The following is a 72089-nucleotide window of genomic DNA, read 5'->3' on the forward strand; positions in this document are numbered from 1 at the left end:
ATCTTGGGCTTTTTAGAATGCTTTTTAGCCGTAAATAAAGTCACCGGAAACAGACGTAGGCCTATAAGTGACATTTCGAGCAATACACACCACAAACCCACTGAACAGATTACCCAAGATCCTCAGCTTGAAGCTCGTTGATTGGATGTTTTAGCCGCAATGCATGTTGGGATATGATATTAATGCGATATGATATCCGAAAACATTTTAAAAAATAATACTTTATTCCGAGTGTTCTTGCTTTTCTCTTTGGAAGTCATGACATAACGACATTGTAATACACGGTTCGGTTGCATTAAATATTACACATCTGCCATAGTTCTTTATTTATAGAGCCCTGATGAGAAGACTTCTGGACAAACTTGAAGAACTGCCGCCAAAACTGAATATGTGACGTGGATCATTAATATATCAAGAATTAAACAACATCTTGCATTTCTTTTCACAAAATGAGTCTCTTTGCAGTATACATAGTAATTCGGCTGACTTTTATATTTGATTCAATTGGTAGATAGGTTATATTTACACCATAACGGTGCACAGCTGATATAAAAGGACTTGTAGTTTTTAAATATATTACTGATTTTCTTTGAATATAAGAATGTAAATATTGAGTTGAGAGAATAGTCAGGGGATTTGGGTGATGGGAGACACATCTATGGAATCACAATTTCAATAGCTTACCATTAAATGATGGATATGCCTTTCTGTCTGTGATGTTTTACAAATCAGATATTAATGTGTAGAAGTAAAACATGAGAAATAGTATAGCAATATCCTGTACAATTATGTAAAAACATGAATAAAACTACACATCTTCAGATGTTATACATACATAGAGTACATAAGTGTCCTACACTAATAATACAAAGTTATTATTAGTATGCTGTGTGAACCTTGTGTGCACCGCCTAGTTTAAAGCATGTTATTGAATTATTTTTATTGAATAATGTTATTTTTGTTGAATAATGTTATTTGATGAAAAAAATATTAAGAGTACATACTTTCATAGGGGGAAAGTAGAAGGTCAATGATAGAAATATAGAAAAAAAAAATCAAGAAGATACTGTAAGTGATCTCTAAAATAAAACAGTTTAGTGCTGGATGTACAAAGATATTTAATAAGAGGATGTGCAAAACAGACAAACTAATTAACCTTTATTAACACATTAAAGAACACTTTAGGTTAAGGTCTTCTTTCAAATAAGAAAAAAGCTTTGGGGGTATCTATCTACAGATAAATATTAAGCCTGACAAAGTACTTAACGTCTAATATATTGCTTTCCTGCAATGTTAACTATGTTGAAGCACTTATTTTAACTGATATTATACACATTAATTATACTCTTCTGTATGCAGATAGTATAAGAAATGTGCAGAATTTGACAGTTTAATGGTGGAGGTATACACACATATTGATAGATGTCTGTTGAGGAACCTGACTGTGACCCAAGTTTTTCATTCATTGCATAACTACACTGTAGTTGTGTATATGATATGTCAATAAACCTTAGAAAATCTTGAAATCTTGAAAGGGATGTGCAAAATAGCAATTATATACATTTTTTAATAAACTATTAGTAGAGAATAAAGAGTAATGAATATACTTTATAGAGATCTGCAGATAAATGTTTAGTCTTCTCAAGCACCAACAATCAAATATCTCTCCTGATTGTTGGCACTTGACAATCACCTTTCCCTGAATTTTACTCAGGTGTAACTGAATTCTGCTTTAAGGGTTGTTTATATTTCACATCATTAATCAGAATCTACAAAGTAACTAAAATAAATGTAGTGGAGTAAAAATACCAGGTTAACCTCTGAATTATAGTGGAGTAGAATTACAAAATAACAATGAGCTGTCATGTGGGTATATATTAATGCTGCCCATTATGGATACAAGCGATTTTCACCCATTTAGTAATTACATGTTTTAAATTTGTACACACCAATGTGTTTCCTATCGCCTAAACCTCCAGGGCTGTACACAGTTTAATACTGTCAACTTCTAATTTTGGGGAAAACAAAAACGTCTTTTAAAACTACAATTCCCAATAGAGACGTGCCATAGAAAACATGTTGCGAAACACAATAGCCAGCATCAGCACCATATAGATTCTCTCTATATGGCGCTGGCCAGCATGTTTAATTCTGGGGGGTGTTCGAGTCCAGTTTTGAATAGTCTGCCGTGGTTTCGTTCCATTTCAAAGAGCTTGACGCTCGACGTAACCTTGGTGCACTGCCACTCCAACATCCAATCCCAGAGCTTGAAGATTAATCACGTGGTTTGTCAACGGGACTGTAGTCCCAAACGATAGCTGGGGATTATGGGTAGTGTAGTGTCTTCGGCCCTCCTTAACTGAATTTTTTTTTCTGATATCATATCACATTAACAACACCACATCTGGCGTCACAGAGATCTTCTGTTACTGTCCTTTCTTATTAGAGGAAGTACAGAAGCACGTAACTCTGGATTTGTTTTAATGTTTGAGGTGCAATAAACGACACAGCAGCTTTTTGGCATGTTAAAACTATTATTTTATGCCTCGCTCATGAGAGGAACAGCTGGCGAAATTACAGCCTTGCCTACTGATTTCAAATGGGTGCTCTAAAATGATATTTATAAATTACTATTATCATTATTATAAGCAAGACAATAAATGGCAAAGATATGTAGAAAATAAATGTATTTAAGATACGTTCATAAGAAACGTAACGTGGGAGAAAATGCGTTTCTAGCCAAACGTAATTGAGAATGCAGTTTAGTTCTGTGGGAACGTAATTTTTAGGAGACAGGGTTGGTATACATCAAGACACAGTATATACAAATGTTTTCAATGATTGTCATGTTTATCCATGAAAATGCAATTGCCTTATAAAGTTTGATCATTCTCTGAATAGGCCAATTTATTCCGATCAAAGTATCATTAGAAACAGGGTCCACCTCAGCTAATGCTTACCTTATTTTGGGCTGCAGCAGTTTTGATCCAAAGGGAAACCAAACAGTAATGATTCACAACTGCAAACAACCCCCTTCCTCCTCTATCTCTGTTTTCATTAACTCCTCACACATGGCTTTTCTTCTCCTTGTTCCTCCCTCACTTTGTTTATGTTATCTTAGCCTTCTTTCCTCTCCTTCTTGCCCCATTTTTTTTTTACATCAAATTCTAGATTTGTTTTTGTCTGTCTTCCCAGTCAAAAGATTTACGTGGCGGTTATGAAGTGATGTTAAAAATATTGCTTACTTAGGAATAAAGTATGAAATGTAACATCCCCACACAGACATTTCAAATGTGCCCATTGACCCAAAGGCCTGTTAATATGAATCAGATAATTTTACTACTTTGCAAAAGTGAGTGACAACTATATTTCCAATACTTTACTATTTTAAGGTTACGTTTCTACACTTTGCCAATTGTGGCCTCTTTATTCCTAAAAGGTTTCTGCTGTACTATAAAGGATTTTCTTTTTTCGATGAAGAAGAAGAAAGAATGTGTTGTCTTTAAGCATGGTTTGATTTGATACATGTGAAGTGTGCCTTTATATAGAGCTTTTGTGTTCATCAAATCAAACTTGGTATGCAAAGTAAAATCCTGAGTTAAAGTCAGTAATTACATCAAAACAAAAATAAACAATATGTTGCAGCGTCTGTCTGAATTTGAATATCCTTTAACACCCATATGTAGTTATAGTTTTGCAGCAATGCTATTGTGATGTTGCCACTGTAATGCTTATTAGTTGTGAGTAAAAGTCGTTATTGTCTACTGACATGACATAAAGTAAAACCCATTTAATTTTCCTTGGACCTATAGAGAGTACTGGGAGTCATAATTGTATCCATGGACTCTAATTTGCGCTTTCAAACCTGTACATTTTAGAACCAATGAATTGGCAAATTGGATAAGAAACACAGCATCCATTTCTAATATCTTAAAGGTTTGTGCCGCAAAATCCATCGAGAGCCTATTCATCATGTCAGCTCAAACAAATGAGTCTGAACCTCTCTTAGGAGTTAGCAACAGGCAGCCTCATTTCTTGGCTAGGTGGACAATGAAGCTATAATGGTTATTAACATATATAAACTCTAAACCTTCTGTAACAAGGTTTTTTTATAGGTTATTGAGTGAAAGGAAGGTTGGGAGTGAGGCAGCTAATGAGAATTTAGCTGCAAACAGATACCTGAACAGAACTAAAAGTGCATCATCTGATAGCTGTTGGAAAACAATTATCTTTTTGATTTGGTTAGGTGTTTGTTTGTCTCTTTGTCAGCAGGTTTGCAGAAAAAAACGATTGTATTATGGGCCAAGGAAGAACCCATTATAGATTGGAGAGGACCCGAATGACAGGTTGGATATATATATATTAATTTTCCCTCATGGAAACAGCCTTGTTCGGATGTCTGTGATCTCCGAGTGCTCTTAATGACAAACTGTAAAAACATACATCACCCGAGAAAAGAACTAAAACAAATTAATGGTAATATAGAACTTGTTAAATAACGATAAATTAATGTTTATCAAGGCCATGAAATACTATCCATCAAAATGACCAGTATATTTATGGGTTATTCATATTTTATTTTTAATATGGTACATATTTTTTCTTTTTTTTAAGAAAATGAAACAGCATAGCAATGTGATGAAATATTTTGTGACGCTAATCTCTTCACTCTACATACACATAAATAGTGGAGCAGCCAGAATAATCTTCATACATTGTCAGTGGATATAATCAATGTGAGAAAAGGCTCTGTGTGAACAGACCCTTCCAGCAAATAACACAAGAGGTTAAAACAACGAGTTCCATTGAAGAGAAGGGCGTGTCAGAAGGAAGTCCCACAGCCAACAGGATTAAGAGCCAGGGGACAGGGGGCTTGTATATTACAATTACCGCAGTTCATATTGTACATTTTAAATTGTTAGTTCTGTTTTATTGATACATATATATACTGAAGTTGAAATAAAATTTGCCTTATTGTTCTTACTTGCAGTATAGGCGTGGTTGCCTCGTTGGGTTACAGTGTCAAATGGCAGCATTCACATGAGCTGCCCTCACAAACCTTTCCTTATCTATGATGCCACTACACACCAAACACACAAACACATACAAGATCAGAGGCCCCATTGTCAGTGGATGATAAAAGTGTGTATTTGTAGGACAAGCGCTGTCAAGCCTGCAGAGGATGGAGATTATATTCTCTCATTTCCTCCTTGCTTGTTGAGACACATTACCGAGGAGAGCAGAATGGTTTGGTTAATCACTACGTATATGAGAGAATCAAGCAGACAGCAGGTGCAAATGGAAATAAAATAAATGATGCTGCAGGGGTGATAAGACATTTCCATGAATGGCCAACACATTTTGGTCATTCGTAAAGAGAGGCACATGTGGGAGGACTGAATTACCAGGAAGCGTTGTGAGTGCTGGCATCAGTTTTTAAATGTGTGCTTGTACAATTTCACAAACGAACCACTAAGGCCTGGTAATGTTACTCTATGCAGCCTGTCCTCCTACAAAAAACGACCAAATAGGTTGATTGTTCAGCAGCTCATTACGACCCATAGTCACGTTTTAAAATGTAGCACCTCTAGTGGCCGTGTCAGAAACAACATGCTCCCGTTGATTACAAACGCTCCGGAGGGTCGTTTATTCACAAATAACCCTCTCTGGAAAATCCTAAATTGTAGGATAGTTTGGCCATCAAAATGCTTTTTGATTAGATTTATATACATATTGTACTTTTAGAATCTACTTCAGTGGATGTGTAAGATCTATAGTTTGATAGATATTATGAAGATGATTTGAGGTCTCGCCAGGAGAACGTGTATTCTACGTTTTTCCGCAGCGTCCATGTAAAGTTGGCGTCAACCTTCATGGGGTAAAAACAGTATTTTCGGTCTCGAAGTTTTCATAATAAAACCGGAAGTATTCCCCTCACTGTCAAATGATTACACAGTGATATCTGCATTACTTATTCACTAAAAAACGTCAGTTTATCCTTGTTAATTACACAGCATTGATTGGTTTAAATTATGTACAATCCTTTTGTGTTTTTAACCTTCGATCCGGATAAACAAATAGTTTTTTGGGAGTTTAGACACTACAGAGTTTCCGAAGACACTACACTACCCAGAATCCTCAGCTATCGTTTGGGACTACAACATCCGCTTTCCTTTACAAACCCCGTGATTAGTCCTCAAGCTCTGTGATTGGATGTTTGAGTGGCAGTGCGACAAGGTTACGCCGAGCTTCAAACAGCTCTTTGAAATGGAACGTAACCACGGCAGACTATCCAAAAGTGGACTCGAACGGGTTCAGAGGCAAATTTAGCAAATATGCAGTAGCCATCGATCATCTTAAGATGAGATAAGATATCATGTATTGATCCCAAGTTGGGAAATGTACTACTTTGTTCTACTCCAGCACAATTCAGAGGTTAACCTGGTATTTTTACTCCACTACATTTATTTTAGTTACTTTGCAGATTCTGATTAATGATATGAAATATAAACAACCATTAAAGGTGGGGTAGGTAAGTTTGAGAAACCGGCTCGAGATACACTTTTTGTTATAGTCCATGGAATGCTCTTAAGAAGTGCTTTGAAAAATCCATTAAAAGATGTCATCTGTGAAAGCCGTGGTGCTGTAAAAAGTACGACCAATCATTTTAGCCAGCCCGGCTAAAGTAACTGGATGTCCTACCTGCCTGTCAGCCTTCCATCTGTGCACAAACTTATCTTGTGCCCTCATTGGTCATGTGCGCATTCGTGTGTGTTGGAGGAGGGGCTCTGTAACGGCTCCTATACACGGCGTGCGTTGTCGCCAGGTTGTCGCTTGCCGGCGGGGGGGGCTGAAACTCGATCAACAACCAATCACATGAATCTCCCGCCCCAGACACACAAGCATGCGGTTTGATTGGCTAGAGCTTGTACTGGCATATGATTCGATTTGGCTGACGCATCCGTCGAGGCAGCAAGAATAGAACATTGCTCTACTTTTGCAGCGAACACCGCGAGAGCAACACACTCTAGCTGTGTCCCAATTCAGCGGCCGCATCCTCCTGAGGACCCAGCCTTTGAATTCCGCGGAGGACCCAACCGATGTGGGTCCTCCGCGGAATGCAAAATGAGACGGTCTATGGTGCATTTCCTGGTACGTCACCGGCAGTTATCCCTACCTTTTGCCGTCCCCGTCGCCTAGCAACCAGCTGCAGTCCCAAGTGCCGGTAATAATTTCTGACATTAGGCAAAATATTTTCAAACTGTTCAATATGGAGTCAGAGATAGTGATCGTGCTTCTTTTGGTGATGTTCAATATGTTGAAATCAATTTCCCAAGGTTACAACAGGCGCACTATCTATTTCAGATTAATGGAAGACCTACTTACTGTATATCTATTATCATATGATAATAGATATTATATAAAATATATACTGTATTTTTAGCTAACAGTAATGTTAATATTAGCCTATAATACATGTTTAAAATGTTATTTCTCAGGTTGAGTATAGCTTGTGTATGTATATATATATATATATATATATATATATATATATATATATATATATATATATATATATATATATAATATATCTCTATAGACATGTTTATATATATAAACATGTCTATAGAGATATATTTATACACAAACACAGAATATATGTATGTCCTGTATTTTTAGCTAACAGTAATGTTATTAGCATATAATCTTTCATTTGATTTCAGGTTGAGTATAGCTTGAGTATATATATATATATATATATATATATATATATATATATATATATATATATATATATATATATATATATATATATACATAAACATGTCAATAGATATATGTATACACATAAACATAGAAAAAAAATGCTCTTCACTTATTTAACCCTTTTTCTCAACCTTTCCCTCTACCAGCCAAGGCCCCTGTATTGCAGGGTCAACCTAAGCGTCCCTGTCCTGGACAGGTTTTTTAATGACCAGGACACACGCCTTGATTTCAGGCTGAGCAGGGAGTCCCTGAAGTTGCTGTTGGAACTCCTGGGTCAGGACAGGAGACATGGATGGGGGGCCACAATTGAGACCCTGGTGTTCCTGTTCTGGCTGGCAAGTGGGGCATCATGCAGGGTAGTCTCCAGAGTTTTTGGGATGCCTTTGATCCACGGTACATCGGATTGTCCACAGATTTACTGAGGAGGTGGTGGCCATTCGCCACCAGGTCATCCACCTCCCCAGGACAGCAGAAGACCTGGAGGCTGTGTCACGTGGGTTCGCAGGGCTGGCCAGACACAGAGCCTTCAGAAAAGCTGCTGGAGCAATCGACGGCTGCCATGTCCGCATCGTGCCACGAAGCGGCCCTGATGGTCACTGTTATAGAAACAGAAAACTGTTCAGCTCCATTTTGCTGCAGGCTGTTTGTGACCATCAGGGCCGCTTCATCGACACGTACGTGGGCTGGCCTGGGTCAGTCCATGACTCTAGAGTGCTCCGCCACAGCCCACTCTATCGGCGGGCACTCTACCCTCCTCCAGGGCACTATATCCTCGCAGACGGGGGGTACCCCTGCCTCCAACATCCACTCCCCCTCATCACTCCCTACAAACGGCCGCTGCAAGGTGTGGGACCCCAGCGATTCAACAGCCATCACTCCCGGGCACGCTCCATCATCGAGCGTGCCTTCGGGGTGATGAAGACACGATTCAGGAATATCTTCCTGCAAGCGCTGGAGGTGCACCACACCTTTGTTCCTCAAGTAAGTAATCACGAATTAGGACATTTTGATAATACTGAAGAGTAGATCTAACATGTGTTTTCAACAGTGTTTTTAACCCAAACCACCTACTGGTTAAAGCACGTTATTACACGTTTAGAGTAATGCAATGCAGGTAGATTGTGTTACTTTTTAATGACTGTTTAAAATGCCTTTTTCTTAATGTCTTTTATTATTATTAACTACTTGTTACTTGTTGCTAGAGACGCTGCTATCGATATTGTGTTTCGCAACATGTTCTCTATCTATGGCACGTCTCAATTGGGAGTTCTAGTTTTAAAAGACGTTTTCGTATTTCCCATAATAAGAAGTAGCCAGTATACTGTGTACTTCCCTGTAGGTTTAGGGCAGTGCTATTCAACTACACATTCAGTTGGGCCAGATTTTATAACTACAAAATTCAGCTGGGCCAGACATTCAGCGGCCTGTAAAAAGCGGGTAGTGACACATTTTAAACCAACACATATTACTGCGATGAAAAACATGCAATTTTTATTCATTGTTCATCTAACAAAGGTAGGTCAAAAAGTGCATAAAAACACAACTAATTAGCATTAATTTAACAGAATCTGAAAAAAAAGTGCACAGTTGTAGCATTACATTTGTTTGCTTTAGAAGTCAAATATTCAGGTTATTTTTTTGGAACCAGGCACATCACAAAGTGCATTTACTGAATACAATAATACCAGTCTTAATAAATGTGCTCACATACAAAAAAAACAGCTAAAGAGCTCCAATGCAACACAAAGAGGTAGTACTGTAGCAATATTTTTTCACTTTTCAAGTAATAACAAAAAGATCATACGTTTTGGTCACATTTGTCCCAGACACATTACAAAGTGCATTTAAATGAATACAGAAAGAACTGTCAAACACTTCAGTGCACAAACCCATAACAAGGGATACGGGTAACTATATGAATGAATACTACACTACACGTCTACTATAGTAAACTAGGTGCTTACTATCACCTCATTTGTGATTTGTCATCGCTGACTTTCTCAATGGGAGAAGGGACATTTTTAGTTTTGAACAAGAGCAGTGATTCTTGGCTCATAGGATTTCAATGCAATCCTAAGACATTGGTGAAGAGTGCTGTCAGCCAGGGAGCAGCGAGTGCTACTTTTGATTGAGTTCATGTGTGAAAAGCTTGATTCACATGTGTATGTTGATCCAAACATACTGAGCACACAAATCGCTACTTTCTGAACGTTAGGGAACTGCTGTTTTTTGACATCACTCCAAAACTTTGCTGGCCCGTTAGTGCGCTGTATGTCAATAAGTTCCAGTGTATATTTCCCCTTGTCGATGCAGGGGACCACTTCCTTTGCTCTGGTTGATACGTCCCCCTCTATTGCAACAGTGAAGGGGTCTCTGGCAAAGCCCATCATCACGTCTGTGGGCAGAGCAAGTCCATCCAATCGACCGGCAAAGTTCTCTTTCAACCTCGCAATGAAATCTGTCATCACATCCGTGATTTGTGACGGAGATGTGATGTGTTTGGGGAGCGTCGGGAAATGCAGCATCCGACCCGTGCTCAAGTCGGTAGCAAAAAGGTCCAGCTTGACTTGGATCTGCTCCACAAGATCAATTACCGTTTTGTCTCTGTTTACGCTTCAGAGTTTAGAGGGACATGTTTTAGAGTTGCTATCATAGGACCACCGTTACTAGCACCACTAGATGCACTTTCAAAAAACGTGCTGCGTTGTGGTTTGGTGGTTTCTATGCAACGCGGAGTGTTGCGTTCATGGTCTGTACTAGTGTAGGAATTTGGTTACGGGAGGCTGGGCCACTCGGGAGTTGGTTCTGGGCCGCATCTGGCCCGCGGGCCGCCAGTTGAATAGGCCTGGTTTAGGGGATAGGAAACACTCAAATTTAAAACATTTAATAAAAAAATGGGTGAAAATTGCTTGTGCCCATAATGGGCAGCATTAATATATATACCCACATGCCAGCTAAGGTCAGAAGAGCTTTATTTAACAGCTGGTCTTATGTTTGTGACCCCTCCTGTTGTTAATTGATTACATTACATTACATTACATTAATTGATAAGCCTGAAACATGCACTTGTCAAGGTTCAGAGGCAAATTTTGCAAATATGGCAGTAGCCATCGATCATCTTAAGATAAGATATACTTTATTGATCCCAAGCTGGAAACATTTGCGTTACATCAGCATGTGTAACAGTTGTACAGTAAATATGCAGTGGTGTTTATTTGTAAATCATTTAGTATAATCACACAAATTCTGTGTTTTATATTTAATAATTCTGTGTTCTTTATTTATTGATTGTTCAATACCTGACAAGGCCGGAGATGAAATATCTATATACATCCTATAAGAGTATAATTATGTATAATATCAGTTAAAATAAGTGCTTCAACATAGTTAACATTGCTGGAAGTATGCACAAATATTGATAGATGTCTTGTAATGCACTATTGAGGAACCTGCGACCCAAGTTTTTCATTCATTGCATAACTACACCGTTTGTGTATGATGTCAATAAACCTTAGAAAATCTTGAAATCTTGAAAGGGATGTGCAAAATGGTCATTATATACAGTCTTTAATTAACTATTAGTAGAGATTTATAGGGATCCTATTAATATCTAATAATAAAAATAATGAAATTCAATAACATGCTTTAACCACCAGGTGTCCCTTTCTATTATCTGTGCACCTTTATGGTGTAAATACAACCTATCTACCAATTGTATCAAATATAAAAGTCAGCCGAATTAGTGTTGATATTGCTAGGAGACGTATTGTGTGAAAATAAATGTAAGATGTTGTTTAATTGCTGATATATTTATGATCCACGTCACGTTTTCAGTGTTGGCGGCAGTTCCTCATGTTTGTCTAGAAGTCTTCTCATCAGGGCTCTATAAATAGAGAACTACGGCAGATGTGTAATATTTAGGGCCGGGACTCGATTAAAAAAATTAATCTAGTTAATTAGAGGTTTTGTAATTAATTAATCTAAATTAATCGCATTTTTAATCACATATAAATATTTGACCTGACAACAGTGAGAAGATGTCAATAAAGTGTGCCGTCGCACAGAGGTAATTTGAATTGCTTACCGAGGTCCAATGATCCCCAGTCAGGGCAACACATTCGGCTTTCTCCAATAAATTCTCTTTATCTTCCTTTTCATTGTCATAAAGCTGCTGGATTCTTTTTGTCACTGTCTTTCTGCACGGCAGCTCATATGTTGTGTCAGACGATGCAATCTGTAGTAGCTTTTGCAGCTCCTTCTCTTCTACCACTCCAAGTGGTTTACAGTCGAGTGCAATCCAGTGAGCTGGTTATTTTTTCAGACGTGGACTTAGTTATCCTGGCCCTGAAACCAGTCATCTGGTTGAGTGTGGGTTGGGTGTGGGTCATACTTGTCAACCCTCCCGATTTTCGCGGGAGACTCCCGATTTAATTGCCCTCTCCCGGTTTCCTCCCGGGGTCATATTTCTCCCGCATTTCTCCCGATTTCTGACAAAATCAGATTTACACACGACTGTTTCCACTCGGACTTTAATACAGCTACACCATTGTTTGGTTTCCATGGTAACACGTCTCTTTAGTAGCGCACACAACTCAAAGTCTGAGAGGGTGAGGCAGATATTCACAGAAAACAGAACAAGAACCGACAACTACTCTCCTTTCTTCTCACTCCTTTCCTGTAAAATGCAGGTCCAGCCCACACATATGCTCCATCAAGGACGGTGCTACAGGCCGCAAGGCAGTGCACTTACAACTACAATAAGCATGTTAATGTTAATCTAACAGCTCCGGCGATCCACTAGCATGACTTTCAAAGAGAAAAGCAAGCACACTCGGGAATAAAGTATTATTATATATTTTTTAAATGTTTTCGGTCTATTTGTTAATGACGATGTGATGTGAGATGTGAGACTGGAATTGCACAGGGGAAAATGACGTATCTTTAGATGCGGATTTTGTTAAACTAATACGTTTGCGCTGTGGACCAACACTATACAGTGACGGGGAAGGGGGTAGCAATAAAGATAACCCCATTAAACAGTTACACAACATAACAGAAATAATATCGATAGCAGCGTCCCTAACAACCACCTTGGTAACAATGAAAACGTTCTATGGACGCAATTTCCTGAAGTAATCTTCGTAATAACTAGCAAACTAAAGATCATGTACATCCACTGCACACATAATCTGAAATAACAACTCATATTTCTGGCATCAAATGACATCAAAACGTATTTTAATGGCCAAACTAACTTTAAAATAGGCATTTTCCACCAAGAATAAAACGAAGTTCGGCAATGTTTTTTTTTTCTGCAGGGAGAAATTTGAAGATCACGTGACATAGACGCCAGCCATTGGAATGAATGGTGAAAAAAAATGGGGTTTGTCAAACAGACTACAAGGTGTAGTCCTAAATGATAGCTGAGGATTCTGGGTAGTGTAGTGTCTTCTGCCATCCTTTACTCTGAAAAAATATTTGTTTCTCCGAATCGACGGGGAAAAATACAAAAGCATTGCACACAATTTAAACCAATCAATGTTGTGTAATTAACAAGGATAATCTGGTGTTTTTTAGTCGATGAGTAGTGCAGATATCACTGTAAAATCAATCGACAGTAAGGGGAATACTTACTTCCGGGTGTACAATTCTCCGTTATCCAATGGGAAAGGACGCTAACATTGCCTTTAAGGGCAGCCGACACAAACGAATGCCGTTCTTCCATGAGCGTCACATCCGGCCGCAGATGGGAATACATTGCAATCAGTTGAAATCTATTTGCGTCCCTTTATGAAGCTGAAGGAGCCTAGGAGCGTCACAACTGCACGCCACGGGACCCTGACCAAACGTCGCTCCTGGACGATTATGGAGTGAGAGTGTGTTGGCGAGAGAAGCTACGCTTTGCTCCCACAATGCAGTTTGGCGAATCTTGACGTCACCCCATTCAAAGTGAATGAGCAGAAGCGTTGAAGCGGCAACGCACGCCGCCGTGTGTAGGGGCCGTAAGGAAGTGGCATATTTTTCTGCAACAGATTTTTTTCAATTAATAAGGGCTTGAACAATCGACCTATTTGGTCGTATGAGTTGGAGGACTTGTTGCTCTATGAGGTCGGTAACACAATGCCTCAATAGCGTTTTGTTTTTTTATTACTGTCCTGCATGATTTAATGTTTGATTGACCTTTTTTGATGTTAGCAAGTGAGTATTTTCAAATTCTAGCGCACTCGAGCTGGTTTCTCCAAAATTACCTACCCCACCTTTAAATCAGACTTTAGTTACACCTGAGTAAAATTCAGGGAAGGTGATTGTCAAGTGCCAAAATAAACTATGCAATAATATTAGACTTTAAGTACTTTGTCAGACTTCATACAGTATTTATCTGTTGATACCCCCAAAGTTTTTTTCTTATTCAAAAGAAGACCTTAACTTAAAGTATTCTTTAATGTTTAAATAAAGCCTTATTAGTGTGTCTGTTTTTCACATCCTCCTATTACTACCTTTGGACGTCCTGCACTAAACTGTTTTATTGTAGAGATCACAACAGTATCTTCTTGATGTTTTCTAATCTATATTTCTATCATTGACCTTTTACTGTCCCCCTATTTTATATGTAGGCTTCTATTAATGTTTAAATGTTTTCATCACATATAACATATTCAACAAAAAGATTCAATAACGTGCTTTAACCACTAGGCGGTACGGGTTAAAAAAACAGCGGTCTAGTTACAGTTTTTCTCAATTGCTAACACACATTTTTTTTTAAATTGCTCAGTTTCTCCAAACACTAAACACAATTCACAAAACCCCACACCCAAATTGCAAAACACTTAATTTCTCCTGCTAAATGAAGAACTGCACTCAAAACGACATAAACACTTACCAAATGCAAACTTTTGCACCAAATATAACACACTTCATTCATAATACTGGATTGTTTGACCACCCAGCTACACACTGCTGAGCATAATCTAAAGCACTTTCATCTGTTATGGGCTATGCTCTGTACATAGAGGTCTCTGCAGAGAAAGATTGCTTGCTTATACAGAAATACAGTAAATGAAGAAATACAAATGAGTTGTTGAAAAAAATCACATTTTATTCAAAAATTACATTGTGCAACATGCATCTCAGCACATAGTTACTATGCTTCGGATCTCTCTAAGTGTGATGGCATTGTTTGCCAAAACCTAGTTTGTAACTACTGCTTCCTGTGCCTCATTGAACATCCTTAGCCTTCCACCTGCACCTCTTTTTTTCTCAGTCCTTCAGATAAACAACAAAGATATGGTCAGTGTCTGTGTTGCATAAAAGTAAGTTTACCACAGTACATTCTGCAGGATTTGTGTACAGTTATAGTCTGCAACATGCCAACAACTCAATTACAGTAATGAAGTAAATACTTTTCACACAACAGATATAAGCACTGATATATCATGAATTATGCAGGGCTAAAAACTGGTAACTAACCTGTTTTCAAGTCGAGGTGTCCGGAGTACAGAGGCAACAGTAAATCAGTTTAGATTAGGCTGAACCCTCTGAACGTCCTCTCCCTCCAGCTCTACCTCTACCTCTCATTCTTCCTCCTCTCACTCTCAGCCCATCTCTTCCTCTTCCTCTTGCTCTTGCTTCCATGTTGGCTTCCATTGTTGCTGTAAGAAAGTACTCACCTGTGGTCTTTTTATAGTGCTAACATCCTAATTGATGAGCCAACAATTATGCTATCAGGTGTTTGGTCAGGTGGAACGTGTTTCTTGATCATTGGTCCATGTGTGAGGCATTTTGAATATCAGTGTTTTAAACCTGCTAACACGTGACTTTATGTCAGATTCCTGTGTCTTACGTGGAGAAACGTGTGCAGTGGTTTGCAAAAAGTGCCATGTTGATGTGCAAATTGTGTGAAAAGCTGAAAACGTGCTTAGAGTTTTGGAGATTTGAGCCGATGTTTTGCTCTTTGAGTGTCAGTTAAAATAATTGTGCGTTATGTATAATTTTAGTTTGTTAGCAATTGAGAAAAACTGTAATAAAACATAATAATATCAAACATAATATTACTATTAACTTTATTGTGAAATTAAAACAGAACGGTAAAGAAAAATACAGTTTCAGTCTCTCGATTTGAAGCTTATGCATTGTACCATGAACCTGTATAGACCTGTAACAGTCAACTGCATGAAGATTTGGAAAGGTAGTTTCTGAAGATGTTACAAATAACACACAGCATACAATGCCATAATAACTTTGTATTATTAGTGTAGGGCACTTATGCATTTATAACATCTGAAGATGTGTAATTTTATTCATGTTTTCACATAATTTTCACATAATTGTACAGGATAATGCTATATATATCATATATATTATATTTGATATAATGTAATATATCAGATATTAATGTGTTTACACATTAATATCTGATTTGAAAAACATCACAGACAGAAAGGTATATCCATCAGTTAATGGTAAGCTATTGAAATTCTGATTCCATAGATGTGTCTCCCATCACCCAAAACCCATGACTATTCTCTCAACTCAGTATTTGCATTATTTACAGTTTTTCTCAATTGCTAACACACATTTTTTTTTATTTGCTCAGTTTCTCAGAACACTAAACACAATTCACAAAACCACACACCCAAAGTGCAAAACACCTAATTTCTCCTGCTAAATGAATAACTGCCCTCAAAACTACATAAACACTTACCAAATGCAAACTTTAGCACCAAACATAACACACTTCATTCTTAATACTAGATGGTTTGACCACCCAACTACACACTGCTGAGCATAATCTAAAGCAGCGGTTTTCAAAGTGTGAGGCGCGCCTCCCCTGGGGGGCGCCAGAGAGCTTCAGGGGAGGCGCAGCGTGAGACACAAAAGAACGAGAAAAAGACGAGTAAAGTGACACTTCGCCACTTGTGGCTGTCTGTGGAGACCAAGTTCCCCCACCTCGCCAAAAAGGCTGTAAAAGCGCTCATTCCCTTCACCTCCACCTACCTGTGTGAGTGCAGGTTTTCCGCATTGACTTTGATCAAAAGCAAGTACCGGTCAAGGCTGCAGCCAGAGGATGATCTGTGTTTATTCCTGTGTGCATCAAAGACGTAGACTCATTGTTCCCACTAAAGTAGGGGTGAGTGTAATAAGGAGGCAAAGTTGACGTTCAGTGTGTTACCGGGAGCATATAAGGATTTATCCACCATGTTGAAAATGTTAAAAAAAATATGTCTTGAGAACACGGCGTGCGGAAATATACGGATCGTGCTGCAGCTAGATGTGCCTCTCCTCTGTAAGAAGGTGTCGGCGACTGACATGCAAGGAAGAACGGCTGTCCACAGGCTGTTCCAACTTTAACAACTGTATTAACTTCCAGGGTAGTGAATTGAACATGCAATTGTAATTGGGTGTGTGGGATATTTTCATGCACGGACATGCATGTTCCACAACACACAAACTGAACAACACTCAATTTTCCGATCCCTACCAGCGTCCTTGCGATCTTGTTATAATAACAAGTGCACGTTACTTATGCAATATGGTTGAGACCATTCAGGCTTATTCTAGAGGGGTGCAAGGAATAGTCCAAGTAGTGGGGGAGTTTTAAACAATATGTTTAAAACATAAAAATAAAAAGGTTTAAAAAAGTTATTGTTCAATGTTTTAAGGAGGTGACGCTACTCAGCCAATCAAATCGGTGCAGTCAGCACGATAGATTCAAACACACAGAGACACGACAAGAGGAGAGAAACAGTCGGAGTAATTTCAAATGGCAGAAGGTAGACAGCGAAAACAGAGCATTTAATTACATTTTCTCTTACTGGACCTCTTTGAAATGCAATTGAATACCCCTGCATTATAGCAACAACAACAATAATAATAATAATAACAGCAATAATAATTGGGAGGGGGGGGCGCGGCTGTTCTTATGTTCTCTGAGGGAAGGCTCACCTACCCACACTATGAAAACCCCTGATCTAAAGCACTTTCATCTGTTATGGGCTATGCTCTGTCAACACATCCTCCCTCCCAGGTCGGCCTATGTTGACGTTATGTCAAGTCCCCTCTGTCGGCTTTTTCCAACGCAAGGGGGCGGCCCTTAGCGTACATTTTCAACTTTCCGGGATGTCCATAGGCTTCTATATAGCTCCCTAAACGTATGTTGTAGACGACTTGAGATCGCGAGCGAATGCTACCCGCAGATCCATTCTCACAGCGTTTATCAACCTTTTTCTAACTCAATATCAAGCCACACTTATTGTTTTTACTTTCTTTATTTTAATTGAATAATGTAGGACTTTTGTTGCCGTCAGTTATGGGGAGAGTAGGGACTCAGAAAAAAAGTGCCATGTTGATTTGCAAATTGTGTGAAAATCTGAAAACGTGTTTAGAGTTTTGGAGATTTGAGCTGATGTTTTGCTCTTTGAGTGTCAGTTAAAATAATTGTGCTTTATGTATAATTTTATGGTGTTAGCAATCGAGAAAAACTGTAATTGCTGATATATTTATGATCCACGACACGTATTCAGTTTCGGTGGCAATTCTTCCAGTTTGTCCAGAAGTCTTCTAATCAGGGCTCTATAAATAAAGAACTACGGCAGACAGATGTGCAATATTTAATGCAGCCAAACCGTGTATTACAATGCCGTTATGTGATGACTTTCAAAGAGAAAAGCAAGCACACTCAGAATAAAGTATACTTTTTTTTTTTTTACAGTTTTTCTCGATTGCTAACACACTAAAATTATACATAAAGCAAGGTTATTGTAAAGGTTATTACTCGTTATTCTCTACTAGTTAAAGGTGACCTATCATGCAAAATGCACTTTTGTACGTCTTTTATACATGAATATCTGTCCCTGGTGTTCCAGGGAAATCACCAAGTGTCAGAAAATACAACCCTCTCTATTTTCCTCCATACCCAAATCTCTTAAAAAGGGGCTGCAACGGATCTGATACAGACTGATCCAGATTTGAACACTTCTGTGACGTCACAGAAGTGGCGCTACGGCTATTGGGCCAACTCCACCAATCAGGAGGAGACAGCCACGGACATTGCCGTTCAAAAGCGCTGGAGACGATGTAGTACATATGCCAGGACTGTAGATGGTGCTGTTCTCACCTAATCAGCCCATGCAAAGACAGTGTTAAATTGAGCGAAATGAGTAATGGCTAAAATGCATGATCTGTTTGGTATTTTGAAAAATAAAAAGTATAAATATGCCTTATGTATGGTCCTACACTATATTATTCAAATATAGCATGATAGGTCCACTTTAATTAAAGACTGTATATAAAGACTATTTTGCACATCCCTTTCAAGATTTTCTATAATATCAGTTCAAATAAGTGCTTAAACATATACATTGCTATGTTCAAGCACTTATTTTAACTGATATTATACATATGTGTTATACTCTTATAAGATGTATGTAGATAGTAGCCCCAAGCCTGTTTTTCAGGTTTCAGGCTCGAAAATGACATTCCCAGAACAAATGACCATATCTTCCCTTCTAAAACGGTTAAATTAATAATCTTTTTTTCTCAAAGTAATGATACACCTGTGAGTTGGATGTAGAAAAGTCAGAATCAATATAGATGTTTTTTATTTTAAAGAAAATTCAGATTGAACATAGTAAAAAACTGTACATTATAGTGTCCGTCCAAAATATATTTTGTACTTATAGTGAAAACTAAACTTGGATGATGGGTTAGTAGACTAAAAGCTTTAGGAATCCAAAGTACAACATATAATAAGTACCCTGTATCAAGATTGATGCAAAACAAGTGATATTTGACATTTTTAGACAGATTTAGCAAAAAAAACCTCTTCTGGGGGCATTTGGGTGGATTTTCCATATCTCTGACCCCCTTTGCTCGATTTTGACATGTGACATCTCTTCCTGACCGTTAGAGCCAATAGAATCGAAGGGAAATCGTCCCATAGACTCTCATGTTAAAAAAAAAAGGTTGCGTCTTTGCGCATGCAAGCTTCTGCAGAGCGTAGGAATATCCCTGCTCTGATATCTTGAAACGGAAAAGCAGTTTTATTGTTTATGGATTATCAGAACATTTCAAAGGGGACACAGACACATTGGATTAACCTATGGATTAACTACACCATCGTTTTTATCGTTTTAATGCCATTGAAGACCAGTTTTGACCAGACAAAGACCAAGGTAAGCCATGTTATCGTTTTTGGCTACCTTGCGCAACATGTTTTGATGTAGGTTTTTGTTATTTTCTCCACAGTCATCTTTGAGTGTTGAGGTAGGTACCAATAGATTCTGTGTCTCCTTACGATCATAAACAATGTGTTGGATGTGCAGCTAGGATAAGTAATAAGGGTGCTAGGAGTGATTTTCGGTGCAGTAATAGGTTAGCATTTTTCGCTCTGGGCTAATTCAGAGGGTCAGTGTTAGCATTTAGAGTTTTTTTTGAGAAAGAAAAATGAAAAAGATCAGTTAAATGAGTTTTTTTCCGTTATATGGATATAAAACATTCATATTTTATTAAATATGAAGGTTCCTTAGACGTTGCTTCCTGCAAATGACGCGATTTTGGCCCCGGATACGGGTCCGTGAGGCTTAAGAGGATAAGAAATGTGCAGAATATGACAGTTTAATGGTGGAGGTATATACACATATTGATAGATGTCTTGTAATGCACTGTTGAGGAACCTGCGACCCAAGTTTTTCATTCATTGCATAACTACACCGTAGTTGTGTACAATATGATATGTCAATAAACCTTAGAAATCTTGAAATCTTGAAAGGGATGTGCAAAATAGTCATTATATACAGTCTTTAATTAACTATTAGTAGAGAATATGTTATGTTTATGCATGGGGTTTTTGTTATTGTGTTTTTTCTTGTTGTTTGCTCCTTTTACCCCTCACTACTCTGTCTCTCCTTCTCTGCAGGGCTGGTGTGTGACAGGGGGCATGGCTGGTATTCTCCTGGCTGCAGATGAGGCACACCTGTTCCTATTCACATAATCAACCTGCTCTTTAAGAGCCTGGCCCTCACCTCACTTCTCTGCCAGATAATGAACTGCTGTTCGTAATGCTGTTTGACGATCCTGAGTGCCTTTTCTGCAGGCTGGAGTCTAGTTTTGTTTCTTTGCAGTTTTTGAGGAACTCTTGAGTTTTTGTCGGGGACGTTTTTCCCTCTGCTTAGTTTTGGACCTTACTGCAGCCAGCCAGCTCCCTGTCTTCGGTACCTGCCTTGGACTTGCTTTCTTCATTAAACACATTGAACTTTATTTTGTGTCCCTCTCTGCTTTGGGGTCCAAGTACTATCCAAACGCCACAGAATAACGAGTAATGAATATACTTTATATAGCAGGTGTGGCGAACCTCCGGCCCCCGGGCCGTATACGGCCCACGAGACAATTTGGTACGGCCCTCGAAGCAATTTATAAACACACGCAAAAAAGAAAAAAAATTGAAATCTAGACCGCAAAAAAATTAAACAAGCGAGTGCCTGTTTTTCCTAGCCAAGGTCAGGATCCTTGAACACAACACGAGCCTAACGTGTCATCACGTGACATATGTCATGTCGTGTGATAGGGGTGCAGTGCTGACGGAGAGCACCAAAACGCCACTCCGGCACTTCCAAAAATGGCAGTACCCATGAGGAGCCGTACACAAGCCGCTGTTTTTGCGTGGCTGTGTCTTTAGTTGAAAGCCCAGTGGCGATCTGTTCATCTGTCATACTGATCATACATTCAATAGCTTTGTTCTTATTAGCATCTGGTTAGCTATGCTAACGAATATAAGAAGCTTTTTCTACAACCAGTGAGGTAAAGGCACATCTTATATGATCATTATATCATTATAGTTATGAAACAAATAAGAGAATAAAGTAAACAGGTATAAAATACTATATGACAGTAACATAAAGTTGTTATTAATAAACACGAATACAGTTTGAAAGGGGAATGACTTGTAAAATATCCATAAAGAAAAATAAATCTGCTTATAGTTCTGTTTCATATGGATGTTAAGAGATGTTTCCATAGATCTCTTAATGTTACTCTCAAAGTGCACCAGATTGATGCTTTTAAATTCAACATTTAAAAAAAATCTTCCCGGGGAACATGCCCCCCGGAACCCCCTAGAGGAGGTGAGGATCCCCCTTAGAGGATGTTAGGTCCCCCACCACTTACATCATGTTCACATGGATAGGAAAATAACTACATTTGCATACATCTTGTGTCCATATCTTTCTGTTGTGGTGGTCATGCCACAACCGTGCACGTGCATGCATGTGCGAGTCATGGTGAGATATCTGGATTAAGGCGTTGCTTTTTCTTTGCACAGTATAAAAGAAAGGCCAAATGAATGGGCTGTGATTTAGTATGTTTAAGCAGTGGTCAATAACTTGTACGGCCCTCGGAGGATATTGTAAAAATTGAAATGGCCCTTGAGAGGAAAAAGGTTACCCACCCCTGCTTTTCGGACGGCAGACACCCTATCCGTTTTTAAGAGTGCGCTTAAGACCTTCCTTTTTGATCAAGCTTATAGTTAGGGCTGATTAGATTCAGCCCCTAGTTTTGCTGATATAGGCTTAGTTTGTCGGGGGACATCTTACTTCTTCCTTCTCTCTGTCTATACCTGTGTACTCTCATGTTCCGATTAACCCAGCTTCCCCAAATGTCTTTCTTTTTGGTGTCTATATACGCCGGGATCCGGAGTCATGGATGATCCTGCGGTCCTGTGTCATGGATCGCGAGTCCTGGATCTTGAGTCGTGGCTGTGGTCCTGGATCATAAGTCCTGGATGGATATCCTCGTGGATTCATCTTCCTATTATACACACATGCATTTACAAACATTTGGACTACCTATGTTGCAAATGTATTATCTTTTCAATTTACACACGGCATCTATTGCACGTCTGTCCGTCCTGGGAGAGGGATCCCTCCTCTGTTGCTCTCCCTGAGGTTTCTCCCATTTTTCCCTTTAAACTGTGGGTTTTCTCTGGAAGTTTTTCCTTGTACGATGTGAGGGTCTAAGGACAGAGGGTGTCGTATTGTCATACTGATATTCTGTACAAACTGTGAAGTCCACTGAGACAAATGTAACATTTGTGATATTGGGCTATATAAATAAACATTGATTGATTGATTGATTGATTAATATCTAAAAATAAAAATAATCAAATTCAATAACGTGCTTTAACCACCAGTGTCACACCATGTGTCCCTTTCTATCAGCTGTGCACCGTTATGGTGTATATACAGCCTATCTACTACCAATTGGATCAAATATAAAAGACGGCCGAATTAGTGTTGATACTGCAAGGAAAGAAATGTAAGATGTTGTATAATTGCTGATATATTTAAGATCCACGTCACGTTTTCAGTTTTGGCGACAGTTGTTCCTGTTTGTCTAGAAGTCTTCTCATCAGGGCTCTATAAATAGAGAGCTATGGCAGATATGTAATATTTAAAGCAGCCGAACCGTGTATTACAATCCCGTTACGTGATGACTTTCAAAGAGAAAAGCAAGCACACTCGGAATAAAGTATTATTTTATTTTTATAAAATGTTTTCGGATTTCACATCGCATAAACCCCATTTCCCAGCGTGCATTGTTAAACCATCTAATCAGCGAGCTGAGGATCTTGCCTACGTCTGTTTCCGGTATTGTTTACGATGGGTGTATTTTATTATACACACATTCCTTCACATTTAAATTTAAATTTACATTAAAGTATTTTGTGAGGCTTTCTAAAATGTTTTTAAATATAACTACGGTTCTAGTTGAAGAGTTTGTAAATTAACATGAACCGAAGCTGTTGCCTGGCAACGCAATCGCACAACGTCACGTCCGTTAATTCCACAAACACACACATGGATTAACATCGATTTAATACATTAATGTAGCCTTTGTTTCTGCTAAAAGAGGTGTCGACCAGCTGGGGCAACAAGAAAATCGGCAAAATCAAGTATGACTATTAAAAAATAAATCATTATTATATATAGACAATAACAACCAACCGTCGGGGTAGCATTTGCTTGGCATTTCCGGGTATTTCTCCACTGGTTGGGCCATGTTAACAATACCATGTAAGTGTTACATTTGAAGGGATGAAATCGTGAAATCTTCACGTCTCCCAGCATGGTAAATCGTCACATGTTCACGTCTTGCCGTGATACCGGGTTGGGGCAATCACAGCAAAATCAGTCTGAAAGTGCCGAAAATTACTCTTTCTACGACCTGGCTCAACTACAGGCACCCTGAAGGAAAGGGAACTTTTATGATAAAACATTTGATTAGGTTTTGAATAAAACAGTAGACATATAATGTAATATAGGACATATATAAAGCAGGAGAGAAGAGTAAATGAAAAAGTTAGCATCTGTACACATGGTCCAGTCTTACTTCTAAAACATAGGGTTATACACACACAATAAATATGATTGTCATTGTCTTTTTCGGACTCCATTAGTTCATGAAATTGGAATCATGTTAGCCACAGGCACCCGGATAACAGAGTGCAAGGAATCAGTGAAATGTTGTCTATCTCAGTGAACAATCTCAAATCTGCCTCTGTGATACAGGCGGCAGTCCAACTGTCTACTTCCCTTTTTTAAATGAGCCCTAGGTCTTTTTTGGTTGCACATGCACACATGCACACATGCACACATGCACACATGCGCGCACACACACACACACACACACACACACACACACACACACACACACACACACACACACACACACACACACACACACACACACACACACACACACACACACACACACACACACACACACACACACACACACACACACACATACACACATAAACACACACACACACAAACAGGAACCCTTGGCAGTGTGTAATGCTTGCAATAGAATCAACAGGAAACAGATCTAGAGACATCTAGAAAGAGTTGTGGTGTATCTGCCTCTGCTACCATCATGGATGGAAGACTTTTTCCCCAAAGGCAAATCAATACAAAGCCCACAAATATTCTACTTTAACAACTCAAACTGCACTTTTCAATACAAATCTATTACTATACAAATGTGAGACACTGTCAGTCCACTTCTCATTTTAATATTCATATTCATATATGTATCCTTATTACATAAGTGTACAGTTATATGTGTCTTGTTCTTAATTAACTTTGACTTCTACATAAGTTACTTTATTGCAAACTAGTGTAGTCTCTGAAGCAGAACTGAAGTTTTGTAATATGTTATGTATTCTTTGTTAACTTGCAGGATATTGCACAATTGCGCATTCAACCCTTGTGTTCAAGTGAAACTAAAGGTTTAAAACTTTTCTATATCTATACAGTATATGAAGGAATGTATACAGTACATCCAAATAAAGTCATTATATATTTTAAAAGTTTGTTTTCTGAGAGTTGAGTTTTGTACATTGTCCCCAGGATCATATGTATTGTATCGTAACTGGAAAAAATCTGCTGGCATTTCCCTGATTACAATATTACAGCTAAATTCTTGTGTATTCCTCTTAGTTTTTAATCGAAAGGTTTACTTATTGAGCGAGTAAAAGTAAAGTAAGATTGCTTTCCTAACTTGGTAAATGTTGTGTCTAAAGGCTGCTGGGGTCGAAAAGATAAGTTTAAGTATCAAACCTCAATGACTGTACTCCTAAATTAGCTTTGAAAGGTGCACGAAGAGCACCTCGCCGAAGATATTTAATCCACCAGCAGCTTCTCTCTTTATGCTGTAACAGAGCTGCTACTTTACGCCTAATGTTGTTATGTTTTTCATTTCATCCTAATATATAGCTGATTTAACCAACTGAAATATCTTTGGGCATTAAAAGTCTAATTCTAAATTTCTAGTTGTTTAAAGTAAGTCATAAACATTTATTCTAGATATACGTGCTGTGGGTGTTTACAGAAAGTGAATACAATTTCAGACTCAAACTCCTACAAAGTTTGTGATGTTCATCCAAAATAGCTTTTAGCAGTTTAACATCATATGCTTCGCATAACATTGTTAGCAGTACATACAACTATAGTGAGGGCTTACAGACAAACTAAATCGGAATCTTTCTTTCTCGTTTTCAGTTTTTTAAACACTTTTAGTACATTCAAACATTAAAGGGATTGATGTTATCTTAGTAGACATCGACTTAATGGTCAAAATAATGTAGTGTTTACTGTTGGTAGGAAACCATCAAAACTCTAAACATAAGTCAATCAACCATAACCTTACTGTTACCAGTACCTAGCTTGTTCAGTCTTAAAGTATATGATTTCTGTCAGGTTGTACCTGTCTAAATGCAATTTTCCGTTTCCACATCACTACTACTAGTCTGAGTGGAAAGAATGGAAGTAAAAAAAAGTAAAATATGGCAAGAAAATATTTTACTCTCGGATAAGCCGTAAAAGCCTTGTATTGATAAAAGCTACATCTAAAATAGTGCAATGAACACAGACTAGCCAATAAATCCTGATGTTTGTGACATCCGCTCATCCAAAGAGATCCATGTGTGAATGGCTCGTGACACTAAAATGTTTCTCAAAATAATACATCACACAAACAGAGATACCTCATTTGCACATTGCTTTTTTAATCTGAGGTTTGACAATTGTATTACATCATTTAGTTGCACCCTCTTTTTCTCGCAGCTGTTCATCTCATTTGAATTTGTTTTAGTTTTTTTTTACATGTGAATTACAATTTGCATATATGGTAATTTTACACTGGTTGCTAGACATCAGATATTTGACAGATACAATGAAAAATATCCCTGCTAAGATAAATAACCTTAATTTACTTGCCAGCACCCAAAAAGGTAATTAGTCATTAAATTCGTCATAGATAACTGTGGCAATGGTACTACTTCCGCTTGCAGTTGGACACATATTAGCTAGATAATCCAACTGCAAATATTCTCAAAATGCATCTATAATTAATAGACTGATGGCTAGAAAAGTGATAGAGCAATTCATAAATTAACAAGTAATTAATCAAATCAAGGAACTGCTGTGAATTCCTTTATGTTTCGAACTAAATCTGTCGTTGTCAATTTATCACACACACACACACACACACACACACACACACACACACACACACACACACACACACACACACACACACACACACACACACACACACACACACACACACACACACACACACACACACACACACACACACACACACACACACACACACACACACACACACACACACACACACACACACACACACACACATTCATGTTTTGGGGTTTTACAGGAATTGGAAGCAGCCATCCAGTAATAGTTCTGATACATCATCAAGGATAAAGTAGATCAGCGATGGAGCGTTTTCCATCAGAACAGAAGATTTGCTTTTCCCATTATTACGCCCACAACTGTTCTAACACACCACACACACGCGCGCACACACCCCCCCCCCCCCCACACACACACACACACACACACACACACACACACACACGCACACACACACACACACACACACACACACACACACACACACACACACACACACACACACACATACACACAGCCTGCAGAAGTCACCTTGGCAGTGGGAATGCCCTCCAGTAGCTGTTCTTGATAGTCTCAGAGAGCGAGAGCCGCTTGATGTCGTTGTTGTTGTTGTTGTTGTTGTTACAGTTGTTGTGTACATCAGCCACAGAGGGAAGAGTGCGGTGGCCTGGGGTATCTGCTTTGTTGTCAATGACAGTCAATGACACTCTGCTGCTAAGTGAAAAGGATTAGCCAGCTCACTCTATCTCTTTCTCACACACACACACATACACACACACACACACACACACACCCCACACACACACCCCCCCCCCCCCCCATACACACACACAAACATTAACTGCACTGGTTTTGCTTGTAAGGAAGTTTTTGGCAAACTTATGGCAGACAGATGAGGTACATGGGCACTCAAACCAATGATGGAGAGAGTGAGATGGAAACAGCTTGTGGGCCTTTGGTTCTGGGTTTCTGCCTTGTGAACATATGGCCTTTACTTCCCACTGGTATCAGGTCATAACACCCACACACATACATAAACACATTTCCTGGCCAGATTGCTGATGGTAGCCACTGCTAGTGCTATTGTTGTCTAATGTCCTGCACATTTTCACAGGTATTCTCATTTAAAGGTGGGGTAGGTAAGTTTCAGAAACCGGCTCGAGATACACTTTTTGTTATATTCCATGGAATGCTCTTAACATCCCGATAGCAATGAATATCTTAAGTGCTTTGACAAAAAATCCATAAAAAAATGTCATCTCTGGAACCCGTAATACTGTAAAAACTACAACCAATCCGTTTAGCCGGCCAAACGGATTGGATTGCCGCCCTGTCTGTCAGCCTTCCATCTTGTGCACGCACAAATGTATCTCGTGCCGTCATTGGGCGTGCATTGCAGCAGTACTTCAATGACTCGCCACCAGCAACAGGTGGCCACTTTCACCATGGCAGAGTTAGGTTCAACATCGTCTACTGGTCGCAAAAGAAAAAATGTAACGGAGCAAATTAAGAACAAAAAGAAAGTGGAAACTAGGAGAAGTCAAACCGTGCTTTGGCTGTGTAGTATTGCTAACCTAGATGTGTTTAGCTTTGCCTGATATATAACGTTACTGCAGCCTGCTCTCGCGGAGGAGGTGCTCTGTAAGGAAGTCTGAAGGAAGGGGCGGATTCTTTTTGGCTGTGTACTTTCAAATTTTAGTGCACTCGAGCCGGTTTCTGAAACTTACCTACCCCACCTTTAATGCAGCTAATTAGAGCTGGGTTGGTGTTGGTATTTCGCAGAGCTAGGCTGAAAGTCCCTGAGTAACTGAAGGTGAACTAACAAGAATTATAAAGGTGTATGCTGTCCAACCATAACAAGTAGAGTAGTATGTCTAACCGCACACAGTCCTCAGAAGAGGCGTGAACAGTCAACATAAGTAAAAACCCCTATGGGTGACATTGGTGTTGAGGGGCTTCAATAGCTTTTAGTATTTCATTTCCCTAAATTTGTACTAATGAAAGGTCAGATTTTAATTGCAAAAGGCGAATAAAACAATGTTTGAGGGGGAAAGCATGTTGGAGCAAAAACTACTTTGACACATTCAGAACCTGAACATTACCAAATTGTACAATTGTGCATAATGCACCATTTACCATTTCCCTGACAGTATAACACAGCTGATACCTTAACTGAGCACATACCTGGGTTCCTCAAGTGAAGCGTGATTAAAACACGTGTTTACTCCATCCATCCTTCTATCCAGCCACTGATCTAATCTCTCTTATCTTATTCTACACTATGGATAAACAATAGCAGTAACCATATATCGCCTCTAGCCAGCGGCCTTCCTGCCAACAACTTCAACATCAGGAGGATACGTCCCCAGCTGTCCCAGAAAGCAACGCAGGTTCTGGTCCAGGCTCTCGTCATCTCACGCCTAGACTACTGCAACTCCCTCCTGGCTGGTCTACCTGCATGTGCCATCCGACCTCTTACAGCTCATCCAGAATGCAGCGGCTCATCTGTTCTTCAACCTTCCTAAATTCTCCCACACCACCCTGCTCCTCCGCTCCCTTCACTGGCTTCCAGTAACTGCTAGAATCCACTTCAAGACACTGGTACTAGCGTACCATGCTGTGAACGGATCTGGCCCTTCCTACATCCAGGACATGGTTAAACTGTACACCCCAGCGCGTGCACTTCGCTCTGCATCGGCCAAACGACTCGCTGCACCCTCGCTGCGAGGGGGACCCAAGTTCCCATCAGCAAAAACACATGGGTTTGCTATCCTGGCTCCAAAATGGTGGAAGGAGCTCCCCATTGAAATGACACCTGCGCGCTGGTCATAGGTCAAATTCTTTATTGTATAAATTAAATATTTCTCTTTCCAGAGTAATGTGTCTGATTTGTGATAGACAGGTTCTTTTATTAGCTAGTTAGACCATAGGGAATGGTGGCTTGCTGACCTCTGTGTATAGAAGTAAAAAACACCGGGAGAAGATTACCTATATTTGTGTCCAATAAAAAATCCAAAGTGCTCAGAGCAGAGACAATAAACTACTCCAAGATCCAAGCTGTAAACAAATGGGTGATCTCGAAACAACAGCCTGTCAAAAAACATCCTAAAATCCATGTTTTTCTGTAATAATTTTCCTGATATGTTTGTGCTGTCTATCAATTGTCTATTTTCTATCTTGTCTCCTGTCTGTTTTGCTGTATAAATTAGTTCTCCTATAAACTGTCGGCATCCGAGGAAATATTGTTGAACAGCACTGGTAATGAACTACGTCTTCATTTTGTTAAAACAGAGATTTGCAGTATGCTAATACATCATTACCCCATAACACATGATGTAAAGTTGGATTAGGGAATTGTTACTGAAAACAAAAGGTAAATAACAAACCTCCTACACGTGTTGGAAGAACACAATTCATTTGTCTTCATCGCACTGTTTAAATCCTAAGTGTGCTTTTCTAAAGTGTTAAATCAAAAACACTTCAAAACATAAACACCGCTCCCACTTTGATACAGAGCCTAAGGGAACTCATCATGTTCATCAAGAGGACAGTTTAGAGTTTAGAGTCAGATTAATATGATTTTAACTCAGGCTCCGGCCCCACGAGGACGCATACGGCTAAACGCATAGGATTAACGCAAACGCAATCGCAAAAAGGCTTCCGTCCACACGCAATGTTCACCGGATAGTGTCTGTCCACACGAGACAGCTCCGTTTAGCTCCAACCGCTAGAGAAGCTGCAGTACATATACAGGAGCCTGTACGTGGCGCTGTAACTTCCTCCACAAAAGCAGCGAAGAAGCATGGTTGTCATGGTTGCCCTTCTGTTTATTCTCCGCGGTGGGGGCCGAGGGAACCGGGCAGAGTTTTTCGCCAGTCAACGTGTATTCAAGTTTTAATCTTCCAGACAAAATTATAAAAGTGCCAGTCAAAGGTCTTCTTTGCTATTTATTGAGATTTAAAACAAATGAATAACGACTCTATATAATGTAATAATAAAATACACGGAGCCTCTCTTTTTCCTCCCTCTCTTCTGACAGCGTCAGTGTCTGTCTCATACAGCAGCTGATCCAGTAATGAATGACCCGACGACAGTAAAAATAAACATATTTATAACTAGTTTAGGTAGTTTGAGAGGTAATTAAAATAGCTAAGGGCGATGATCTGACTTGAAGTGTGTGTTTTGCTCCGTTCACCGCTGCATCACAGCGGGAGGAGCTGCAGGTGAGCAGAGCTGCGTGTCTCCGTCCTGTCAGATTAGACTTCACTGGCGTTTATGTCCATATCGAGAGAAAGATAAATAATCTGAATTCAGTTTGCAGTTTACTTTGACGCAGGGGTGAGCAGCAGAGGTGGGGAGAGGCGGGGCTATTGCGTCATCATTATCAGAAAATGATCGTATAGAGAGGCGAAGTCCCGCCCATCTACTTCCGACCCATGGGACCCCGGAAGCGGAAAATTATACATTGACGTCAATGGAGAGAGAAAAGTCATCTTTCGATCCCGTTTGAATTGTGCCACGAATGACACATATGATGTTTGTCAAATTAAAAGAACATTTTGCAAGTCAAAAAAATAAAAATGTGTCGTAAAACTGTGAAGTTACAATTTTTTTTGTGTGAAACCGCTCAGTGAACTACAGGTCTCTGGTCTCGCACAATACGCGTCACCATCACAAAGATGGCTGTCACGTTAGTAAATTTCACCTGTTTCTTTCAGAATCAGGCGAAAAAGTATAAAAAGAGGTGAAAATCACTACAAGTCTGGGCATGTTGAGAGCTGTACATACACGAAAGGGAGCGGTTCTGTAAGAGCCAGCATGCGGGACCGGCTTTACAAGGTTTCAGTGAGTAATATGAGTGCAATGTCTAAGGTTAATGTCAGCTAGCTAACAAGGTACACTAACGTGTTTTGTTTTAGCAACTAGTTTTCTCCTTAAGAACTTTGTGGTGTCTGTGTATGCTGTGGATAACATTAGTGTTCACAAGAACAAGATACACTCCCGTGTTTTGTTTTAGTTGCTCTTCAGATTGAAGCGGCCAGTTCTATATCGACTATATGTGTGATCTCCTTTTTACATCTCGTTGTGTCATTTGAGTTTATTTGCTGTGTGTAGATTCAAGGATTTTGGTTATCTTGTCCAGGGATGCAAACTTGTCACCTTTCGGCGAAATTCTCCGTTTTGAATCCAAAATAGGTCGTTTTTATGATTCCTGTAGATCTGCAATAAAAATATTTTTGGGGTATGGGAGGGGGTCTGGGACCCGGATTAATGTGCGGCCGCGAGCTTTTTTTTTATATATTATAATGAAGCGCGAGCTGTGTGCTCGAGTCTTCCTGCCTGTCGGCTCTGCTCATGATGTATAATAAGCCTCTGCTGCTCGGCGATGATGGTCTAGCTTCAGCAGCTACATTACCTACGGTGCGTTCGTTAATATTAACTGTGCGTCCGGAGTCACTGTGGCACAGACTGGACCGCTGGTGAACAGCTGTTAGAACGGGCCGTTCAGGTGTTCAGAGTAGAGCTCCCTGTCGGAGCGGCAGAGCGTGATATGCACTGAAAAGTTTTTTTTCCCCGTCGCAATATTATCGTTGAGCTAGCTAACTAGCATACATTGTCACTATCTGCTAACGTTAGCTTTAGCCTTCGTTTTCTAATCGTTTTTTTCATAGGCTATACACAGAGGTGGTATAAGTATATATCTTGAAATTGATTAAAAGTAGAAGTACTCAGTTCTTGTACTTGAGTAAAAGTAGAAGTACCAGAGTGTAGGAATACTCTGTTACAGTAAAAGTCCTGCATTCCAAATGTTCCTCAAGTAAAAGTAGAAAATTATTATTATCAAAATATAGTGAAAGTAGCGACAGTAAAAGTAGTCATTTTGCAGATTGGTCCATTTCAGAATAATATGATATGTTTTATAATGACTGATCATTAAAGTGTTATCAAAGCTGGTAAAGGTGCAGCTAGTTTGAATGACTTTGTATACTGCAGGCAGGGTAGCTTTTGGATTTACTCCAGGTGGAACTAAAGTCTGATTTAACACTTGATTATATTTCACATCATTCATCCACATCTGTAAAGTAACTAAAGGTATTACATACATGTAGTGGAGTAAAAGTACACCATTTACCTCTGAACTGTAGTGGAGTAGAAGTACAAAGTAGTAAAACATTGAAATACTTAAGTAAAGTACAAGTATCTCAAAATTGTGCCCAAGTATAGTACTTGTTGAGTTTATGAACTTGGTTACTTTACACCAGTGGCTATAAAGATAGAAAGACTAAGCCTTGCACAGAGGCATGAAAATACATTTTCAAAATGCTCAACAGTGCTGCCAAAATTATAAACTGACTGCTACACAATTAAAATAAATGCTTTTTATATATTTCTATTAGATGTGACTCTATGGCGTTTCTGTTAATATTAACACTGCTGCTTTAGTTGTTCTGACTGCTAAAATCCTGTTATTCCTAATTTTAAAGCCGATATTCTGTGGGGTCAGGGGGCTCGGATCCTTGTCACCTTTTTCATACCTGATGAGTTTGCATCCCTGTTGTCAATTTGTTTGGTTATCTAGGCACAGCTGTGTGTGACTCCCTCTGGTACACTGGTATGTGTTTTCCTAATGTAGAGAGCATTGATTAATTAATAAACTACACACTGACTCTAGATCCTGACCAAATCTTTATTTTTTGATCAAATGTTTTTCAAAAAAATGTATTGTATATTATATAACAGCTGCACATCACAGACCGGAGTCTCTGCTGCTGTGGACCACGATGGAGGCGATCATCCTCCCCATCCCCAAAGACCCTGCATGGCATGGAAATCTCTTCCTCCTGGAACAATTCTACACCCAGCATATGCTCCCTGTGTTGGCCAGTAGAGAGGAGGACATTTAAATAAACATACTCTTAACACCCTCGGACTCTGCGTTGTGTTTCGTATGTGTGATGGGGTGTTATGCAGAGGGGAGGAAAACAGGACACAGCAGATTGGGATTGTGGTGGAGATGCTGAGCAGTTATTTAATTGTTGCGTGTAATTATTATTATACTGCGTGCTTCTTAGTTATTCCATCTTTTGCTGTAACATGGATCTGTATGTAACTCTATATTTACTTGTTATCTACCACACTTCCTTCTACATCATACACCATCATTATACATGATAGTGTATATAGGATATATTTATTTGTATACATATCTGTAAATTGTATAATTTTATTTTTCGTATTTGGGATTTCTCTTTTGTCCACTCAAATACACTTGGCCCTTTCTCTTTTCCATGTGGAAAATGGCAGCTGCATATTCTGCTTTTCTCATCTGCTCCCTGTCTGCTCATCTACGATGAGAAAATTATATAATTAATTACTAATAATCATTTAAACCTGTTATTACCAATATTTCACAAATTCTTCATGTAAACTTAAGAGCACAGCTGTATGTTGAGTATGTCAACTTTGCTTGGTTCATCTTACTGGGGGGCAGCTACATGGATGTCAGTGCAGTCCACAATAATTTTGCAGCTGAAGGCAGAATGAATTTATTATTGACTCAGAATGAAGCACAACTTCATGTCATACAATACATTGACTTTATTTGTAATTGTGTAAAAAAATATGAATATTGATTAGCAAGCAGGACCTGCAGGAACAGAGAATGGTGATGGATGGAGCTGGGAAGAATAAAGAAAACAGATCAACTTTATTATCGGATATTAAAAATTCAATTTCAAAACAAGTTGCCGCTCCTACAGTTTTCTAGTATGTAAAGATGATTTCACATGACCAATGCAAAATATCACACTCAATACATGTGTGTCTCTGGGGGGTGCATTGTGCCTTTGATGTATATAAATAATATACCATAACCAAATACTATTACGTACAGTGGAAATCAGGTTGCCAGAGCAGGTCAGTCCAGTGTGCTTGTTCCTCAGGGTCTCAGCAGTTACAGGTGAGGTAAAGAAAATAAAAGAGAAAAAGGTCAGTAACAACACTGAATAATTATCTCTTTTAATAATTTTCTCTCAGTAATCACTCAACTACTGTCTTTCCAACAAACAGATTGACTCACCCTCACTATCATCACAATGAAACACGTCCAGAAGAATGTCATGCAAAGCTGCCTGCCTTCCTTCCTTCGACTCTCCCTGAACTGCCTGATCTTTTAATGGTCAATGTTAACCATTTGTGCAGATAGCATTAAGTAGAAAAGATCGCTGATACTAATGTGGGGTTAGCCTACCTCCCGCCCCCTTAGCACCTGGTGGAGGGGGCGATAGGCTACTCTTCAAATGTTTCACAAAATACTTACCATCATGAATACTCTTACTGTTTAACATTTCGGTTCACTTCGTGTTAAGGCTAATACAAATGACAAGGCTAAGTAATGTAATATAAGGCTAACTAACATGCTCGCTACTAGCTAGGTAGCTAACTTGACTATGTTCCATGCAAAACATGTATATTACCTGATATGTTTGGTCCAACGACTCCTGGTCCTTTCATCAGACGGGAAGCGATAGAACGAGCAAGTGGTATGATCTCTTTTGTGATTACAACCTCGTACAAAGCACACAGGCATCTTGTAAAAGTGAATTTATTGGAGCAATCTCTTATATTTATTGGAGGGAATAAATCAGTCTTCTTCTTCCTCTTTGCTTTGCGAGTCACAACCAGTCTTGGAGCATTATCGCCTATGACATCACTTACGCGACCCAGAATGCATTTGGGATTTGTAGTCTTTCTAGTTGCGTATTATTCATAGTCTTATATTTCAGCAGTTTTACGACAAACTGTGACTTTTTTTGCATGGAAATGATTGTTTAAGATTGACAAACATCATATGTGTCATTCGTGGCACAATTCAAACGGGATCAAAAGATAACTTTTCTCTCTCCATTGACTTCTATGTATAATTTTCCGCTTCCGGGGTCCCATGGAGGCTCCCGGAAGGGGAGGGACTTCGCCTCTCTATAGGGCGCACACCCCTTACGAAAATGAACTAGAGTATTACTATAGTATACTATAAGAGTTGTATAGTATCCTATAGTAAGTTTGTAGAGTTCTATAGTATTTTTCACCAGCTATCGTATTACTATAGTCTTTTCTGTAGTGCCATTTTACTAGCTATAGTAGCCCTATAATATTTCAATAGTAATACTATGTATCTAGATCTTTGTAGTATTCCTATATTATTTTAAATAGTATAACTATAGTATAATATATATTGTTTCTGTAGTTGTTTTTTGAACATACTGTAGACCACTCCTATAGTAATAGCATGATATTGTCATAGTGAATGCATATTATTATATAGTGTTTGTAAAAGTATTACCATAGTGTTTTTTTTGGTGTTTCTGTATTAAGACTATATTATTTTAAATAGTACTACTGTAGTATAATATTTAGTGTTTCTGTAGTTGTTTTTTGAACACACTATAGAACACTCCTATAATAGTATGATATTGTCATAATGAATGCATATTATTACCATAGTGTTTGTAGAAGTATTACACTCCTAGAATTAATGTGTCATTTTTTTTTAACTGTGTCAAAGGCAATTCAACACATTCAGTGTCATTTCTGAACTATTTTACACACACATGTGTGTACATAGAAAAAATAAAAATGCACACTGGGCTAACATTGGGCACTAACATTGGGCACTGTCCTGCCCAATCACGGTTGAGTTATTTCAAATGTATCATTTTTCAACTGTCCAACTGTCAATCAAATGTCCCAACTGCCATTTCGCCTCTGGCTGCTGTGGAGGATGGATGTCAGCGGAGTAGAGTCTAACTCTAGGTAAGTTATACAGAAAAAAAACGTTTTTAACAAAGTGAGCAGATATATTGTCATAATGTGAGCAAGCTATGGGTCTAAATACATATTTTTAAACTTAGATAAATATGTTTTGCCAATGTTGAACAGCTAACTATTGTTTGAGTTTAGCTGCCTGGATGACAGTTATTTTCCTTTAGGCCGTTCTTCTTCTTTTTTATTATATTTATTTTATCTTAACTTAATGTAGCTTACACTCTTTTCTGTGATCATTCTTCAATCGGCATTATATTGATAGCATTAGCAGCTATATGTTTAATGCTATCTAGCTACTTTGGCTAGGTTTCATTGTTCGGCCAGATGTGGCGAGAAAGTGCGAGTGAGGCTGCGTTGATATAGTCTCTTACAGTGCAAATACGTAACTTACTCGCACTAAAGTTATTTATTAGTAGTACGTGTACACTACAGTTTACCTGTTTCTGACTAAATCATCAGCCACTACTCTATACTTGCGAATATTATATTGTGTAGAAGGGAGATTTCATATCTGCCTCTTGTCGCTAAGGCAACTGTGTATGTGAGACGCAGCGCCACGCACGGCAGTTAGGCCTTCCCGATTTGATTGGTCGGACGGGAAGGGCCGGTGGGCTTTCCTTCCGACCAATCAAATCGTTGGAAGGGAAGGCCGGCGGGCTTTCCTTGACATTAGTGATGGGATTTATGGCTCTTTGAAGGGAGCCGGATCTTATGGCTCCGTTCCTTTCAAAGAGCCGTTCAAAGAGCCGTTTTTTTGGCGGGGTTACTTGGTTTGTCTGTGAAATAATCACCAGGATAATGATTGACTGTATTGCCAGACCTAATGTCAATAATCTGCTTTGTAAACACGACACAAGGTGGCGCCATATCCATGTCATTCATGTCCGTGAATGTACTACTTTGAATTTACCCTCCGTATGTGTTAAGTAAATAAAGTTGCCTTGCCTTGAATGAAATTCAAGCAACTCTTAATATTAGATACTGTGTTTTTAAGTGGCGATGGAGATCATTTGTTGGCCCTGCTTTAAAGGATATTTTGCCTTTACAAATGGTGCGCTTTTTTGGTTGAAGTGCATCAAAATGCTGCTGCGTTTTCGCCTTTGGCTCATTTTCCATCCGAAAAACACGTCGTCTACCTGTCCTGTAGCCTACCACTTGTTATGACTTCTCTCTCTCGCGTATTCCGTTAAGACCCACCCCATCTCACTCCTCCTGCTGAAACCTACTAATCAGAGTAGGGGCGGGTCTTCACAGAATACGTTTGGGGAACAAAATCAAGCTTTTTAACAGGCGAGTGGATTTTGGCAGGCAGTGAGTGCGGACTAACAATTGAACGATAACAAGAACGGCTCTCACCAAGTACGACTCGGTTCCCCTCGTTCATACCAAAGAGCCGTTCAAAAGAATCGGCTCGTTCGCGACCGACACATCGCTACTTGACATGTCCCTGACACAGCGGACTGCGGGTGTAGTATAGAGTGAGTGTAGCGTGCAATACTGTGTTTCACCACACATTAATTTAGAGGGGCGCTGTTTCAGTCTTTGTAAAATACTCACTGACAACAGCGGAGAGATGTTTCTAAATACAAATAAAAAATATAAAGAAATACCCAGCCTCCAGGAGAAAACGCCACTGGAGGCTGAGCAGAATCTCCCCTGTGCTTCTCTAGAAGTTGTCTTTTTGGGTGAAGTTAATTAACTTAAAATTACCATATTGCTTATAATTTATATAAGGTGTGTATTAATGGGTTTTAACTAGAAGATGATGGATGATGGCATTTAATTTAATCTGGAATAATATGATTAGTCAACATCAGGATGAATTTGTCTTTTTCTTATAATTACAGGAAGCGGGAATGAGCTGCAGGAATCTGTTAAAGTCCTCGCAAAAAGTAAATTAAAAGAAAAATCTACAGTGTCCAAAGCACAAACCATCTCCTGGAAGTAACAGGTGAATTTGGATTTGTCCTTGATAGGATTTTAAAATACAACACAGACTTCAAAGAGTTTATAGATGTTGATAGAAGTGAGAATCAGTAACTTTGACAGATTCCAAGTGCACTTTTCTGAAGCACCGGATCTTCAGCCTGTCCAAAGGGAAGTCTGTCAAACTCAGGTATAGAGAGGCGAAGTCACGCCCATCTACTTCCGGTCCATGGGACCCCGGAAGCGAAAAATTATACATTGAATTCAATGGAGAGAGAAAACGTATCTTTTGATCCCGTTTGAATTGTGCCACGAACTACACATATGATGTTTGTCAATCTTAAACAATCATTTCCATGTCAAAAAAGTCACATTTTGTCGTAAAACTGTTGAAATATAAGACTATGAAAAATACAAGACTACAAATCCCAAATCCCATTCTGGGTCGCGTATGTGATGTCACAGGCGATAATGCTCCAAGTGGTTGCGACTCGTAATTAAAGCGAAGAAGAAGATTTCATAACTGATTTATTCCCTCCAATAAATATAAGAGATTGCTCAAATAAATTCACTTTTACAAGATGCCTGTGTGCTTTGTACCATGTTGTAATCACAAAAGTGATCATACCACTTGCTCGTTCTATCGCTTCCCGTCTGATGAAAGGACCAGGACTCGCTGGATCAGACATATCAGGTAATATCATAGGTAATATACATGTTGTGCATGGAACATAGTCAAGTTAGCTACCTAGCTAGTAGCGACGAGTAGCGAGCACGTTAGTTAACATTACATTACTTAGCCTTGTCATTTTTAGTAGCCTTACCATGAAGTTATTATTTTATTACATGAAGTACACCAAAATGTTAAACAGTAAGAGTAGTCATCATGGTAAGTATTTTGTGAAACATTTGAAGAGTAGCCTACTGCGCCCTCCACCGGGTGCTAAGAAAGCAGTTCAGGGAGAGTCGAAGGAAGGCAGGCAGGCAGGGAGCTTTGCATGACATTCTTCTGGACATGTGTCATTGTGATAACAGTGAGGGTGAGTCAATCTGTTTGTTGGAAAGACAGTAGTTGAGTGATTACTGAGAGAAAATTATTAAAATAGATAATTATTCAGTGTTGTTACTGACCTTTTTCTCTTTTATTTCCTTTACCTCACCTGTAACTGCTGAGACCCTGAGGAACATGCACACTGACCTGCTCTGGCAACCTGATTTCCACTGTACGTAATAGTATTTGGTTATGGTATATTATTTATATACATCAAAGGCACAATGCACCCCCCAGAGACACACATGTATTGAGTGTGATATTTTGCTTAGGTCATGTGAAATCATCTTTACACACTAGAAAACTGTAGCGGCAACTTGTTTTGAAAATTGAATTTTTAATATCCGATAATAAAGTTGATCTGTTTTCTTTATTCTTCTCTCTTCCCAGCTCCATCCATCACCATTCTCTGTTCCTGCAGGTCCTGCTTGCTAATCAATGCTTTATTTTTTTACACAATTACAAATAAAGTCAATGTTTTGTATGACATGAAGTTGTGCTTCATTCTGAGTCAATAATACATTCATTCTGCCTTCAACTGCAAAATGATTGTGGACTGCACCGACATCCATGTAGCTGCCCCCCAGTAAGATGAACCAAGCAAAGCTGACACAAAGCTGTGCTCTTAAGTTGACATGAAGAATTTGTGAAATATTGGTAATTATTTGGAAAAAATGACTGACGATGCAGAAAACTTTTTTTATTTAGGAACAGTGGTCAGGTGAAGCATTTATCACTACATATGTGTCACACTTAAAAGGCCAAACACACTGTTTGGCCTTTTAAGAGCTCTGTCTCACTTCCTCACTCTTGGTCCTCTTCTACCTGGAAATAAAGACAACTAAAACACACACAAGCTGAATGTTACAAGTGTTTCACAAGATAAATAAAAGAGTGCAGACTGTTTAAACTATGGGTAGGGGGGCTATTTGGCAGGTTTAAATGATTGTTAGTAATGAATTATATAATTTTCTCATTGTAGACGAGCAGACAGGGAGCCAGATGAGAAAAGCAGAATATGCAGCTGCCATTTTCCTCATGGAAAAGAGAAAGGGCCAACTGTATTTGAGTGGACCAAAGAGAAAGGGAGCTTAGCGGTTAATCAGTCCAGCGACCACAGCTACAGCAAAGGGCCTGAGTGCAGAAACTGACCCCGAATTCTCCAGCGTGCAGTCCGCAGACACCGAACCTGGACCCTCCAGTGTGCAGTCCAGTTGTTCCGCAGACCTGGCAGGGGATACTTGGATGCGAATTGCCAAATATTCAGCAGCAGGCTTACCTGATGATGTCATCCGTATGGAAACAGGGCTTCCTGACCAGGCCATGTTTAAAAGGGTGGCGGGGTTGGTGGAGCGCTTTGAGGGCTCCATTGTGTATTACGCTGGATGGAAAGTGGAGGGCATCCTGCTGGCAGACCAGGTTTTCATGGCCATGATGAAGATCCGGCAGAATTATCCTCACCTGCACCTTGCACAGCTGTTCCACTGCAGTACCGCAACAGTGGGTAATGTGGTGAACACCATGGTCCATCTGCTCCACAGGTTGCTGTTCGAAAAAATGATGTCCACTGTGCCCAGTAGGCAAAAAAACCAAAACAGCATACCTGCTGCTTTCCAGTCCTCTGCCTTCAACTGCAGAATGATTGTAGATTGCACCGACATCCACGTGGCCGCCCCAAGTCAGATGGACCAAGCCAAACTGACGTACTCCTCCTACAGAGGGATGCACTCCTTCAAAGTGCTCATCTCTGGCCCCAAATGGAGTCATCAACTTCTGCAGCCAACTCTTCCCGGGCTCTGTGTCTGATAAGGCCATTATGCAGCATTCAGGCATTCTGGAACATTTAGTGGCTGGCGACCTTATCCTGGCAGACAAGGGCTTTTTAATTTCAGATATTGTGTCTGCGGGTGTGATTGTGAACATTCCCCCTTTCCTGAACAAGGGTAAGTTCACAGAGAGTGAAGTGAGAGCTAACAGGGAAATAGCCAAGAACAGGATCCATGTGGAGAGGGCAAATGCCAGAATAAAGGAGTTCAGGATTCTGGACCTGATCCCTTGCCACCTCAGGAACACTGCAAATGTGCTGGTACAGCTTTGCTGTGCCTTGGTGAACCTGCAAAATCCCCTGATAAAGGAAGTAGCCAGCACCCTCACCGTTGACTAAGCCAGGGGTTCCCAAACCTTTCAGCCTGCGATCCCCGGGGGGAGCATCCAGCTGGCCCGCTGCATCCGCGGAGAGGGCTTAAGGCGAGACACGGCAGGCAAAAACATCGTTTTTCATGCCCATGTCAATTTTGAGATTTTGTGCTATTTTGATTCAATAAGATGTTTTCTTTCAGGCTTTTGGAAGGAAAACGTACAAAATACACATTTAGGTGTTTATTTTACTATAGTTTGTCTATTTCCGTCGGTAGATTTCTCCTAAATTCACCAAAAGTTAGCAATCTAACGTAACATAAAGTGCCGTGACCGCTGTTTGCTCCATGTCATGAGAGGTACCGTTGGAAAGCTCAGGTTCTCCTGCACAATCTCATCGGATCCAAATATGGTCATTTCCTTTGTATCAGCAACCAATCGTGAAAGTACAAAGGGGTCATCTGACCAAAGAACGGAATCTTATTGGCTGGTGTCAATTTCTGACAACGTGATTCGTTCAGATGCGTCACGTGGTGCGCCATGACACTTCCTTGTTTATATTTGCGCTGAAAATTTAAATCTCAAAATGCCGAAACATCCGCGAAAAAATCGTTCAAAGAGAAGAGTACAACAATTGTCACTTGCACGTAGCAAGGTAGAAGACAAAACAAATGACCCCGAACCTGAAAAACCTTCACTTAGTGCGTCAATGCGCAAGCTGTCACCCAAAGAGCAGGAGGGTTTAGATAGCGCCACACAGCAGTGGCTGATAATACATGTAGCGCGGCTGAATGAACTGCTCAGTGGGTTGATTTGCCCAAATTGCGCAGGGACAGGGCTCAAAGTTAACATCGATCCGCAAAACCATGGTTTCTGTAGCAGCTTAATTTTAGAGTGCAGTCTGTGTGATGGTGGGTACCGCAAAAGTGTGTACACATCTACACGTCTTCAAGACGAAACCAGGAAGGATGTTGCTTTTGATGTGAATGTGAGAATGGTGCTCTTAGCGCACGAGTTAGGCTTGGGCTATGCAGCTCTGAAGAAAATAAGCAAAGTGTTGGGGATTCCTGCACTTCATCTCAAAACCTATCAGAGACATGACAAGAGAGTGACAGGTATAGAAACAGGATTGAGACCAAGAAAACTTGAACTATTGAATTCAGAGTATAACTTATCAGGACATTCAGTTGACTTATTTTTTTCTCTTATTAGTGGCAGAAATAGAGAGAGGCCTGGAGTCACTTCACAGGACAAGGGAGCAGGTCAGGCAGGCTTATGCAGATGTGGACCCAGATGTTGCAGAGTTGCTGAGGGAGGATGCAGAGGCAGTTATAAACATCAGCGTGTCATTTGATGGCACATGGCAAAAGCGAGGCTTCACATCCCATTATGGGATCGGTGTGTGCATTGACATCCTTACTGGATTGGTGATAGACTATGAAATCCTATCATCCTATTGCCATGCTTGTGCTCTAAAGGGAAATGCCAAGCAAGAGCAAAAGATTACAGAAGAGGAGTATGACAGTTGGCGACAGACACATAGTGATTGTGCAAGAAACTTTGCAGGGTCAAGCAAGGCAATGGAGCAGGAGTCAGCCAAGAGGATGTGGGCCAGGTCTGTGAATCGCCACCAGGTGCGGTACACAGAGATGTTGTCAGATGGGGATAGCGCAGCATTTAGGGAGGTGGTTGCACTGAACCCATACCCTGGGCATGAAGTGGTGAAATTAGAGTGCATTAATCATGCCCACAAGCGAATGGGTACAGCACTCAGAAAAATGAGTTCACAGAAAAAGTTAGGAGGGAAGGGTGTAGGGAAGCTGACTGCAAAGAAATGCAAAACTTTGCAAAATTATTACAGGGGGGCAATTCTCAACAACGAGGGTTCAATCGATAAAATGAAGGGAGAAATATGGGCAGGTCTCCTCCACGGCATGTCTACTGATGACAGCCCCTTACACACCAGGTGCAATCCCTCCTGGTGTTGGTATAGGAAAGCAGAGGATAATGGGGAAACACCTGGTAGCCACAAAGAACATGCTGGAAACTTTTTAAAGCGAGAGGTGGGGGAGAAGCTTATCCCTGTGTACCACCGCATGTCAAGTGACAGCCTGCTCCAGAGAATGCAGCATGGAGGTACTCAAAATGCCAATGAGTGCCTCAACTCTGTGATATGGGCGCGGTGTCCAAAAACGGTCTTTGTGGGGAAAAGCAGGGTTGAGGCAGCTGCAAGTATGGCCATCTCCACCTTTAATGAAGGTGCCTCTGCCATGCTGGCTGTTATGGAGAAGTTGTGGCTCCAGAGCACAGCTGTTACTGTCAGCGCAATGAGACAAAGTGATTTGCTGAGAATTTCAAAAGCTGAGGCCATTACATCTGCTAGTTTGAAATATAGGCGCAAGAGTCTAAGCACAGCAAAAAAGGTGAAAAGACATCAGCAGGAGATGCAGGAGGGGCCTACTTATGGAGCAGGCATGGACTAGGGTGGCAGTTCTGCAGTGCGTGTGTTACTGTGGTCGTAGTGTGTGTGTGTTACTGTGGTTTTGTTCATCAGGTACATACTGTGTTACTCAGTTTTCAGTTGTATTGTGTTTTATATGTTCTATATTGTTGTTGTTGTAAGTATTAGATTAGATATTGTGTCTGAAAATAGTGTCTTCCAATAAAAAAAATATGGAATTTGACAATACATATCTTTAAAGGTCGTTTTCTCAAAATGAGTTTTTTCTCCTACTCTGAGCACAAAATTTCCACTTCAGTAGCACGTAGACACACCAAACCTTCCAGTTATATTCCTATCCATATTCTGAAGGCTTTTACAGAAGGGTTTGTTCATTTATCATTCATAACCTGAATTATATAACATTTTATACCTAAAAACATGGCGAAAATTGATATTTTAGGGCTGTTGACAGTATTTTCTGATTTATTTAGTGATAAAAAGAGATATAAAAAATCCCTTCTGTAAAAGCCTTCAATTCTAATATGACAACAAAATGAAACAAGAATTTTGAAACCTGGCTTTATCCAATAAAAAAAATTCGTTTCCTGAAATGTGTTAAAATATGCGCATATTTAATGAGATTATGGCTAATTTGCATATTTAAACATGCTATTTCTGAAAACTTGTAATACAAAAAACAATTGCCTTATTGTAAGTAATTAACTGGAGAAATTTCTAGCTGATATCTTTAAGTTAAAAAAATTACCCTATTCACCTGTAGTGTCTCGCCTTAAACTGCTGAGACCAGCCCAAAGTCACACAACGGCTCTTTTAAGAGCCACCTACACCTTTTTAAAGAGTTACAATCCTAAGTTATTATAATGATTACACTAGTTCATATTTTACTCAGTTTACTGAACTGTGATGCATGAAACCAGAAGGGGAATTGTTGAGGTTTACTGAAGTTACAAAGACATTAATAGATATGAGTATAACAGGTCAGTGTAAAAACAAGCTTCTGTCAGTCATGAATCATTCAAACTATTTATATAACCATGTAATACAGTTATGTAGTAGGTCAGTAAAATTAATTCTTTATTTATATGTCTTAAATATCATTTATTTTAGAGGGGCCTGAGACTTAACATGTTCATTGCCCAAAACTGCACTGTAGTTATTGTGCATGTGACAATAAGGCCTTAATATTAGGGCTGCACGATATCAGAAACACATAAGACGATAACACTTGCGATATTTGAACAAAAACGTATACATGCAGCATTATTACTTTTCCAACAACATGGGATTTATTGTTTATTAGTTAAATATCGTGTGTGTGTGTGTTTATTTACATGTCCTCCTCCCTACTGGCCAACACAGGGATGCTGAGTGTAGAAGTTCTCCAGGAGGAGGAGATTTCCATGCCATGCAGGGTCTTTGGGGATGGGGATGATGATCGCCTCCTTCGTGGTCCACACAACAAAGTAGCAGAGACTCCGGTCTGTGATGTGCAGCTGCCCTTGGACCTGATGCCAGTATGGGTGATTCTTCTTGAGAATGTATGACCCACCCTCCTCACGGAGACAGAAGGATGGTAACTGGACTGCCTCCGCGATGGTCATGTTCCTCTGGCTGTGTGGACACTTCACCTCCAGCAGAGCAGATGTTTGCACAAGTCCATCAGTTGATGCTCCCAAAACACCCGACTCACTCACAAATAGACCAGAGTCGATCACTGTCACCCGATAGGCCTGCAAAAAAGCCTTCACCCCTTCGGCCTCGTTTACAACTCCCCAGTTGACAGCCATGACTCCGTCTAAATTGTACCCCCCAAGCACCCTCTTCATGAGGGATGCGCATGGAGTGGATGAAAGTCCCGACCTCAGCACAGCACCAAAATTGCTGGCTGTCAACCTGCCCTGCCTTTGTAACTGCCACTGAGGATTTGTCCGCTGTCCTACGGTGGCTGTCTGGATGGCAGCTTGCTGGTCTCTGCTCAGTCGCATTGAGGCAAGAATTGCCTCAAGCCCCCGACCCCCATGCTCCTTCACCAGCTCCGGCACGGTGAAAATGGCCTGATGTTGAGGCTGCAGCCCTGGCTCAGGTGACAAAAGCCATGCCATGCCACACTGTGTGCCCCTCAGTGCAGACCTGAACCAGTCTACATCCTCAGTAGCGATGTCTCTGGCCAGTGGGTTGTATGTCTCCTCTTGCTGTTGGTAGAGTTGAGACACCGGCTGGACTACTTTTGAAGTGCCAGGCTTCCTCCACTGGCACTCAACTTCTGTGGAGCTGATCTGCCACATGGCAAATATTGCCAATGCTGCAGCGTGGCTGCATTTGTACATCCCCCGTGCACAATCAAAGACAGCGCTCTGCATCGCGCCATCGTCTCCCATGTAGATCTGTACAAATAAAGTAAGTACCATGTTTGTTAACATGCTATAATAGATTGAATGAGCAATACAAGGATGGACCAGATCTGGGGGTGGGAGGGTTTATTTTTCCATAGTTTTGTCCACGTGTCTGATTGTTGTTATTGTTTGTTTTTCTGTATTTTTTGTAATTTGTGTTGTATTGGTTGTGATTGTACATTGTATTTTTTAAATGTGTATTGCATTTTTGAAAAACATTTGATCAACAAAAAAAAAGGATTTGGTCAGGATCTAGACTCAGTGTGTAGTTTATTAATTAATCAATGCTCTCTACATTAGGAAAACACATACCAGTTTACCAGAGGGAGTCACACACAGCTGTGCCTAGATAACCAAACAAATTGACAAGATAACCAAAATCCTTGAATCTACACACAGCAAATAAACTCAAATGACACAACGAGATGTAAAAGGAGATCACACATACAGTATAGTCGATATAAAACTGGCCGCTTCAATCTGAAGAGCAACTAAAACAAAACACGGGAGTGTACCTTGTTCTTGTGAACACTAATGTTATCCACAGCATACACACCCGTATACAGTACACCCGTTCTAGGTTCTGATTGGCTCTCTAGGTTGGCATTCTAGCTTCTGACTGGCCGTCCAGGTTGTCAATCACAGCCGTGGGCATTATACTAGTCGACTCGTAACATCGCTAAACTTTTTTTCTTGACGGTTTTCTCAGTCAACTAATGCTATTGATAACAGTAACATCAATTAACACAGCCCTGCACACTGCAGTCATATGCCGGGTCTGTGGTTCATCATCTTCTTTTTCATTCTCCTCCTTATTGACTGACATTAACGTTAAACATTGCACTCATGTTACTCACCGAAACCTTGTAAAGCCGGTCCCGCATGCTGGCTCTTACAGAACCGACTAACTCCCCTTTCGTGTATGTACAGCTCTCAACGTGCCCAGACTTGTAGTGATTTTCACCTCGTTTTATACTTTTATTCTCATTCTGAAAGAATGAGGTGAAATGTACCAACGTGACGGCCATCTTTGTGTTGGTGACGCGTATTATGCGGGACCAGAGACATGTAGTTCACTGAGCGGCTTAACACAAAAAAAATTGTCACTTCACAGTTTTACTACACATTTTTATTTTTTTGACTTGCAAAATGTTCTTTTAAATTGACAAACATCATATGTGTAGTTCGTGGCACAATTCAAACGGGATCAAAAGATACGTTTTCTCTCTCCATTGAATTCAATGTATAATTTTCCGCTTCCGGGGTCCCATGGAGGCTCCCGGAAGGGGAGGGACTTCGCCTCTCTATACATATACCATGCATGTTAAATTGTGTTTCAAAAAATCACACAGGCTAGAACTTTACTTTGTGCTGTGCTTGCTCTTATTGTTTTGTTCAGCCAAGAACCAGTTCTTATGAATGGCCTAACTGATCTACTTAAGAAGAAAATTCCAGAAGTATTTGATGAACTGCAAAATGACATTCTTACCGAGAAGATCAGCCTCAAACTTGTCAGAGTTTGCATCTCTGACTTGGTAGAGAGGCATGGGTTGTAAGTATATGAATGTGAAATGTGTTTATACTGTATATAGGGGTTGGGACCCTTTTTCCTTTAATTTCATTGCCCAACCATTTCTGTTTCAGGCCTGAAATTGTTCTTGTAATTTTTTTACATTTAACTTATTCGTATTCATATTCTGTGAACAATGTACTTTATTTTGTTAATAAAGTCCCTATCTTTCAAATTGAAACTGCTCTGCCTGCTAACTTTTATTTGTTGATACCATACTTACTATAGGGATGAATACATCATTATTAGGGATGTAACGATATACCGAATATCGCGGTAAATAAACTTCCCAATACCGTCGTGAGACTGACAAAATCTACCGCGATTTAAAAAAAATAATAATTAAAAAAAAATAATAATTCTTTTTTTAAACCTTTATTTAACCAGGTGGTCCCATTGAGATCATCGGTCTCTTTTTCAAGAGAGACCTGTCCAACATGGCAGCAAGTAGGTTACAACATGAAAATAAAACAACAGATAACACAAAAGGACATCGTATTTACAGGGCTACATTTACATTGACAAGTACCAACCATATATTTATATCTCGCCATGTCAATAAGCCTGGCGTTAGACTTTTTCGCTGTCCGTCATTTTGACAGACAGGATCGTAAAATATCCGTCAAAATCCCTTATTACCCGTCGGGTCTGAACATATCACGATAGAGCATGCTCGTGAACTGTCAACGGGGGGGGGGGTGGGGGTGTTATGCCGTGTGTGCATGCACCTTGCGGGACGCGCACAGCGTAAAGCAAAACCTCCCAGACATGTATTGATCTGTACGGCAAAGTACGGTTTGGGAACTATATCATTTCCTTTTGGAGGGCATGCATAACACGGCATAATACCAGAGCCTCGCTGCGGGGAAACGTTGGCGCTGTTCCGAGTTTGTTCTAATCTGTCAAAATGACAGACTGCTTTCAGATTTTTCTGTCATTGTTAAAGAAAATATTCGGTTAACGCGACCACTGGTGTCCCAGCAACATCAGTACAAGCGAGAGAGTTGTTTCCAGAGCAGGGGATATTGTAAATGCCCAAACACCCCAGCTTATAAATACCTGGAAATGTGGACATTCTCATATTCCTAAAAACCTGTCTGATGATGCTGAGTGAGTGACTAGTGAGTTTGAGTTGAGTTACTTGAAAAACTAAAGTGAAACTTGATTTATTTTTATTGCAGGGTCTGATTATTAAATGTACTTGTTTATTTGTGAGATGCAGTGGCATAAAGAAAATGCTTACTTTGTTTGGTAGTACCAGTAGGTACAAAAACACTGGTTTTCTTGTTCCAGTCTGTTACTGTCACTTTGTTTTTGACACTTTAAAATACTGCTATCCTGCAAAAAGGCTGTAAAAATCAGATTTATTATGTAATAAAGAAACATTTTCCGAGTAAAAAAATGTTTTATTGAAAAAAAAATTATGATTTTTTTTTCCTTCCCTTTATTATTCAATATCGCGATAAATACCGTACCGTGGACTTGTTATCGCGATATTATCGTACCGTGAGTTTTTGGTATTGTTACATCCCTAATCATTATTAAAGCTAATTAACTATAGATTCACTATAAGATCACCATAGCCAACTCTATAGTATTACTATAGTAATGTTCTGTAGTGTTTTCCAAAAAACCATAGAAATAATATAGAAAGCACCATAGTGATACTACATAAAACTCAATAGTATAACTATAGTAATTTCCTATAGTGGCCGAAAAACCACAGAAATACTACAGGAAACACTAGTATAACTGTAACTTCACTATAAGATCACCATGGCCAACTCTATAGTATTACTAAAGTAATTCTCTATAGTGTGTCCCAAAACACCATAGAAATACTATAGCAGTTTTTTGTGGTATTTCTATAGTAATTCTTAATAGTAATACTATAGTGTTTTTTCGTAAGGGACACGGAGCCGTTGGACCCCCCAGAGCGTTGCGTATGCAGTTCTATCCACCTTGGGACCCGTTATCGTTTCCGCAGTTTACTGTCACATTCGGTCGTCGTCGTGTGGCCGAACGGTCTATATGACACTAAACAGTAACGCAAACGACTGTTTTCGTCCTCCTGGGGCCGGGGCCTCAAACAGTCTACATATCTTTGGGGAAAGTTAGCTTAGAAGTCTTAAATATATGAAGCACTAAAACTCTCGGTAAGTGAGTGCATTGTTATATTTAATGCTGGTAATCTCATTAGTGAGAATTGTCTACCAGTGATCTTCAGGACTGTGTTTAAATGGAAATCCCTTTTAATCCTAATTTGTAAAAGAAGATGTGATATATTTACGTGTTTTGCAAAAGTGTGTTGAAGAAAATCTAAACCGTGGATTGTTAACAGTGTGCATCAAGGTTATTTTTTGTCAAACGTGTGGGACTTCTTCACAAGTATACAAAACAGATTGGACTCACATGGTTAACTCTTGACATTTGGATGAAAAACTATTTGGGCCAATGACAAGACATCCCTGTTCTGAAGCTAAGACTGTGTGGGATAGGTATCTTAAGTCTAAGGGGACACACTATTGATGTTAAAGTGGAAAAAAACATTGTTTTTCCTCACAAAGGATAGTCGATATTGTCGTACTGTACCTTGAATGGAATAGGACTTGAGCCAATTAAAAACCTTTCCAATCTATTTTCTAATCTTTGAACTGAAATTGTTGACCAGGTTATGAGCACACCTGGGGTTCTATAGTGCCTTAAGCTAATTAGTTTCTGCCCCCTGCCAGTGCCTCTAAAGTCAAAGCTAACAATTACCATGTGAATGACCTAAGCTGCACTTCTGATGTTAGCCAATTACAGCTACTTTCAAAGTCATATAATCCAATTACCTTTCTATGCCGTACTGGATCCTGCAGAGCCATTAGCCAATTGTACTTCTCATACAATGGGTTTCTCTAGCACACACAAGCCAAACCTGGTATCAGTGAATCGGCATGAGAATACTTCAATCTTTTTCTGTTATTAGCAGCTATTAAAGCCAGATTGCGGTTCCCTTTACCTCCAGCTAAGGCAAAGCGTGGCCTTGTACCTTCTCCCTCATGATAATAGGGCACTTACCTCCACTGGAGCAAGCTACTGATAACTCAGAGATGGCTGAGGTGTCAAACATAACTGCATTGATCTCATGAACTTTAGTAAATGAAAACCATGTTCTACAATTCCAATAAGCTTCTATGACAGAAACATAGAGTAGACATAGACTAGAAAAAGGTTGTTTACACATTGCATTCAATGAACGTAGCAGTGCTGTGGTTGGGATAATACATTTGATGATAAGTTCAACAACCCCTAATCAATTCCTCAGTTATGATGACGTGAGTTTTTTCTCTCTCAATTCAGTTTTTATTTTTATTATAAATAAATTGATCATGTTTAAACTTAAACCTAATCTTAACCACAATGAGACCTTTAAGCTCAATGTGTTAATCCACCATAGCACATTTGATGCAATAAAGCAGGCAAAATGCCCCACAGTATAAATTATTCTATATACAATTCCCATAATATGTGTCCAGTATATTTTATCACTGTCAGAACAGATATTTTCTACAAGTCAGTAGTTACCTCTTCCAGCTCAAGTGGGGCTGCAACTGAAATGATGACGCACAGAAAAGCGGCTATAGTGGATCAGAAATTCTGAAAGGAAGAGGAGAGATGTCAGTGATAACAGCAGGAGTTTCTCTTAAGCTTCAACACAAAATAAATTCACTGAGTGGAGATACTAAAGGAAAAACACAGCTGGAGTGTTTGTGACTGATGGTTTTGTTATACATCACACAGACTTGAGTAGATTTTAACTGCGGACAATGACAATCCTATAAACGAATAGGCTGGGCAGCTGTCTGAATGGACTGGTGCATCTTAATTACATGTGTTGTTTGTAAGTAATACATTGTTCTTTGAACACAAGCTGTGATAAGATGTAAGTGCCAAAACTGCAACAACATAAAAACATTAAGGCATAAAACAGCACTGTTTGCATGTTTGTGAGAAGGTATTTACTGCATTCGTCTTGGTGAGCAATCTAAGCTCAAGAATCATTAGCAAACTACCACTGGAATAATTTATCAGTCGGAAAACGACTAAATTGTTAAGGTGAGGGGATTTCTGTCATCACGCCTTAGAGTTTAGGAATCGGAATTCATAAATCAATATTTGAGTGATGTACTTTTATAACTTAAAAAAAAAACATTAGCTTTTGTCTTTGTGTACTGTAGTACTTTTGAGTCATGAAAGTTTCCATGTGTAGTATCGGTTACATTATCACATATTATTATAATTTTTAAAGATCTGCAGTATGTTGTTAATTTCTATGGATTACACTGAATTATTTATGTAAAGTTCTGTCAAGTTCTCTTACCCTGACAAATACCTTATCATTCATTAATAAGTACGCTTACAAATGTGTTGTTTGTAAATTATGTGAAGATCAATTATATTGTATGTGGGTCCTGAAAACATTGTTTGATACTTCCACTTAATAATCGTAGTTTTTGTCCCTGCAATTTATGTTTTAAAAATACCTTTGATGTGAGAATATGGCAATAATGGCATGTGCTGAAAATATTTTCCCTTTTGCATGTATTGTACAAATTACCAATACCAGTGTGTCCTACACCCAACATTTCTTTCAAAAATTAACATGACTTCATGCTATACGTTTACCAGTTGGTAGAAAAGCAAATACATTTTAAATAATACTCCTTATGGATGCACTCCATGTGTTGCTTTCTTTTGCTTGTGTTAGTCTAATGTAGCAAATGTAAACCATCAAACTCAATGGTTAAATGTCACATTGGAAGTACAATTGAATTACCTGTCCACCCCGCTGCTGAATTACCATTTTCATTTCAAAAACTGTAAAGACTTGGTGCTGGCATTGCCTCATGACTCACCCCAGGGGTGGCAGGGTAAATTGTGATACCAACCTTCACATCTACTCCTTTTATAATTTCTCTCTCCAGGACGTCATATAAAGACAGAATAGCAAGCAGCCTCATGCGTTATGTGGGGGTTTAGTCCCTTTGTCTAAACTCTAAAGTATCAAAGCAGCAAAAGAAAATAAAGGTGATATTAAAAAGTTTTCCTCTTACTCAATCACTAACTATGATTTATTTGAAGATTTTCAGTCTGGCTTTAGAACACAACATAGCACAGAGACAGCTCTGGTTAAAGTCACAAATGACATTCTAATAGCCTCTGACAAGGGACTTGTCTCTATTCTTGTCTTACTCGATCTTAGTGCTGCATTTGATACTATCGACCATGATATCCTATTGCAAAGACTAGAGCACTTAGTTGGCATACAGGGAACTGCTTTAGGCTGGTTTAGGTCTTATCTATCTGAACGCTCTCAGTTTGTACGTGTCAACGATGAATCTTCCATGCAAACCAAAGTTAGCCATGGAGTGCCACAGGGCTCAGTGCTTGGACCTATTTTGTTCACCCTATACAGGACTGTCTCAGAAAATTAGAATATTGTGATAAAGTTCTTTATTTTCTGTAATGCAATTAAAAAAACAAAAATGTCATACATTCTGGATTCATTACAAATCAACTGAAATATTGCAAGCCTTTTATTATTTTAATATTGCTGATTATGGCATACAGCTTAAGAAAACTCAAATATCCTATCTCTAAATATTAGAATATCATGAAAAAGTATACTAGTAGGGTGTTCAACGAATCACTTGAATCGTCTAATTAACTCGAAACACCTGCAAGGGTTTCCTGAGCCTTGAAAAACACTCAGCTTGGTTCAGTAAACTAAATCACAAGTATGGGGAAGACTGCTGATCTGACTGCTGTCCAGAGGACCGTCATTGACACCCTCCATCAGGAGGGTAAGACACAAAAAGAAATTTCTCAAAGAGCAAGCTGTTCACAGAGTGCAGTTTCAAAGCACATCCACAAAAAGTCTGTTGGAAGGGGGAAATGTGGCAGGAAACGCTGCACAACCAAGAGAGATGACCGCAGCCTTAACAGCATTGTGAAGAAGAGTCGCTTCCAGAATTTGGGGGAGCTTCAAAGACAGTGGACTGAAGCTGGAGTCCAGGTATCAAAAGTCACTGTTCACAGACGTGTCCGGGAAATGGGCTACAATAGCCGTATTCCCATGGTCAAGCCACTTCTGAACTCAAGACAACGGAAGAGGCGTCTGACTTGGGCTAAGGAAAAGAAGCACTGGACAGTTGCACAGTGGTCCAAAGTCCTCTTTTCAGACGAAAGCAAGTTTTGTATTTCATTTGGAAGTCAAGGGGCCAGAGTCTGGAGAAAGGCTGGAGAGGAGCAAAATCCAAGTTGCTTGAAATCCAGTGTGAAGTTCCCACAGTCAGCGATGGTTTGGGGAGCCATGTCAGCTGCTGGTGTTGGTCCACTGTGTTTCATCAAGCCCAGAGTAAATGCAGCTGTGTACCAAGAGATTTTAGAGCACTACATGCTTCCGTCTGCTGAAAAGCTCTATGGAGATGAGGAATTCATTTTCCAGCATGATCTGGCACCTGCCCACAGTGCCAAAACCACCAGTAACTGGTGTACTGACCATGGCATTACTGTCCTCGATTGGCCTGCAAATTCCCCTGAGCTGAACCCCATAGAGAATATGTGGGGTATTGTGAAGAAGAAGCTGAAAGACACCAGACCCAACAATGCTAATGAGCTAAAGGCCGCTATTGAAGCATCCTGGGCATCCATAACACCTCAGCAATGCCACAGGCTGATTGCCTCCATGCCACGCCGCATTGATGCAGTAATCCGTGCAAAAGGATTCCCAACCAAGTACTGAGTGCATTAATGGACATTTTCAAATGTTTGATTGTGTTTTGCTGTTATAAATCTTTTTTTTTTACTTGGTCTGAGGAACTATTCTAATTTTTTGAGATAGGATTTTTGAGTTTTCTTAAGCTGTATGCCATAATCAGCAATATTAAAATAATAAAAGGCTTGCAATATTTCAGTTGATTTGTAATGAATCCAGAATGTATGACATTTTTGTTTTTTTAATTGCATTACAGAAAATAAAGAACTTTATCACAATATTCTAATTTTCTGAGACAGTCCTGTATATGCTTCCGTTAGGCAATATTATAAGGAATCATTCTGTAAACTTTCATTGTTATGCGGATGATACTCAACTATATTTATCAATCAAGCCTGATGAAATTAATCATCTAAATAAAATTCAAGACTGCCTCAAGGACTTAAAAACGTGGATGACCTTAAATTTTTTGATGTTAAACACGACCAAAACTGAAGTTATTGTACTTGGCCCGAAGAATCTACGAAACAAATTATCTAAAGATATATTAACTATGGATGGCATTAATTTGGCCTCCAGTGAGACTGTAAGGAATCTTGGTGTTATATTTGATCAGGATTTATCCTTTAACGCCCACATAAAATCAATTTCAAGGACCGCCTACTTCCATCTACGTAACATTGCAAAAATCAGGCATATCTTGCCTCAAAACGATGCAGAGAAACTAGTCCATGCATTTGTTACTTCAAGGCTGGATTATTGTAACTCCTTATTATCAGGGTGTACTAAGAAGTCAGTCAAGTCGCTTCAGCTGATTCAAAATGCTGCAGCTCGTGTACTAACCAGAGTTAGGAAAAGGGAACACATTACTCCTGTTCTGGCTGCCTTACACTGGCTCCCTATAGAACACAGGATAGAATTTAAAATTCTTCTTCTCGCCTACAAAGCCCTTAATGGGCAGGCGCCATCTTACCTTAAAGAACTCATTATACCCTATTGTCCTACTAGGGCATTGCGTTCCAAGAATGCAGGGTTGTTGGTTGTTCCTAGAGTCTCTAAAAGTACAATGGGAGCCAGAGCCTTTTCTTATCAAGCTCCACTTTTGTGGAATCAGCTTCCAGTTTGTGTTCGGACGGCAGACACCCTATCCGTTTTTAAGAGTGCGCTTAAGACCTTCCTTTTTGATAAAGCTTATAGTTAGGGCTGATTAGATTCAGCCCCTAGTTTTGCTGATATAGGCTTAGTTTGTCGGGGGACATCTTACTTCTTCCTTCTCTCTGTCTATACCTGTGTACTCTCATGTTCCGATTAACCCAGCTTCCCCAAATGTCTTTCTTTTTGGTGTCTATATACGCCGGGATCCGGAGTCATGGATGATCCTGCGGTCCTGTGTCATGGATTGCGAGTCCTGGATCTTGAGTCGTGGCTGCGGTCCTGGATCATAAGTCCTGGATGGATATCCTCGTGGATTCATCTTCTTATTATACACACATGCATTTCAAAACATTTGGACTACCTATGTTGCAAATTTATTATCTTTTCAATTTACACACGGCATCTATTGCACGTCTGTCCGTCCTGGGAGAGGGATCCCTCCTCTGTTGCTCTCCCTGAGGTTTCTCCCATTTTTCCCTTTAAACTGTGGGGTTTTCTCTGGAAGTTTTTCCTTGTACGATGTGAGGGTCTAAGGACAGAGGGTGTCGTATTGTCATACTGATATTCTGTACAAACTGTGAAGTCCACTGAGACAAATGTAACATTTGTGATATTGGGCTATATAAATAAACATTGATTGATTGATTGATTGATTGATAACCATCCATGGGGTTTGTTTTTGCCTCTGATCACATGTTTTAATGCATTTATCATTTGCTCTGTGGCACTAGTAAATCAATTACGTACCTCTTGCAATTGAATACCAATTGTATGTGCATGTGTATGCCTGGGTAATGACTTTAAGGTATATCCTGTGGAGTTTGAATCAATTTTTACTGGCAATGTAACAGGGTTTGTGATGCATTTCAGGGATATCCTCCAATGATTTAATAGCTATTTGTGTTTTCATCTTAAGTTCGTTAACAGTCATCTTGCTTTCGGTCAATACTATCGACCAAAGCCACACAGAGAACATTCTCTGCGACAAAGACAGAAATGTTTGCCTTTGTTTATGTACATTAATTATCCTGTAAACCATGCTTTAAAGGCTGTCTTTTGATTTACATGCATGACCACTGTATCCACCAGAGATATGATTTGTTTCAGCTGGACATTGCAACCTTGAAACAATAAAGGAGAGTACATCCTAGAAAAAATATTTTCAACACTCCTGAACAAGAAAACACAAACACACTACCAAATAATTAGGTAGTTACAAGTTCCCTGCAATACACTTGGTTTAAATGTACCATGCTTTCTACAAATGTTGACGTGCATGAGTAATTTTATGAGAAGTAATGTTCTGTTTTAGTAATTATATAGATGGTGACTGTGGCTTATTCTGGTTTTAAAACACTTCTACTCTCTCTCCAAACCATTGAGTTGGCTGCTGAGATCTCAAAAAGCTTCTTTATCAAACAAAGAAACTCATGGTAGAGCAAACAGTGCTTTGAAACGCTCATGTTAAGGCTTTTTTGTCTTTTATTTGTGTGCTGAACTACACTCACTGCTTAGATTGTTTCATTATCATGTCAAGAGCTTTATAACTATAGCTCCAGGTCATTGTTGTTGCTGTCTTGCCCAAAATCTTTTTTTCCGCCGTCTCGCTGCTGCAGGATATTTCCCTCAGGAATTGGTAGTGACCAAAAACAGAGCTAAGAAAATGACTGGTCAGTTGGACAGACTATTGACTGTGTAAGAAAACCAACTGCTTGCCATGTCAACTTGAAAGGTGATTTTATATGTCAATTATCTCGCCTTTTTTCCACAGCCCCTCTAAAGAAAACATTGTTGCAACTCATCTGTGCATGGCATGCAAGACAAAGCATAGTAATAACAAAAATGAAATCAAGATGTGTTGGACATGTGATAGAGCAACAGCATTAGGTAACAGATGGCAGGAGAAAAAGGAAGGATTTAGCTGATAAAGGCTGTAACAGAGGCAAAAGGTGGGAGAGAAATGACGATAATGGTAAAACGTTGCTACAACAAGAACATTCATTAACTTGTCCCTTCCTATCTGACCCTATCCTTTGCATTTTACATTGAAGGAAAACGACGGAGCAAAAAAGGAAAGAAAAAACGACAATGGCCTTCATTTAGTCCCTCACTCTGATCTCATGAGGAGGAGAAATTGGAAACAGAGACATGGCTCCTGGGACCTTTAGGAAATTAAATACTGAATTCAATTGGCAGACCGACTCAATCACACCACGCTTTTGTAAAATGACTCGGGAATTGAATCCCCTGCCGCTTAGCTGGGGATGTTATTGCTCTTGTAGCCATTTCTGTTTAACTAGATCTGGGTACATGGTGGGTCACACCACACACACACACACACACACACACACACGCACACACACACACACACACCACCCTCGGTCATATAATTTAGAGATACATAGAATTCAATATGCCGTATACACATAAAAAAACACACTTAAGTGCACACATAGGCCTGTTTAAATGTTTAACAAATGTGAATCTGGTTGAGAAATAGCTCAAAGCAAAGCAAACCTTTTTTAATATTAAAAACTAATGGATTTGTATAATGGACCAGTTCATATTAGGTCAAATTAAAGCTTTGGATATTCCCAATTATTGGCATAAAGAAACATTTTACGTAACAAAAACGCATGCATAGTTAGTCATAACATAAACATGTATGAATATGGATTTCGATTTACTGCACACTCACTATCCTATCAATGTCAATTGCGTCAGTCAGAAAATCGAGATTGACTTAAAGGATGACGGTTAATAATAAATTCTGTGGTTTTTACAATTTATTTAATACAAATTTGCCCTTGAGACAGCCAAAACTTGGCTCAGTAATTCAATGACCTCCATGAGTCAGGCTTTGGAAACTACGATACGGTACGATAATACTTTATTGGTCAGATCAAGTCTGAAATTTGACTTGCATCACAGCAGCTCCATGTCCAACATCAACATAGACACATAGACACAATACATGAAACACAAACAACGAACATTTAACAAAATATCACAATCACTGAGAGAAAACCTTTTCATGACCCTTTAGCGTGCATTCGATCTGGGATTTAGCTCTGTATTTACTGTGAGGATTGACTGATGCACAAAGGAGTGCTTCAGTCTGACCTTATTGAATCGTGGGATCCTGTATCCGATTAGATGGTAGAAGATCATATTCACTGTTCAGAACATGGTTTGGGTCACAGAGGATGTTGTTGGACAGCCTCACCAGGTTATTTTGATAGGTGGAGTCATAGAGTCTCTGACAGGGGTGACCAACAATCTTTGAGCAGATTTTTAACAGGTGGAGCAGTTTTGATTTTAAAGCTGTTGACAAACACTTGTACCACTATCAGATGAGTATCAGACAGTTGAAGTTATGAGTACAATAAAGGAAAACAACACACACACCATACACACAGAAGCAGCCTTTAGAAACATCACGTCAGTGGTGGGTGGCTGATGTTCCAGGATGACGTATTTTGGGATGCTGAGACTAAAAGAGGAGGGAGACTTCCACATTTAGCTGTGACTTTGTGGCGAAGCTCCCAGTGGGGTGTTGGCCGAACGAGAGTGATTGTACATCATGTATGTATTTGTCCTAGATTGATATGTAAAACAGTGGCTTTGCAGGAATGTCACTGGAAATATTCCTCTTGCAATATTTGATTGTATTCTGTGTGCCTGATGTGTGTGGCTGTGTGGTAAATGTGTATCAAACCAACACACATGCAGATATAACCCTAGAAGGCAATGAAGCTCCTACATCCTCCCTCTAACATGCATCTGTACGTATCGCAAATATACACAAATTCCCTTTTTCAGCAGCGTTCGGTAATCAGTCCAACTGAAAGATGATTTCAGTCAGTCGTTGGTAAGCATAATGCTGACTTATACAAAAGAAATATAAAAATACTGTCGTATAAGCTATTCTTTGGTGATGTACTGGGGCTAAACACACTGTCCCAGGAAAATGTTAGAATAGCTTTGATTATACCAGAGGCCATGGTAGTAGTTAATTTATCCTGCACATTTTGTAATAGCACCACCATAAAATGTTCCACAGCCAGCAGTTGTTGACCCTTATAACATTTTTTTTGCTTCAGACTAAAGACTAAAGACAAGTGAAGTGGACATGAGACGCCAGTGCATGTGAATTGGATTGTGATTCTTGCGACAAATGGCAACAAGTCAAGGCTGTAATCCAATAAATGCCCGCTGGGAAAGGCTCCAGTCCCCTTGGTAGTGTGAAAATGAATGAATTCATATTGATATTTAATCAATTAAGGGCATAGAATTGCAAACAATCAAGAGCTTAGTCTGTAATTTTCAGTAAGGATGTCAACACAAGGGATTCTGCTTGAGCCAAAAATAAATAAACACAACTGTTTCTCCGCATGAGCATCATCTAGAAACTGCTCCTAATATTCCTGTTTCTTTTGTATTAGATTTTTGTAACCCTACTTACATGATCCCTGACAATATAAGCATCTGGCTGCCTCCTGCTTGACCTTTGCATACGTCGTTTTGTAACAGTTCAGCTGTGATTTAAAGTGTTGACTTCAACAAACAAAGGGCAGATGTGTCATCACTGTGTGATATGTGATATGTATTCAGTTTTTTTATTATTCACTTTCTTGCTTTTGTTCCAAGCACTAAACTAACTCAACTCATGAGATCAGCGTACTTATTTTTGAATAACTGCAGTCTTTAAAAAAAAGTCCACATTGCTCACACATTTTCACATTAAGGGTGAAGAGAGGTCACCTTATTTCCATGTGTTTAAAGCTAAACTGAAAATTGCATTTGTTGATGTTCCAGGATTAGCTTATCGGAGAACAATGGGTCCGTTGAATGGGAGCGTATTTGTGTGTGTGTGTGTGCGTGCGTGCGTGCGTGCGTGCGTGTGTGCGTGTGTGTCAATTGAACGATTATATTGTGAGTCTGAGGGGGTTGTGAGAGCATATATTTTTATGTGTTGTCAAATGACACAAACAAACAACAGCAGTAGATAATTTAGCCCTGTCACGCACCGATTTTCCCAATGTCGACCCATTTCAAACCCCCATAATCCTCTGTTACATTTCCTAACACTGTCAACAGGGACTGTGAAAGCACTGCTTTAAATCCTGGAATGTATTGTATATACCTAGGGGTCACAGCCCTGCAGTTTGCACATTTAGCTCTAAAAGTATAACTTATTTGGCCATCTTAATTCTTGTTTGCATTGTCATCTGTTAAGACTCGTCCTGTAAATGGGATTTATTTGCCTCTTAACCTGTTAAACCCCGAGCCTGTTTTCCAGGTCTCAGGCTGGAAAATGACATTCCCAGAACAAATGACCATATCTTCCCTTCTAAAAGTGTTAAATTAATAATATTTTTTCTCAAAGCAAGGTTACACCTGTGAGTTGGATGTAGAAGTGTAAGAATCAATATAGATGTTTTTATTTTAAAGTAAATTTAGATTGAACACAGTAAAAAAAAATTAAATGATTGTGTCCGTCCAAAAAAAATTACTTACAGTGAAAACCACCCTTGAATGATGGGATGGTAGACTAAAAGCTTTAGGAATCCAAACTACAACATATAATAAGTACCCTATATTAAGATTGATGCAAAACAAGTGAAATTTGACCTTTTTAAAGAGAGATTTAGCAAAAAAAAACACTTCCGGGGTAATTTGGGTGGATTTTCCATATCTCTGGCCCCCCTTGGTCGATTTTGCTGATTGACATCTCTTTCTGGAATCAAGGGGAACTCCCACATACTTCTTATTTGGTAATGTGTGTGTGTGAGACTGCCGCATATATAGACCGGAAGCTGCGACAACTCTGGTGGCTACCATTAGCAGCTAACTTGTACTCTCCGATTTTTACATTAAAATGGAATTATGGATTATAAATTTAAAAAATGATTACCCAGAAACATTATCAACCTATGGATTAACCGATTCTCTTTTGAATGCCATTGAACAAGTCTTTTGATCAGATTGACAGCCACGGTGCAACCCTGTCTCCTAAAAATTACGTTCCCACAGAACTAAACTGCATTCTCAATATTACGTTTAGCTAGAAACGTATTTTCTCCCACGTTACGTTCGTTATGAATGTATCTCAAATACGTTTATTTTCTACATATCTTCTAGAAACATATTTTCTCCCACATTATGTTTCTTATGAATGTATCTTAAAGACGTTTATTTTCTACATATCTTTTTTCCATTTATTGTCTTGCTTATAATAATGATAATAGTCATTTATAAATATCATTTTAGAGCTCACATTTGAAATCAGTAGGCGAGGCTGTAATTTCGCCAGCTGTTACTCTCATGAGCGAGGCATAAAATAATAGTTTTAACATGCCAAAAAGCTGTTGTGTCGTTTATTGCACCTGAAACATTAAAACAAATCCAGAGTTACGTGTTTCTGTACTTCCTCTAAGAAGAAAGGACAGTAACAGAAGATCTCTGTGACGCCAGATGTGGTGTTGTTAATGCGATATGATATCCGAAAAAATCAGTTTAGGATGACCGAAGACACTACACTACCCATAATCCCCAGCTATCGTTTGGGACTACAGTCCCGTTGACAAACCCCGTGATTAATCTTCAAGCTCTGGGATTGGATGTTGGAGTGGCAGTGCGCCAAGGTTACGCCAAGCGTCAAGCTCTTTGAAATGGAACGAAACCACGGCAGACTATTCAAAACTGGACTCAAACGTCCCCCCAGAACTACACATGCTGGCTATTGTGTTTCGCAACATGTTCTCTATGGCACGTCTCTACTGGGAATTGTAGTTTTAAAATAAGTTTTTGTTTTTCCCAAAATTAGAAGTTGACAGTATTGAACTGTGTAGTGTGTACAGCCCTGGAGGTTTAGGCGATAGGAAACACATTGGTGTGTACAAATTGAAAACATGTAATTACTAAATGGGTGAAAATCGCTTGTAATGGGCAGCATTAATATATACCCACATAACAGCTCATTGTTACTTTGTAATTCTACTCCGCTACAATTCAGAGGTTAACCTGGTATTTTTACTCCACTACATTTATTTTAGTTTCTTTGCAGATTCTGATTAATGATGTGAAATATAAACAACCCTTAAAGCAGACTTCAGTTACACCTGAGTAAAATTCAGGGAAAGTGATTGTCAAGTGCCAACAATCAGGAGAGATATTTGATAGTTGGTGCTTGAGAAGACTAAACATTTATCTGCAGATCTCTATTAAGTATATTAATTACTTGTTATTCTCTACTAATAGTTTATTAAAAACTGCATATAATTGCTATTTTGCACATCCCTTTCAAGATTTCCTAAGGTTTATTGACATATAATATACACAACTACAGTGTAGTTATGCAAAAGTGCATTACAAGACATCTATCAATATGTGTGAATACCTCCACCATTAAACTGTCAAATTCTGCACATTTCTTATACTATCTACATACATAAGAGTATAATTAATGTGTATAATATCAGTTAAAATAAGTGCTTCAATATAGTTAACATTGCAGGAAAGCAATATATTAGACGTTAAGTACTTTGTCAGGCTTAATATATCTATCTGTAGATAGATACCCACAAAGCTTTTTTCTTATTTGAAAGAAGACCTTAACCTAAAGTGTTCTTAAATGTGTTAATAAAGGTTAATTAGTTTGTCTGTTTTTCACATCCTCCTATTAATATCTTTGTACATCCAGCACTAAACTGTATTATTGTAGAGATCACTTACAGTATCTTGTTGATTTTTTATATTCTATATTTCTATCATTGACCTTCTACTTTCCCCCTATGAAAGTATGTACTCTTCATATTTTTTTCATCAACTAACATTATTCAACAAAAATAACATTATTCAACTAAAATAATTCAATAACATGCTTTAAACTAGGCGGTGCACACAGCATACTAATAATAACTTTGTATTATTAGTGTAGGACACTTATGTATGTATAACATCTGAAGATGTGTAGTTTACTAGTTTTATTCATGTTTTTACAGCATTTTACAGGATATTGCTATACTATTTCTCATGTTTTACTTCTACACATTAATATCTGATTTGTAAAACATCACAGACAGAAAGGTATATCCGTCATTTAATGTTAAGCTATTGAAATTGTGATTCCATAGATGAGTCTCCCATCACCCAAATCCCCTGACTATTCTCTCAACTCAGTATTTACGTTCTTATATTCAAAGAAAATCAGTAATATCTTTAAAAACTACAAGTCCTTTTCTATCAGCTGGGCAGCGTTATGGTGTAAATATAACCTATCTACCAATTGGATCAAATATAAAAGTCAGCCGAATTACTATTGATACTGCGAGGAGACGTATTTTGTGAAAAGAAATGCTAGATGTTGTTTAATTGTTGATATATTTATGATCCATGTCACATATTCAGAGCACATGGTGTAGTCCTAAAAGATAGCTGGGGATTCTGGGTAGTGTAGTGTCTTCTGCCATCCTTTACTCCGAAAAAATATTTGCTTCTCAGAATCGAAGGGGAAAAATACAAAAGCATTGCACACAATTTAAACCAATCAATGTTGTGTAATTAACAAGGATAATCTGGTGTTTTTTAGTCGATGAGTAGTGCAGATATCACTGTAAAATCAATCGACAGTAAGGGGAATACTTACTTCCGGGTGTACAATTCTCCGTTATCCAATGGGAATGGACGCTCACATTGCCTTTAACCTCTTAAGACCGAGGGTCCCAACAGTGGACCCCTCCCAGCGTTTTTTTACGAGACTATGTCTCAGGGCTTCTTAAGATTTATGAAACTATTAATGTTCCATACCCTTGTAACGATAAGAAACTCAGCTAACTGACAATATGAACCATTTTTAGCTAAAAGAAACCCAAGAATAATACCAAGCCTTTGAATTAGCATGGAGCGAAAAAATGCTAACTAATGCTAACTGACTTTTGCACAGCACTCACGGTAGCAATGCCCTTATTCAGGGTTCCTGCAGGTTTCGCCAACTCAAATTTAAGACTTTTTTTTTTTTTACTTTTTTCACTTTCAATAGAATTTAAGATCTATTTCACGGCAAGAAAGTATGAAGGAAAATTGCTATGAAAGAAGAAATACGTCCCATAATTACTTACAAAGTAAATGTACTCATGTTCAACATAAGAACAATGACTGAACATAACACCTTAACAGTACACAGAACTGTGTAAGTGTGTTAGACAAAAAGTGTGTATGTATGTGTGTGTGTCTGTGTGTGATTGAGTGTGTGTGTGTGTGTGTGTGTGTGTGTGTGTGTGTGTGTGTGTGTGTGTGTGTGTGTGTGTGTGTGTTCGCAATTACGATTTTGGCCTGCACAATAACGAAAAACAACATAATCGAAAGAACCGATTATTTTGCTTTGATAGGTTGTGACAGTGCACTACAACATATTTGATCTAATTAATTTTAGTCTAATTTATTTATCATATTTATATATGTTTAGTAGCTTGTGGAAGTGCGCTCCAAAATATTTGTTGATCTTATTTATTGGTATTTATTATTTTGATATTATTTATTTAAATGTATCATTTATTTAATTAATGTTTGTATTGGTTTTTCAGTTTAATTATACGTTCAGGGTAATCAACAGTTAAAAAGATACTGTTCAAATTATATATATTTTTAAAGTTCAATAAATGGATGTTTTAAAAGTCAATGAATAATCGTATTTAATAATCGTGATATTAATTATTGACCAACATAATCTTGATTATTGCCATAATCGAGCGGCCCTTGTGTGTGTGTGTGTGAGAGAGAGAGAGAGAGAGAGAGAGAGAGAGAGTCAGACAGCTCTGCTGCCTTGGCTACAATCTTCCATCGTTGCTGTTGTATGATTGGTGTTCTCATTCGTAACACTCACTATGGGATGCGCCTCATCGCGGAGCAAACAGAAGCATCAATCTCATTACGCCAATCCTGATTGGCTGGTGATATTGACGTCAGCGTCAGGGAATCTACCCCCTATAAGTAGCTTGCGCTACGCCGCATGCATCATTCAAACACCTCTTCTCGCTTCAGAGCACATCTCTATTGGTAGCCGGGCTAGCTCACACAGTCCACAGACGGAACCAAGCTATTCAAGCTAACTTCGGTCGACGGGCGCTCGCCGGCTACTTCTATATATACTTCTGCAAGAAGACTGTTAATACTAACACACCAGTTAGTGTTGCAATCTACCTCGCCGTTTCTTTCTTCGGAATTAAAGGTAAGGTTTTGATTTTTCAAGCTGGTAACACACCTGTTACTAGCTTGCCTTTCCTCACTATCGACACCACGGTAGCGGGGACGGTTTTTTCTTTTTCTCTCTCACACCAGAGGAGGGGAAGATAAAAAGGGTATTAACACACCAGTTAATATTCTTTGAGAATAAAATTCTACACTGTCGCTTTTTCTCCGGATTAACGACAGGTGGGGAAGGATTTTTTCTCAGCAATGTACCTGTTACGAGCGGGTCCTCTCCACGCCGTCACCAGGGCGAACGAGATGGACGCTTCTCTCCCTCACACCAGAGGAGTCAGGGACTCGGAGGCTTGGCTCTGCGGCTGCGGGTTGAAGATATCAGGCACAGACTCACACCAGGTCTGCTTGTCCTGCCTCGGGCTGGAACACGCCCAGGAGGCTATCGACAACCCCGGCTCGTGCGGGCATTGTGCCCGCTTCACCATCAAGAGCCTCCGCCGACGGCTAGCACGCCAAGCTAGCTTGTCGGGACAGGACCCCCTCATGTCCACCGTTTCGCCGGCCGGCAATCAAGACATGGGGGCGTCCGCCGCGGAGATTGAGCCCCGCGCTTTGTCAGGCTGGGGCTCAATAACAGCGGCAGCTGCTGAACCGGAGCCCCGCGCCTTGTAAGGCTGGGGCCCGGTGGCGGCAACAGCTGCGAGAGCGGAGCCCCGCGCTGTGTCAAGCTGGGGCTCCCAACTGGACCTCACCATGGTCTCGCCCGCGGATGATGTCCTGGAGTTGGACTACATGGAGGACGAAGAGGATGCCTCTGAGTTCCTACTGTCCGACTCGGATGAGCAAGACGATGATGTCTTCGTGTCATCAGCTCAGGCTGCAAAGCCGGGAGCGATGGCTGCTCTCCCGGGTGATAGCGCACCAGCTTCGCCCTGTCTGAGCATGGACCTGCAGGGCCGTGTGTCAACGTGCCGCGTCCAGGCTGGAAATCCCATGGCCTGAAATGGCCAAGGAGACCTCCAGGTCTCGCTATGAGGGGAAGACTTTGCCCCAAGCAGCGAGGACAAAGAGGCAGCTCCTTCCAGTCTTCCCGGAGATGCTGGACGAGGTGTCGGTCTCGTGGAGAGACCGCCCCTTCAGTAATAAGGCCCCAATCCAGGGTGCCTCCTCCCTGGACTGTGACGGTATGGAGAGGCTCGGCCTGCTCTGCATGCCGCCCATGGAACCGCTGATGGTAGCCCACCTCCAACCGAGGCTGGCTCTGACACCAAGCAGGAACCCCACGCTACCGGTGAAGGCAGACCGGTTCCAGTCAGCGATGACGGAACGGGCCTATAAAGCCGCAGCGTTGTCCGTCAGGGCACTCAATGTCTCCTCACTGCTGACCGCCTACCAGGCGGAGCTCTGCGAGGACCTATCGAGCAAACCTGGGTCGGCCGTATGGGACGAGATTGCAGTGATCACGGACATTTTATTCCGTGTGCAGCGCTGTGCAGTCCAGGCCACGGGCAAAGTCATGGGCATAATGATGGTACAGGAGAGAGCCAGGTGGCTCAACCTGACCAACCTCCCAGACCGGGAAAAGGAGGATGTTCTTGACATGCCTATTGTTCCCGAGGGTATTTTCGGCTCCGCTTTAGTCTCGATGCAGCGGAGATGTGAGTCGAAAAAGAAGGAAGACAAGGCCCTCCACCTCTGTCTCCCCCGAAGGGTCCAGCCGCTACCTGCGACGGTCTCGCGGCAGTCCTTCGCCCAAGTTATCTCACGTCCTGCCCGGTTCAAGGTACCGAGGCAGCAGAGGCCACAGCCCGCCCCGAGTCCCCAGCCCAGGCAGGGGACGAGGACGAGCTGGCCGAGGAAATCTCCGGTTTCGGCAGCTGCTGTTCAGGCACAGCCGACTCAGATTTTTGGTCACCAGTCGAGGAAGAAGAAGCGGGCGGCCTGACAGCCTCCTCTTCTCTCCTCGGTGAAAGAGCTGGAAGTTCCCTGTTCCCCAGCTCCAGATGTGTTTTCGGGGTGCCACCAGGCCTACATCTTCCCGCCGCCTCGAGTGATGCCGCAACGCCATCCTCAATTTCGCGCCAGAAGGGAAACAGACTTAATACCAGAGACAGCGAGTTCTGCTATCTGCATAAGTCACAAAAACACATGTCACAATTGTTGTTGTTTTCAAATAAACAATTTTTTGCACTGTCGCACCCAGGCTTCAAGCCGAGGGCGCAGCCCAAAAAAATGAAAAGAAAGACAATAAAAACAATAAGCAGTCTGTCGCCTGTCCCTCTTTTGAGAGCAGCTACGGCCTCTCTCAAAAGGCGGATAATAGACAGGTCTGTGAAGGCACCACCGCCATGCGCATGCGCAGTGACGACGGGGGTTATAGAGCCGCTACCGTCACGCGCATGCGCAGTGCCGGCTGGGGTTGTGAAGGCACCACCGTCACGCGCATGCGCAGTCTCGGTGGGGATTGTCGAAATGGGGTACCATCGTGTTCAGACACTAGAGGGCCCCATAACACAACAAATAGAGACTCAGAGGGTAAGAGACGTGACATCTCCGCTGGCTCTAAGGAGCAAACAGTGGGAGATGCTCACAACGTCTGCTTGGGTTTTCAAGACAGTAACACGGGGCTACAGATTCCAATTCGCTGTCACCCCCCCTCGCTTCTCGGGCTTTATGTATTCACAAGCCCGAGGAGAGTCAGCCCATATTCTGGAGAGAGAGATTCTCTCACTTCTAGAAAAGAAGGCTATATCTATAATACCCGCCGAGCAGAGTCAGAGCGGCTTTTATTCCAAGTATTTCCTCGTTCCCAAACGGGGAGGGAATGGAATTCGGCCAATACTAGATTTGAGGGCTCTGAACAAATATCTAAAAAGATACAAATTCAGAATGATCACTCACACATCTCTGCTGCGTCTCGTGCGACAAAACGACTGGTTTACATCAGTCGACCTGAAAGATGTGTATTTCCACATCCCAGTATATTACCCACACAGGAAATATCTGAGGTTCGCATTTCAGGGGATCTGTTACGAATACAGAGTACTTCCCTTCGGTCTGTCTCTCAGTCCAAGAGTGTTTGTACGATGTACGGGAGCCGCGATAGCCCCGTTAAGACAAAAGGGTATTCGCCTGGCAACCTACCTAGACGACTGGCTGCTTCTCGCACAGTCGGAACAGGAGGCTATTACGCAGACAAATGTCCTCGTAAAGCACCTGCTCAACCTGGGTTTCATAATAAACACAGAAAAGAGCATGTTGTGCCCGGCACAGACTGTACTCTTCCTGGGTTTACACCTGAACTCGGTGCCCTTTACAGCCCGCCTGTCAGCGGAAAGAGTGAAAGCTTTCAGAGCTTGCCTCGCGTCATGGCGCGCGGAGAGTGATGGTTACTGTGAAATGCGTAATAGCACTGCGCCACTGGCTGCACCCAACTTTTCTGGTACGGGGCGTGCCTATGGGTGCTGTCCTTTCAGGTGGTCACCACAGACGCATGTCTGACAGACTGGGGAGGTATTTACGAAGGTCGTCCGGTGAGGGGTCTCTGGAGCAGAGACCTCCAGCGGTCGCACATAAATTACCTGGAGCTTTTAGCGGTGTTCCTCACCCTAAAACACTTTCTGCCTTTTTCTCAGAGGACACCATGTCCTCGTGAGGACGGACAATACGACCACAATATCGTATATAAACCGACATGGGGGTTTGCGCTCTCTCCAGTTACACATGCTGGCACGCAAACTGATCTTGTGGAGCTGCGGCCGTCTCCTCTCTCTGAGAGCGACGGACGTACCGGGTGTGATGAACCTCGGGGCAGACCTGCTGTCCAGAGGCGTACCACTATATGCAGACTGGACTCTACATACAATGGTTGTGAGCCATCTGTGGGTGCGTTACGGCCGAGCCGCGGTAGATCTGTTCGCATCAAAAGAAAATGCTCACTGTCAGCTTTTCTTTTCAATGCGCGATCAAAACGCACCATTAGGCGTGGATGCGCTCGCGCACATTTGGCCTCCGGTCCTCCTGTACGCGTTTCCACCAATGGCGCTGATACCCCCAACTCTGGCCAGAGTGAGGGAACGGCGACACACAATGATCCTGATAGCTCCGCACTGGCCTGCAATGTACTGGCTGGCGGAGATATATCAGCTGCTGTGCGGCCTTGGCAGCTCCCGCTACGCAGGGACATACTGTCTCAGGCGGGGGGGACGATCTTTCACCCACACCCGGAGCGCATGGCTCTATGGGCCTGGCCTGTGAGTGGTATAATCTGAATGCAGTGGGTCTCCCGCAGAAGGTGATAAACACTATTCAGAGTGCGAGAGCTTCCTCCACTAGGTCTCTTTATGACTGTAAGTGGAGGGTGTTTGAGGACTGGTGCCTTCAAAAAGGGCACACCTCTTTGCAATGCCCTGTGGGAGTGATTTTATCATTTCTACAGGACCTAATTGATAAACACAGAGCTTTCTCCACGATCAAAGATCAAAGTCTACCTGGCTGCTATTGCTGCATGCCATGTGGGTTTTGAGGGTAAGACGGCCGGCCAGCATCCTCTGGTCTGCCGTTTTATGAAGGGAGCTCGCAGGCTCCTTCCTGTTTCCAGGTCACTGGTGCCCTTATGGGACTTGACAGTGGTTTTAGATGGGCTCACTCGAGCCCCATTTGAACCCCTGGAAGAAGCTGACATGAAGCACCTGTCACTCGAGACAGTGCTGTTACTCGCCCTGGCATCCGCCAAGCGAGTCAGTGACATTCATGCGCTATCTGTACATCCTTCATGCACTCAGTTCGCCCGAGGGTTAACGAGAGTGTTGCTGAAGCCCAACCCTGCCTTTATACCTAAGGTGGTTGGTTCATCTACCCCCATTGACATTGAGGCATTTCCTCCGCCGCTGTGTCCCTCCGGGGAACAGCAGCCAAATTTGCTATGTCCAGTCCGTGCTTTACGCACTTATATGGACAGATCAAAAGAGTTTCGTCATAATGACTAACTCTTTGTGTCCTGGGCTAACCCTCAGAAGGGCAAGCCTGTTACTAAGCAACGGCTCTCTAACTGGATTGTGGAGGCAATTGCTTTGGCTTACACGAGTCAGGGTATGCAGGCACCTTCGGGTTTGCGTGCTCATTCGACTCGTGGTCTGGCTACATCCTGGGCTTTGTTCAAGGGTTTTTCCATCCAAGACATTTGTGCAGCAGCGAACTGGTCCTCGCCGCTCACTTTTGTCCGCTTTTACAGATTAGACGTCTCTGCTCCCAGTGTGGCCCATGCAGTGCTGGGCCCCCTACTGAGTTAGAGCTCTAACTGTTAAATTCTGGTTGGGTTTGGTGATTTTCGAGATAAGCTCGTCTGGCAATACGGGAGCTACAATATCCCATAGTGAGACATCGAACGGAGTGTTACGAATGAGAACTATAGGTTACTTACGTAACCCCAGTTCTCAGAGTAACATGAAGTGGAGATGTCTCACCAGACGGCCCTCCTTGCTATGGTGAAGCGAGAAGAGGTGCTTATTTTGAATGATGCATGCGGCGTAGCGCAAGCTACTTATAGGGGGTAGATTCCCTGACGCCGACGTCAAGATCACCAGCCAATCAGGATTGGCGTAATGAGATTGATGCTTCTGTTTGCTCCGCGATGAGGCGCATCCCATAGTGAGACATCTCACTTCATGTTACTCTGAGAACTGGGGTTACGTAAGTAACCTATAGTTTAGCTACGGTATTTAGCGTTCACAGCACCTCCGCTTTTAGGGTTGACGTAGACCCAAACGTCGCCCGGAGGTCCCCCGGTGTTGTTGCGGGAGCTGCTGCAATAGCTAACGCTACATTAGCAAAACAAATGCT

General features: G+C 40.4%; 2 long non-coding RNA genes across 2 annotated transcripts; one reads left to right on the forward strand and one right to left on the reverse strand.

The window, feature by feature from the left end:
* The first annotated feature begins 31316 nt into the window (after positions 1–31316).
* LOC307020194 lies at positions 31317–33684 on the forward strand. The gene is made up of 2 exons (XR_013802789.1): positions 31317–31604; positions 33501–33684. It is a non-coding gene; the product is annotated as an uncharacterized lncRNA (long non-coding RNA).
* A 654-nt stretch (positions 33685–34338) lies between these two features.
* LOC307020189 lies at positions 34339–35959 on the reverse strand. Its single transcript, XR_013802788.1, has 2 exons — positions 34652–35959; positions 34339–34438 (listed from the first exon to the last, which is right to left on the reverse strand). It is a non-coding gene; the product is annotated as an uncharacterized lncRNA (long non-coding RNA).
* Positions 35960–72089: the final 36130 nt, after the last annotated feature.

This window comes from Notothenia rossii (genome assembly GCF_949606895.1).
Source record: "Notothenia rossii genome assembly, chromosome: 1".
Classification (NCBI taxonomy): domain Eukaryota; kingdom Metazoa; phylum Chordata; class Actinopteri; order Perciformes; family Nototheniidae; genus Notothenia; species Notothenia rossii.